Source organism: Pseudophryne corroboree, unplaced genomic scaffold (assembly GCF_028390025.1).
Source record: "Pseudophryne corroboree isolate aPseCor3 unplaced genomic scaffold, aPseCor3.hap2 scaffold_1514, whole genome shotgun sequence".
NCBI lineage: Eukaryota > Metazoa > Chordata > Amphibia > Anura > Myobatrachidae > Pseudophryne > Pseudophryne corroboree.
The window spans coordinates 53,103-123,178 of record NW_026968146.1 but is presented as its reverse complement, the minus strand read 5'-3'; the positions used below and the strand labels follow the sequence as shown (position 1 = coordinate 123,178).

The window sequence follows — 70,076 nt, the reverse complement described above, 5'->3', positions numbered from 1 at the left end:
CTACCCTCCCCCAGTAAGTATTGGTTGTTGGAGATTTCCTGAGTGAACATCTAAACTCCCTTAAAATAACAAAAACCTACACAAATCACGTTAGAATGTACAAATAGCGTTTATGATCCCACAGTAAAATTTTAATGGGTATCAAGGTAACAAACTAATGCACACAATTACGTGCGGTACAGTCGCACTGCGCAAAAGTAACTTAATATTTATACGCTGTACGACCAACAGAATCTGTTGTTTAGGCTGAAAAACCTTCAGCCGGAGCTCAACTTGTGTCTATATGGGTACTACGCAAAACCCCCCGGGCTGCGCTTAAACCTTCGCAGTCCTTTTCTCTGCGGATACTACTTGCTCCTTTTACCTTATATAATGTTAACGCGGGCAAGCCAGTCCCACGCCACCAAGTGTCCACTCACCTGATGTGGTCTCCGACGGGATCCCGATTTCTGGGTTCACAAAATAATACCTTTATTTCCACACTCACTCCTGTTCATTCATATACACTCTAATCTTTCTGTACAGAAATTTCTTTCATACAGGCAGTAGTCCAATCCCTGGGTTTTGCAATAGAAAAAGGTTCTCTTTTAACTAAACTTTTTGGAAACTGAACAAACCTGTGCTATTATTAGGTGGCTATACTATACCGCCCACACTAAAACAATGTTATTGTGTGATTTGAGTCTCAATGGGCGTATCTGTACGCTCCGTTGCGCACTTTGCCCGAGACACGTATGCACAAAGTTCAGATATGCCCACAGCGACACAACTAACACGCTTCTATAAATGTAAACGATGTTCAACTGTAATCGCTTACCGTACACCACACAGTATCTGCTATGCTGTGTGCGTGTCCTTTACAATTATTCCCTTAAAAATTATCCTTTATAATCTCAACTAAATAGCACCAGATTTCCTGAGCACGTGTCTAATAATCGATTCTAATGGCAACAAGAGAATGAGATGCAACAATATACAAATTAAAAGAAATGCAGGTGCGTGCGTGCGTGTGTACGCAAAACAGAAATAAACAGTTTTAAAAGACAATAGCGTATTGTTCTTACCTTCCGGTTCTGGATTCCACCAGCACCCCTACAGCGTAGCGTAACAGACGCTTATCTAGTCAGCACCACTGTATCCCTCACCACCAATACGGATACGAAAGGATACTGCTTTCCCGCCCTTTGCTGACAGATAAAGTCTGTGTTCGCTAGTGTGGATGTGTGGAGGACGTACGAGGCCCCAATTGATAAAGCTGATTCTATACCTTATAACACAAGCTATTTACTGTATATCGTGAAGCCGTAATGGCCGCTGAACCTCGTGCACGTGCTACGCACTCCGTACGCTATTTGCGTATGAAGACCTCGCACATGGTACGCAAGTTACGTACACACGCTGCGCTGGGTGTACGGAATACACACAGCGAGCGTATACACAGATGATAACCTTTTTAACCTTACACAGAGTATGATTATACTATAATTCTTAGTGTTGAGATACTGTAAAGATATAACGCTGCTTAACCTTGTTATTTCAAAAGCTGCTTGAGCGATTGAGACGCTCCGAATACCCTCAGCAATGTAATAAACACACAATACCTTGCTAAGGCTCCAAAACCTTTACTAACGAGATTAGTTATATCAAAAGGGGAAACACAGTTAACATTTCATACACTACAGGCTAACATTAATATCTAACAGAATAACTACACATGAATATACTATAGCGGCACAATCGCAAACACAAATACATAGACTAAGAATGAATGGCTAACATTGAATGGGTAACAAAGTGGCCACAGAGAAACATACCATACGGGGAACACTCGCCAGCGCAACCGGATCCAGTCCTCCAATTATCAGAGATAAATGTTGATGAGAGAGAGTACTGGTCGGTCTGGGGATAGTGGCCTTTATATACACAACATACAGTACACTACAAAGGGCCCTACAATCTTTTTGTTCATTGGACACAGGAATGTCTCTCTGCACTGTAACAAAAGGTCATAGGTGGATTTGAACAGGTGGGCTGTGACTATTACAAACTGCTCACGTGTAAGGGAATCTCAGGATTCCCGCCGCATGGATAATGAAACGCAAATATAGTAAATGTCCAGAAACTACTAATAGACATAACTATACGCAGGAGCGATTAATCTTTACCTAACCAACACCGGTTTGTTACTAATAAAATACTCTTCGGTTAGGTACCAGACACCACTGTTCAACCTTTGTCAGACCCTTTGTATCATGAAAAGAGGGATTCCCAAGTCCATGAACCAGTCATATTAAACAAACTTACAGTTATTATTAAGGGGAACATTACCTATAAAACATACTATTTGGATTTGTTATGTAACGATTGAGTCGCCCGCTAGACGCACACAAACTCTACCGTAAATGCACATACCACGCGCCCGAGCGCACGGCCGTGGAGGCGCCGGCACGCAACTGCAAATATGCGCACGCACGGGAGAGAATGTGCAGCGGGCAAGCGCATGGGGTGAATATATGGCAACGTGTAGCATGATATTTTTCCGACTTTGACACTTGTCTTCACATAAACGTTCTGGAGTTAAGAGCCATTTACAACGACCTTCTACAAGCGGAACATCTTCAAGATCTACCCATACAGATCCAGTTGGACAATGTAACAGCAGTAGCGTACGTAAACAGTCAGGCAACTGGGAAGCAGACTTCCTCAGCAGACCAGATCTCCATCCAGGAGAGTGGGGCCTCCACCAAGAAGTCTTCGCAGAGGTGACAAGTCGTTGGGGAGTTTCCTCAAGTAGACGTGATGGCATCTCGTCTCAACAAGAAGCTTCAGAGATATTGTTCCAGGTCGAGGGACCCTCAAGCAATAGCAGTGGATGCACTGGTGACACCGTGGGTGTTTCAGTCGGTGTATGTATTCCCTCCACTTTCTCTCATTCCAACAGTTCTAAAGATCATAAGAAGAACAAAGATTCAAGCAATCCTCATTATCCCAGACTGGCCAAGGAGGGCTTGGTATCCAGATCTTCAGGAATTACTCATAGGAGATCCCTGGCCTCTTCCTTTGCGCAGGGGCCGTGCGTGTATGAAGACTTGCCGCTGCTACGTTTGATGGCATGGCTGTTGAACGCCGGATCCTAGCCCGAAAGGGTATTCCCAGAGAAGCCCTTCCCACACTTATTCAGGCCAGGAAAGGAGTAACGTCAAAACATTACCACCGTATTTGGAGAAAATATGTTTTTTGGTGTGAATCCAAGACGGCTCCAATGGAAGAGTTTCAGCTAGGACATTTTCTACAGGCAGGTGTGGATGCGGGCCTAAAATTTGGCTCAATTAAGGTACAGATTTCAGCCTTATCAGTTTTCTTTCAGAAACAATTGGCTTCCTTTCCAGAAGTTCAGTCCTTCGTGAAAGGAGTTTTGCACATCCAACCTCCATTTGTGCCTCCAGTGGCACCAAGGGACCTTAACGTGGTGTTGTGGTTCCTTCAATCACATTGGTTTGAACCTTCACAGAAGGTGGAGTTGAAATTCCTCACTTGTAAAGTGGCCATTCTGTTGGCCTTGGCATCCGCAGGGCAGGTGTCTGAGTTAGCGGCCTGGTCTCACAAGAGATTTTATTTGATCTTCCATGAAGATAGAGCAGAGTTGAAGACTCGTCAGCAATTTCTGCCGAAGGTGGTTTCCTCCTTCCACATGAACCAATCTATTGTGGTGCCAGTGGCTACTGACACCTTAGCTGAGTCAATGTCTCTGGATGTGGTCAGAGCTTTGAAGGTTTATGTCACCAGATCGGCTCGGATTAGGAAAACAGAGGCTCTGTTTGTCCTATATGCGCCCAATAAGTTTGGGTGTCCTGCTTCTAAGCATACCATTGCACTCTGGATCTGTGATACGATTCAGCATGCTCATTCCACGGCTGGACTACCGATAGCGGAATCGGTAAATGCCCATTCTACTAGAAAGGTGGGCTCGTTCTGGGCGGCTGCCCGGGGGGTCTCGGCGTTACAACTTTGCCTAGCAGCTACTTGGTCAGGGTCAAACACTTTTGCTAAGTTTACAAGTTTGATACCTTGGCCGATAAAAACCTCAAGTTTGGTCAATCGTGCTGCAGAGTCATCCGCACTCTCCCGCCCGTACTGGAGCTTTGGTATAACCCCATGGTACAGAAGTGGACCCCAGCTGTTAGGCGCCGGGGTCCGCTCGTCGGTGCGGACCGGCGCCTAGCAACCAGGGACGCCGTACGCGGACAGCCGCCGGCTCCCTGGCAACGCTGGACGCCGGGCGCGCTGAGCCGCACGGACCCTAGCAACAGGGACGCCACTGGCGGACCGTGTTCCCCGTTGCTAGGCTTTAAGAGTTAATGTATTCTCCTGCTCTCTGGCCTTGCAGCAAGGCAGCTGCACGGCATTTATTCTAATCAGCCTTTTGGCAGCTGATTGGAGGACTCCTTGTTAAATACACTCCCAGGGCTTCTCACAGACGCCGGTAATAGCTTCCTGCATGCTGTTTCTGTTTGCTGAGAGTCTGTTCCAGTCTTGCTGTATCCGGTCATTCCAGTATTCGGAAGTCCTGAACTCGGAAGTTTGTCATCTTATTCCTGGAGTCCTGACTAATCACCATATAACATCCAGTGGTGTTCGTGAGTCGCGGCCTTGCCGTGTGTTGCGGCTTGTCCGCTTTATCATTTATTATTTGTGTTTTGGAGCATTTTGCTGACGGTTCCGCTTCCACAGGTCCACTCTGGTATCCGGCGGTGCTGGGTACGAGTATTGGACAAGTGGATTTTGGTTGTCCTTTTCCCTGGCGGGTTTCCGCACATACTTCTGTTTTTGTTAGTTAGCTTGTTGCCCCTGGCCTGTTGTCAGTCAGAGGTCCTCTTGTTATCATCCTGCCTCGGATTTCCCTTTGTCTCTCACTAAGACCGGGGGGCACCGGAGTTGGGCAGACATAATCCGCCCTTCAAACGTGGCTGCCAGGGGCTCAAGAAACCATAGTCTCGCAGGGGATTTCCGATAGCACGGGTGAGACAATAAAGTTAGGGCGCCAGGGGCAACTAGTCTTCCCTGCTCCCGTTACCTGCATTCCATTCCAGCGCTCTGGTCCTTGTCATAAAATCTCCTCCGGTCAGGAGTGCTGGAATCATAACATTATTACCGGCCATACCAAAACTTAAAATTAAACGGAGTTTAATTTTTTCTTATTCAGTTTTTGTAAGAAATTGTCGGCCTCATGAATCCAACAGGGTTAGGACCAAATCCTGGTCAGCTCTTAATCAGTCAGATTCAAGAACTTACTCAGATGGTTCAGGATCTTTCCCTTCGGGTGAAGTCGCAGGAAGATCTTTTACGAACTTCCCCGAGGGTAGTTCCTGAACCAAAAATGCATTTGCCTGACCGTTTTTCTGGGGATAGAAAAGAGTTTTTTAATTTTAAAGAATCCTGTAAACTTTATTTTCGTTTAAGACCGATCTCCTCGGGTACTGAATCTCAGCGGGTCGGGATTATTATTTCTTTGCTCCAGGGGGATCCCCAGACTTGGGCATTTGGTTTAAAAGCAGATGATCCGGTGTTGTTGTCAGTAGACGCTTTTTTGGGGTCTTTAGGACTGTTATATGACGACCCTGATAGAGAGGCATCCGCTGAAGGTCAGTTGCGCGCTCTCAGACAGGGTAGGAATCCCGCAGAGGTTTATTGTACGGAGTTTCGCCGGTGGTCGAACGACTGTGGCTGGAATGACCCAGCCCTGCGCAGTCAGTTTCGCCTCGGCTTATCAGAATCTATTAAAGACAGTCTCCTCCAGTATCCCGCTCCTGAGACTCTCGATAAACTCATGGAGCTTTCTATTAAGATTGATCGTCGTCTCAGAGAGCGGAAGGCTGAAAAAGGAGCATCGGTCAGGTCATCTCCGTGTGTATATTCCATCCCTGAGGACATAGAGGAGCCCATGCAGATGGGTCTCTCCCGGTTGTTTCCTGAAGAGAGAGCCAGAAGGCAAAACTCTGGTCTTTGTTTGTACTGTGGGGGTAAGGGACATTTTGCTCGTAATTGTCCGAATAAGTCGGGAAACGCCTTGACCAGGTGAATTGTGAGGGGGTTCACCTAGGTCTGCAGCTTATCTCCTCGCAAAACTCCCTTTTAGTCCCAGCTAAGGTTTCCTTTGGCAGCCTCAGTTCCTCGGTGTCGGCTTTTGTCGACAGTGGAGCCGCAGGAAACTTTATGGATTTAACTTGGGCCAAGGCCTTAGGCATTCCTCAGTTATCTTTGGGTAGGAGTGTCACCATGCATGGTTTAGATGGGAGTCCACTGTCCAATGGGGTTATTTCCCTCTGTACACCCCCTGTATTACTTACGGTAGGAGCTCTTCATTCTGAAAAGATTGAGTTCTTCCTTACCCATTGCCCAGCAGTTCCAGTGGTTCTGGGTCACCCTTGGCTGGCCTTTCACAATCCCACCATTGATTGGCGGTCAGGGGAGATTTCTCAATGGGGTGCCTTCTGTGATAAGGAATGTATTTTGTTTCCAGTCAGAATAGCTGCTGCAATTCCTGAACTCATTCCCGTGGAGTACCAGGAGTTTGCTGATGTGTTCTCCAAGGGCAATGCAGACATTCTGCCTCCCCATCGGCCTTATGATTGCGCCATTGAGCTAATTCCTGGTGCCGCATTGCCAAAGGGAAGGTTATATGCTTTATCCGGGCCAGAAACTGCGGCCATGAATGACTATGTTAAAGAGAGCCTAGGGAAAGGATTTATTAGGTCATCTAAATCTCCTTTAAGTGCAGGCTTCTTCTTTGTGGAGAAAAAGGATGGCTCGCTCAGACCTTGCATTGACTATAGAGCCTTAAATAAAATCTCAGTTAAAAATACTTATCCTCTGCCGCTGATTTCTGTCCTCTTTGATCAGCTGCGTTCGGCTGTGATTTTCTCCAAAATCGATCTAAGAGGAGCGTATAACCTCATCCGAATCAGGTCCGGAGATGAGTGGAAGACGGCCTTCAGTACTCAGTCGGGTCACTACGAGTACCTAGTGATGCCGTTCGGCTTGTCTAACGCTCCAGCAGTTTTCCAGGACCTCATTAACGATGTGCTCCGTTACTTCCTAGGGAAATTCGTGGTCGTTTACTTAGACGACATCCTGATTTATTCTGACTCTATTGAACAACATGTTACCCAGGTGCGTCAGGTTCTTCAAAAGTTACGTGAGAATCATCTATATGCCAAACTGGAGAAATGCGAGTTTCATGTCACGGAGGTATCTTTTTTAGGATACATTATTTCCCCTCGGGGATTTTTCATGGAACCAAAGAAGCTTCAGGCCATCCTTAGTTGGGCGCAACCCACCAATTTAAAAGCAATTCAGCGCTTTTTAGGGTTTGCGAATTATTACAGGAGGTTCATTCATTCCTTCTCAGACCTGGTTGCTCCCATTGTGGCCCTGACAAAGAAAGGAGCGGATCCTACCAACTGGTCGCGTGAAGCGGAGTTGTCCTTTCGGGCCTTGAAACAAGCTTTTGTCTCGGCTCCAGTCCTTAGACATCCCAATCCAGGATTGCCTTTCGTTGTGGAGGTTGATGCCTCGGAGGTTGGAGTAGGGGCTATACTATCTCAAAAGGATCCAGAGTCTCGGGAACTACATCCTTGTGCCTTTATGTCTAGGAAATTCTCCTCCGCTGAATCCAACTATGACGTTGGTAACCGGGAACTACTGGCAATTAAATGGGCTTTCGAGGAGTGGAGGCATTGGCTGGAGGGAGCAACACATACCATTTCAGTATTGACTGACCATAAGAATCTGCAATACATCGAATCAGCTAAGCGGCTGAATGCCCGGCAGGCTCGCTGGGCTTTGTTCTTTACTCGTTTCAAGTTTATTATAACTTTCAGGCCAGGTTCCAAGAATACCAAGGCAGATGCTCTGTCACGCAGTTTTCTTCCGGTTCATGATAACAGTCCTGTTACTCCCATACTTCCATCTTCAGTCATTTGGGCAGGCCTCACACAAGATTTATTTACCCAGTTAAAACAGCTTCAACACCAAGCTCCTGGAAATTCTCCTGCTGGTCGTCTTTACGTCCCTGAGTTCCTGAGAGCTAATGTTTTGACTGAGTTCCATGATAACAAAGTTTCCGGGCATCCAGGGATCTCTAAGACATTGGAGTTAGTCTCCCGCTCAGTATGGTGGCCTGGTCTTTCTAAAGACGTTAAGGAGTTTGTTTCTTCATGTCAGGTTTGTGCACAGCATAAGGTTCCCCGTTCCTTGCCTATCGGGCAATTTATGCCCTTGAATGTCCCTCTCAGGCCATGGTCTCATATTTCCATGGATTTTGTGGTGGACCTTCCCCTTTCAGCTGGATGCAGAGTCATTTGGGTGGTAGTAGACCGTTTTAGCAAGATGACTCTTTTCATTGCCCTTCCCCGACTGCCATCTGCCCAAGGATTGGCAGTGTTTGTTTCTCCGCCATATTTTCAGACTTCATGGGTTGCCCACTGATATTGTTTCTGATCGGGGTCCACAATTCGTTGCACAATTCTGGAAGTGTTTTTGTGCTTCATTAAAGATGAGATTGTCATTAACATCTGGTTACCACCCACAGTCCAACGGGCAAACCGAGCGAGTTAACCAATCATTGAAACAGTATTTGCGTTTGTACTCAGCCAAACTCCAGAATGATTGGTCCGAGTTTCTTCCATTGGCAGAGTTTGCTTACAATAATTCTTGTCATTCCTCCACCAACGTGTCTCCATTCTTTTCAGTTTTTGGTTTTCACCCCAGAGCTAATTCTTTTTTTCAACATTCCTCAGTTTCCTCGCTAACCTTAACCTCCCATCTCAGAGCCATTTGGAAAAAAGTGCACCTTGCTCTCAGAAAAGTGGCCTTTCGTGAGAAAAAATTTTCTGACCGGCTCCGACGTCCTTGCAATTTTAAGGTGGGAGATAGGGTATGGTTGTCGACTCGTAACATTAGACTTCGACAATCTTCAGCTAGGTTGGGACCCAAATTTATTGGACCATTTCATATCATTAAAAAAGTTAACCCAGTTGCTTTCCGGTTACGTTTACCAAAATCTCTTCGGATTGGTAATACGTTTCATTGCTCCCTGTTGAAGCCATACATTTCTTCCAATAAATTTCCTCGGAAGATCTCTCAGGGAAGACCTCCAGTGGATGTACAGGGACAACAGGAGTTCCTGGTGGAGAAGGTTCTCGATTCCAAGTTGTCCAGGGGCCGGCTTTATTTTCTGGTTCACTGGAGAGGTTATGGTCCAGAGGAAAGGTCCTGGGTCCTGGATAAGGATCTTCATGCCCCAAGGCTCAAGAGGGCATTTTTTCGGGAGTTTCCTTAGAAGCCTGGCTTTAGGGGTTCCTTGACCCCTCCTCAAGGGGGGGGTACTGTTAGGCGCCGGGGTCCGCTCGTCGGTGCGGCCCGGCGCCTAGCAACCAGGGACGCCGTACGCGGACAGCCGCCGGTTCCCTGGCAACGCTGGACGCCGGGCGCGCTGAGCCGCACGGACCCTAGCAACGGGGACGCCACTGGCGGACCGTGTTCCCCGTTGTTAGGCTTTAAGAGTTAATGTATTCTCCTGCTCTCTGGCCTTGCAGCAAGGCAGCTGCACGGCATTTATTCTAATCAGCCTTTTGGCAGCTGATTGGAGGACTCCTTGTTAAATACACTCCCAGGGCTTCTCACAGACGCCGGTAATGGCTTCCTGCATGCTGTTTCTGTTTGCTGAGAGTCTGTTCCAGTCTTGCTGTATCCGGTCATTCCAGTATTCGGAAGTCCTGAACTCGGAAGTTTGTCATCTTATTCCTGGAGTCCTGACTAATCACCATATAACATCCAGTGGTGTTCGTGAGTCGCGGCCTTGCCGTGTGTTGCGGCTTGTCCGCTTTATCATTTATTATTTGTGTTTTGGAGCATTTTGCGGACGGTTCCGCTTCCACAGGTCCACTCTGGTATCTGGCGGTGCTGGGTACGAGTATTGGACAAGTGGATTTTGGTTGTCCTTTTCCCTGGCGGGTTTCCGCACATACTTCTGTTTTTGTTAGTTAGCTTGTTGCCCCTGGCCTGTTGTCAGTCAGAGGTCCTCTTGTTATCATCCTGCCTCGGATTTCCCTTTGTCTCTCACTAAGACCGGGGGGCACCGGAGTTGGGCAGACATAATCCGCCCTTCAAACGTGGCTGCCAGGGGCTCAAGAAACCATAGTCTCGCAGGGGATTTCCGATAGCACGGGTGAGACAATAGAGTTAGGGCGCCAGGGGCAACTAGTCTTCCCTGCTCCCGTTACCTGCATTCCATTCCAGCGCTCTGGTCCTTGTCATAAAATCTCCTCTGGTCAGGAGTGCTGGAATCCTAACACCAGCATCCTCTAGGACGTATGAGAAAATATGATTTTAATACCTACCGGTAAATCCTTTTCTCTTAGTCTGTAGAGGATGCTGGGCGCCCGACCCAGTGCGTACTGTATCTGCAGTTATTAGTTTGTGGTTACACACATGTTGTGTTACGTTTCTTTTCAGCTTGTTGCTGCAATTGTTCATGCCTGTTGGCATGTGTTATGTTGAATGCCATGTTGTGCGGCATGGTTGAGGTGTGAGCTGGTATGTATCTCACCTTAAATTAAATGTAAATCCTTTCCTCGAAATGTCTGTCTCCCTGGGCACAGTTCCTATACTGAGGTCTGGAGGAGGGGCATAGAGGAAGGAGCCAGTTCACACCCGTGAAAAGCCTTAAAGTGCCCATGGCTCCTGCGGCACCGTCTATACCCCATGGTACTAAAGTGAACCCCAGCATCCTCTACGGACTAAGAGAAAAGGATTTACCGGTAGGTATTAAAATCCTATTATTATTATTATACAGGGTGAGCAGCCTGTGGTGTCCTGTTAGTAGTATTATACAAGGGGCACGGCCTGTGGTGTCTGGTTACTATAGCAGCAGAGTAATAATAACAGTAATGAGTGGTCACCCTCCGCTGTACACCCAGATTTCCTACTTTAGTTCCTCTCTCCCCACATCTACACTCCGTACTCTCCTGTGTACTCTCCCCTGGTTATCCTGGTCGCCCTGGATAAGGTCACCAGCCAATAGGCTGATGATTATTGGTTGTTGTGGACGTGGTCAACATGGTAAGAAAGTCGACAGTGAAAAGTCCAACGCATGACAGGTCGACAGATGAATAATTTGACATTACATTTTTTTATGTTTTTGGTGACGTTTTTGCCGTAACATGACCAGGAACCCCAATTAGTGGATTGCGTCCCATTGCGTGGCTCGCTTTGCTTGCCAGGTAACTATTCCCAATCATGTGTCGACATGTCCAGTGTCAACTTTTTTTTTTACTGTATTACTTGTGGGAATAGTTCCTTTTTAGTCGGCATGCCGACTGTTGGGATTTTCAGGATGCAGGAGGAGGTATTGTGACCGGCGGTCACATGACTACATCCCATAATCACAAGTCTACTATGACTTTCTGGAATAAATTTAATAGAATAGTCCAACATCCCTAATTCTCGTGTTTTGTAAATGATTCATGTGGAGCAACTTGCACCAGAAGTGTATCTGGGAGGAATAAGACCCCGGCTAGGAGAGTAGCATTGGTGTAACATTATACAGTACAGCCATATGGAGCTGGGTCACAGGAACCTCTGAGAGACGCCGGCCAGGGCTCTGAGATTCACTCAGGATGGACACGGACAAGAGTCACAAGACTGAGAAGATAATTAATATCACCCTGGAGATCATCTACCTACTGACTGGGTAGGTGAGGGGATCTGGGAGTGTCACAGTGACGTCACTTATATCTATAGTAATAATACAGCGACATCACTGGGGGAGGAGAGGGGATCTGGTTGCATCACAGTGACATCATATATCTATAGTAATAATACAGGGACATGACTGGGGGATGTGAGGGGATCTGGGAGCAACACTGACATCACACATATAAAAAATATATGTATATAGTAATAATACAGAGACATGACTGGGGAGGTGTGGGGATCTGGGAGCGTTACAGCGACATCACATATCTATAGTAATAATACAGGGACATGGGTGAGGGGGTCTGGGTGCGTCACAGTGACATCACTTATATCTATAGTAATAATACAGGGAAATGACTGGGGAGGTGAGGGGATCTGGGAGTGTTACTGTGACATCACTTATCTACAGTAATAATACAGGAACATGACTGGGGAGGTGAAGATTTCTGGGAGTGTCACAGTGACATCATATATCTATAGTAATAATACAGGGACATGACTGGGGGGAGGTGATGGGATCTGGGAGCGTCACAGTGACATATACATATATATAGTAGAGATGAGTGGGTTCGGTTTTACTCGGTTCTCAAAACGGCATCTTATTGGCTCACGGACGTCACTTATTTTGGATAGCCAATAAGAAATCTCCGGATAAAACCGAACTGGCGTTAATTCTGGCTTTACACCCGAAACCGCTCATCTCTATTATATAGTAATAATACAGGGACATGACTGGGGAGGTGAGGGGATCTGGGAGTATCACAGTGACATTGCTTATATCTATAGTAATAATAATACAGTGACATGGCTGGGGGGATCAGGGAGCGTCACAGTGATATCTCTAATATCTATAGTAATAATACAGGGACATGACTGGGGAGGTGAGGGGATCTGGGAGTGTCACAGTGATGTCGCTTACAGCTATAGTAATAATACAGGGACATAACTGGGTAGGTGAGGGTATCTGGGAGTGTCATATCAATTGTAATAATAGAGGGACATGACATATCTGTAGTTACAGCTGTAACCAGGGAGCCGATAGCCTCTGTGACTGGATGCTTCCGACGCCCTCACCGACTCGCGTCCGCAGTCACAGAACAGGTATGGGTCACACGGGACCTGGCAAATTAGGGGATTCCAGCTTGCTGTCAGTAACCATCTTTTACTGACTCCACCAACTGTGCAGTGGGCAGGTTCTACAGTACCAGTCAAAAGTTTGGACACACCTTCTCATTCAATGGCTTTTTTGTATTTAAATTATTTTCTACATTGTAGAATAATTCTGAAGACATCAAAACTATGAGAGAACACATATGAAATTATGTTGTAAACAAAAAAGTGTTAAACAAATCCAATTATGTTTTATATTTTCGATTCCTCAAAGAAGCCCCCTTTTTGCTTTGATGACAGCTTTGCACACTCTTGGCATTCTCTCAATCAGCTTCATGAGGTAGTCTCCTGGAATGGTCCATTGATTTACTACTGCTGAAAAATGTACTGATGAAACTAAGCAAAGTATTTTGGAATAGAACCATGTTTGATAGCTATCAGAGTAATAAACTGATTCCTAGAGGGCTAAGACCTAATGTTTTTTCAACCTTTGACCGTGAAGAAAGGATGGGAAACTGTTTTACTGGAATGTTCTGAGATCCTTATTAAGATACTGATTAAACATCATGATAGTAAAATAAAACAGTATACGGAGGAAATCTCCACTAATGGAGAGAAATTGAAACAACATGATGGTTTGGAGCAATTCCAAAATACATATCTGAAATATAAACATGAGGTTGAGGTAGCAGAGAAAAATATAATTGAACGAAAACAACAGAAATTCTTAAGAGACAAGAATGACTATCTCAACGGTACCATCTTCAGATGGAGCATAAATAAGACATACAGGAATACAATGAGGGAAAAGGTTTCTCTACATCAAAGGTAGAGACATCTGAAAGTGAAATGTCAGATCAGTCAACAGTAAGGAATCAGAGATGTTCACAACATTTTTTAGGGGCAGGTCCGAGTGGATAACCAGATACAGGACCCCAAAGAGAACAAGAAGGGGACTCAATAAGAAAAAATCAGAGAGAGAGGAGACTGGGGAAGAAACCCACAGCGGAAGTACAACGCCTTCAGGAGATAACTCCAGAGGACACTATGAAAATCATCAATATCAGTGACAGAATTTTAAATGAGCATCATAAAAGTGTGCTTTCCAAAGGACTGTCATTTCCCCCCACTAAAAATATGGATAGATTTATAGTGGAAAAGGACCTGAACCTCTTTGCAAGGAAGATTATGTTGAGGAAATTTTACCACAATAGGGAAAATGATGCCACAACTACTGATATAGGAGAGATGGAAGTAGATGCCATTAGAGCATTGGGAGATCTGCTACAGAAAAATAATGAATATCAAGGAACATGTTCCAGGAACTATCGTGATATGAGTCTAAGAAAGAAATCAACTTTCTTCCTGAACATTAATATTTGTCCACAAGTTAAAATTTACATGGATTTAGTATCCAAGGATTTGGACAATCTTTATAGTGAAGGGAAGAAAATACTGTATCCCAACCTAACAAAATATGAACGGAAAGCTCTGCAGGATATTGAAAAATGGGACGATGTAGAAATCAAATCATCTGATAAGGGTGGTGATGTTGTAATTTGGAGGAAAGATTACTACCTTGAGTACATAATGAGGCAATTGAATGGTACATCATGCTATCAAAAATTAATTTTCAATCCCACAGCAAACTTCTTGAAGTGCTATTTACAGCTGATCGAAAAGAGTTATGCCGAAGGAATTATTACTAAGAGGGAAAAATAATTTTTATGGGTGGAGAACGCCAAGGTACCAACCTTCTATGTCCTGCTCAAAATACATAAAAATCCTGACAAACAACCCGGAAGACCTATGGTGTCGGGTATGGGAGGCCTTGCTGAAAAGGTAAGTGTGTTTGTGGCTAAACAAGTCAGAAAGTTTGTTACTGAATTGCCATCTTAGACAAGGGACACCTTGGACATATTGGCCAAAATAGAAAATCTGACAGTAACATCAGACACATGGCTCTGTACATGCGACGTTGAGTCGCTATATACAAGTATTAATCATGAGAGAGGACTTTGAGCTGTTGAACATTTTCTCAGTATGAGGAATATAAGCAAACTTGACGAATTTACAATTAAACTTTTGGAATTCATTCTAACAAAAAATTATTTTGTTTTCAATGAGAGATTTTATCTCCAGATCCAGGGTACAGCGATGGGCAGTACATGTGCGCCTACGTACGCCAATCTGTACCTCGGGTGGTGGGAGCGTGAATTCGTAATTTTGGATAATAATGACATCTATACGAACCACATAACGGGGTGGTTTCGATATATAGATGACATCCTGATACTGTGGGAAGGAGAGAAGGAGCTCCTAATAGAATTCATCAACATCTTGAATCAAAATGAGTTAAATTTAAAGTTAACTTCAGAAATGAGTCAAACATCTATTACTTTCTTTTCTTGGATTTAGCTATTAAATTGAAGAAGATGGTGCAATTACTACTGATTTGTACAGAAAAGCAACTGCCACAAACAGTTCCCGTCTTCCAGCAACAATACGAGGAGTCCCTAAGGGAGAATTTATAAGGATACGTCGTAACTGCTCAAGTAAAGAAAAATGTGAAAAGAGGGCAAAAGAACTGAAGGAAAGGCTTAAACTGAGGGGGATACAGTAATAAAAGCATCAAAACCAGCTCCAAAATAGCTGCAAATACAGATAGAAAATCTCTAATTCTCCCCAAAAAAGCAAGAGCTACAGGAGAACAACAACCGGAAATTAGATTCATGGGAACATTCTGTAATGAACACAGAGATACGAGACATCTTACAGAAACATTGCCATGTGGTAATCATGGATGCAGATATAAAAGTAACCTTGGGAGAAAAGGTGCACACAAGTTGGAGAAAGTCACCAAACATAAAAGATACTTTAGTACCCGGCCATTTCCTGCGAGATGGAAAACATCATAAAGACAAAAACATCACGAGGTGTTTTCCTTGTGGAGTATACAACACCTGCCAGTATATTCAACGGACAAAGAAGATTAAAGACCGCTATGGAAAACAAAGAAAGATACATGCCTATATCAACTGTAAATCAGTTGGAGTAGTGTATTGTGGGAAAAAATACATAGGAATGACAAGCAGGCAATTAAGGATACGCATCATGGAGCATATTAGAAACATCAGGAATGTATCCATAGATCTCTGAGGAGAATTACAGGATCCCACAGGAGGATCAGGTAGGTGGAATTTAGGGTCTCGCCAATATACCAAAGTGACTGTCACTGGGCTGATACTGAGGTGGGAGTGAAGCAAATAAGAGCAAGTAGGTGACACCATGCTGCAGTGCAGGGGGCAGATCTGGGAGGAGCGTGTCCAATGTCAAATCTGAATTACTCTGTAAGAATAGAACTGCCCAGTACTTGTTGGGCTTCGTGTCAAAGCAGCCAGTATTTACCCTGCATGCAATCACAAGGTTTGTCCAGATGCAAAGTTATATAATATGCAGAGCAGCTGTGTGTGTCTCATACACTGATATTATACTGTTTCCTCTCAAGTAATTACATCAGGCATTACACTTTATATTCTCTGATCTATTTAGGGGGAACAGCTGACTGATATGAAAATAAATTATATAGACAGAGAAGAAGAAATGTATGTGACTGATAAGAAGCCAGAAGATATAGAGGGAGAAGAAGAGACGTATGTGACTGATATGAAGGCAGAAGATACAGAGGGAGAAGAAGAGACGTATGTGACTGCTATGAAGGCAGAAGATACAGAGGGAGAAGAGGAGATGTATGTGACTGATATGAAGGCAGAAGATATAGAGGGAGAAGAAGAGACGTATGTGACTGATATGAAGGCAGAAGATATAGAGGGAGAAGAAGAGACGTATGTGACTGATATGAAGGCAGAAGATACAGAGGGAGAAGAAGAGACGTATGTGACTGCTATGAAGGCAGAAGATACAGAGGGAGAAGAGGAGATGTATGTGACTGATATGAAGGCAGAAGATACAGAGGGAGAAGAAGAGACGTATGTGACTGATATGAAGGCAGAAGATATAGAGGGAGAAGAAGAGACGTATGTGACTGATATGAAGGCAGAAGATATAGAGGGAGAAGAAGAGACGTATGTGACTGATATAAAGGCAGAAGATAAAGAGGGAGAAGAAGAGACGTATGTGACTAATATGAAGGCAGAAGATACAGAGGGAGAAGAAGAGACGTATGTAAGGGGTGATCAGCAGTGTAAGGAGGAGGAAATCCCTACAGATATCGGCACAGGTGAGTAATAAACACTAATTACAGAAGTCACATATTATCCTTACTCAGTCACTACAGCAATCTCTTATCCTACACCGTCCTCTATCAGTACAGACTAATGAGGGAAATGTATCTGCCCAGTGAGGTAGCCAGGAGTCATCAGCCCCTATTATACTCCTGCACTCCCCCTCACATCATGTCACTGTGTGTTACCAGCATAGAGATCTGACCAGTCTCCTCCCCACACTCTCTGGTGTATCTCATACATCAGGAGCCATCAGCCCCTATTATACTCCTGCTCTCCCCCTCACATCATGTCACTGTGTGTTACCAGCCCAGAGATCTGACCAGTCTCCTCTCCACACTCTCTGGTGTATCTCATACATCAGGATCCATCAGCCCCTATTATACTCCTGCTCTCCCCCTCACATCATGTCACTGTGTTACCAGCCCAGAGATCTGACCAGTCTCCTCCCCACACTCTCTGGTGTATCTCATACATCAGTGGCCATCAGCCCCTATTATACTCCTGCTCTCCCCCTCACATCATGTCACTGTGTGTTACCAGCCTAGAGATCTGACCAGTCTCCTCCCCACACTCTCTGGTGTATCTCATACATCAGGAGCCATCAGCCCCTATTATACTCCTGCTCTCCCCCTCACATCATGTCACTGTGTGTTACCAGCCTAGAGATCTGACCAGTATCCTCCCCACACTCTCTGGTGTATCTCGTACATCAGGAGCCATCAGCCCCTATTATGCTCCTGCTCTCCCCCTTACATCATGTCACTGTGTGTTACCAGCCCAGAGTACTGACCAGTCTCCTCTCCACACTCTCTGGTGTATCTCATACATCAGGAGCCATCAGCCCCTATTATACTCCTGCTCCCTCCTCGCATCATGTCACTGTGTGTTACCAGCCCAGAGATCTGACCAGTCTCCTCCCCACACTCTCTGGTGTATCTCATACATCAGTACTGGAGGCGTCAGTATAATGATCAAATAACTGGTCAGTGTGATGAGACCCCATGTGACATGGGTGATCATTCCGAGTTGTTCGCTCGGTATTTTTGCGCCAAGTAAATTTCTCTGCAGTTAGGTATTTTACTCACGGTTTTTTCTTCGTTCTGGTGATCGGAGTGTGATTGACAGGAAGTGGGGGTTTCTGGGCGAAAACTGACCGTTTTATGGGTGTGTGCGAAAAAACGCTACCGTTTCTGGGAAAAACGCGGGAGTGGCTGGAGAAATGGGGGAGTGTCTGGGCGAACGCTGGGTGTGTTTGTGACGTCAAACCAGGAACGACAAGTAACTGATCGCAGATGCCGAGTAAGTCTGGAGCTACTCAGAAACTGCTAAGAGAGGTCTAATCGCAATATTGCGAATTCGTCGGTCGCAATTTTGATAAGCGAAGATTCACTCCCAGTAGGCGGCGGCTTAGCGTGTGCAAAGCTGCTAAAAGCAGCTTGCGAGCGAACAACTCGGAATAAGGGCCATTACCCATTATCTTCCTCGAGTAGTGTTAGTGAAGTGACTGATTTTCAGCATGATGTATCCTACACATCACAATACACACTTCACATAAACTGTATTTCTCTTATGTCCTAGAGGATACTGGGAACCATTTAGTACCGTGGGGTATAGACGGGTCCACTTGGAACCATGGGCACTTTATTTGATAGTGTGCGCTGGCTCCTCCCTCTATGCCCCGCCTAACGGACTCTGTTTAGAAAATGTGCACGGAGGAGCCGGTCACGCTTATGGAAGCTCCTGAAGAGTTTTCTGCATTTATTTTATGTTATTTTCAGGCAGGACTAGGTGGCACCAGGCTGCCTGCTTCATGGGACTTAGGGGGGATAATGGCCCAACCTCTTGAAGGGTTAATGGTCCCGTTCCCCGCTGATAGGACTCTGGCTTCTGAGGGAAATATTTGCAAGTCCCACCACAGCGAGTGTATATTCTCGCAGCACGCTGCCACCCCTAACAGAGCCAGAAGAGTGAACAGTGGGGAGTACTAATCCAGCGTCCTGGTTAGCGGGTCGCCGGCCATTATGGCGGCATGAGGGTATGAAGACCCATGGTTTCTTATGAGGGAGCAAACTGAGTCTCAGTAAACTGCACACAGTACCTACACTGGCAAACACAGACTTAAAACGGCTCTGACTCCATTTTAAGCACTAAATTACCTCAGCCAGTATATAAAAAAAGCGGGAAGACAGCTCGCCATTTCGGGGGCGGGGCTTCACTATGAGTGGATCCAGCAACTCACCAGCGCCATTTTCTTTCTGCATTGGACACAGACGCTGACTAGACAGGGACACGCAGCTACTCCGGAGAGACTCCAGATTACCTCAGCGATACCAGGGGGTCGTAACAGGGGGGAGCGATTATTAGTGTACTAACGACCCGCACGGCAGTGAAAATCTGCTAGCGATTGACCAACTCGGAATGACCCCCTCAGTCCCCAAACCAGCATCTCAGACCACTACAATTTGTCTGCAAAAACGTACACTGGCCCATAACTTGCAGTCTGACTCTGATGATGATGGGTCAGACATGGAGGAGGGTGAGGCGGACTCAGAGGCGGGGATGCTGCACTGTCACAGGGAATAGAGGCTCTTATAGAAGCTATCAGAGACGTTCTGCAAATTCCTGATAATGTGACAGAGAAGTGTGAGGAATCTTATTTTAATGTTAAAAAGAAATCCTCCATCACTTTTCCTGCGTCAATGGAGCTGAATACCCTGTTTGAAGAAACGTGGGTTAACCATGACAGTAAATTTCAAATCCCTAAGAGGTTACTCTCATCCTTTGCTTTTCCTCCTGAGGATAGGAAAAAATGGGAAAATCCACCGATAGTGGAGGCATCAGTATCTAGGCTGTTACGTAAAATAATTTTTCCTGTTCCTGGTGCAGCCTCCCTAAAAGACACGGCTGATCATAGAATTGAGACAACACTCAAATCCTTGTACACAGCTGCTTGGGTGGCCCAGAGACCCACTATAGCAGCGGTGGCCAACCAGTGGCTCTTCAGCCACATGCGGCTCTTTCTTTATTCAGATGTGGCTCCCAACACTCAAAATCACATGATCACAACGGATCCGGAAACTGCTGCACTCCAGCCAGACACGCAGCAGCACTACGGGCACTGAGAACTGAGGGAGCCAGATACATGAGGTAAGACACCCACCGGCAAACAGAGGACACATTTGGGGCTGCAGCAATGGCATGAGTTGTGGGAGCTGTAGTGACACATGAGGGTGGGCTGGAGTGACTCATGGGAGAGCTGGCTGGCGTAACACAGGAGGGTGCTTGTAGGAGTGACTCATGGGGAGCTGGCTGGAATGACACAAGAGGGTGCTTGTAGGAGTAACATGGGGGAGCTGGTTAGAGTGACATAGGAGGATGGTAGCAGGAGTAACATGGGGGAGCTGGCTGGAGTGATACATGGGGGAGCTGAAGTGTATTTTGTGAATCTGACCTTTTCAATTATTTTATGTGGAAGTGGTTTTTTTAATGTATTTTATATTGGATCTGGCCTTTTCAATGTATTTTATACCAGGGGCGTGGTCTAGCAGGCACAAGGCCACACCCCATTTTTGCACGTACGCCTTCGGCGTACCTTTGATGTACCTAACTAGATTTTTTGGCTTTTTGTCTCTTACTGGTTGGCCACCCCTGCACTATAGCATGTGCTTGGATCACAAAAGCCATTGCTAAATGGTCAGGTAACCTAATTGAGGGGTTAGATTCCTTATCTAGGGGGGAGGTTGTTTTACTCTTGCAACATATACAGGACTCTGCGAACTTTATGGTGGAAGCCATAAAAGAAATAGGTTTGCTTAATGCATGCACCACTGCTATGGCAGTGTCAGCTACGCCAGTGGACTGCTGATGCGGATTCCAGGAAAGGCATGGAAGGCCTACCGTTTACAGGTGAGGCTTTATTTGAAGATGAACTGGATAAATGGTTCTCCAAAGCTGCTGCGGATAAGCCCACATATCTTCCTTCCACAGCTCCCCAGTCAGGAAGGCCTACTCCGCTTCCAATTTGCAGTCCTTTCGAACAGCCAAGTTTAAGGGAAAACCAGAGGTTCTTCTATAGCCACCAGAGGCGCTAGAGGTAAACCACGAAAACCAGCAACTGCAGGTTCACAGGAACAGAACTCAAGTTCTGCTTCCTCAAAGCCGTCAGCATGACGGTGGACCGCGATGCCTGGAAGACCAGCAGGTGGGAGCCAGACATAAATTTTTCAGTCACATCTGGACGACATCATGCCAGGATCCCTGGGTCATAGGATTTATCTCCCAGGGCTACAGACTGGAGTTTCAGGAGCTCCCACCTTACAGATTCTTTAAATCGGGCTTACCAGTTTCTCAGGAAGCAAGTATAACCTTACAGGACGCCATTCAGAAATTGGTACAGACTCAGGTCATTGTTCCAGTTCCACCTCATCTGCAAAACAAGGGATATTATTCCAACCTGTTTGTAGTACCGAAACCGGACGGTTCAGTAAGGCCATTTTTGAACCTCAAGTCATTGAACCAGTACTTACGGGTGATCAATTCAAGATGGAGTCTCTGAGAGCGGTGATCTCAGGTCTGGAGGAGGGGGAATTCCTAGTGTCTCTGGATATCAAGGATACGTACCTTCATATTCCAATCTGTCCGCCCCTCAGGCTTATCTATGGTTTGCACTGCAGGACTGTCACTTCCAGTTCCAGGCCCTGCCATTTGGTCTCTCCACGGCACCGAGGGTGTTCACCAAGGTGATGGCAGAGATGTTTCTATTACGTCCTTGAGGATGTTGGGGACACCAAAAGAACCAAGGGATATAGACGGATCCGTAGGAAAAATGGGCACTTTAAGACTTAAGACAAAGGGGCGTGGCCTGGCTGCTCCCTCTATATCCCTCCCCAGACTCAGTTTTAGAAATGTGCCCGGAGAGTACACAGGCACTCGGGGGAGCTCTTAGAGTTTCTCTGAAAAGACTTAATGTTAGGTTTTTTATTTTGGGGTGATCTGCTGGCTACAGACTCCCTGCTTCGTGGGCAAGAGGTGAGAGCAGTCTAGACCCACTTCTATTGAGTTTCAGGGCTCTCCTGCTGCTGACAGGATGCCTTCAGGGGAGAAGATTGCCGGGCGCTCCTGGAAGCTCCCTCCCACAGCCTGCCGTCCCCCGTCTTCTAGCCAGAAGTCAGGTGAATATGTGAGGAAAAGACATCGATTTGCTCAGTGCGCGCCAGGCTCCCGGACAGTGCAGGGCGCTGGGGGGGAGGCGCCCTGGGGAGCAATTTGGACCTAAAATAAGGCTGGCATGTATAGACACAGTGCCCAGGCACTGTATATAACCCCCGCCAGGATAAATAATTAATGAAATAGCGGGACCGAAGCGCGCCATTACAGGGGGCAGAGCTTCGTCCCCACAACTCACTTGGCGCCATTTCCTCCTCAAAGCAGCACCGCTGGTCCTTCCTCAAAGCAGCAAGTACCAGGGGATTTATTGCAAAATGGGGGGGTACAGTTATTATTATTATAATATAATATAGCGCTGCAGCTCTGTGACACTTCAGGGTGTTGTCAGACCTGCACAATTTGGCGCTGGGGTGTGAGCTGGCTATCTCCCTTTGTGTTCCTGACAGGCTTTGTGTTTGTGGGATGTCTTTCTAGAGGACGACATGTCTGAGGCAGAGTTCTCCTCACCAGGGGATAACTTATTGGGGACACCTCCCGTGTTGGGGGTCCCTTTGTCGGCACAGCCGACTGCTGACTGGTTTTCTACGTTGAATGCTTTGAAGGCAAATGTCACACTTTTAAGTCAGCAATTTTCTCAGTCTGAATCCAAGATCCAGGTATGGCAGAGATCTATGGAGTAAGCCATATTGCACCAGGACCCTATGGGTTCTCTCAAATGTAATATTGACCAGTTAGCTGACACCGACACGGACTCTGAAACCGATGTCGACTATGCAGATTCTAGGTTAGATCCTAAATTGACAAAGAGTGTTCAGTATATGATTGTGGCAGTTAAAGAAGTTTTGCACATTAATGAGGACCCTTTTATACCTGAAACCACGGTCCTCATTTATGGGGAGAAGAAACGCTCGGTAACGTTTCCCCTCTGTTTTGAACTGAATTCTCTATGTGAGGGCATATGGAAAACCTCTGATAGGAAATTCTTGATCCCTAAAAGAATTCCTGTGGCGTACCCTTTTCCCGCTGCTGATAGGGAAAAATGGGCGACACCCCCCACGGTTGACAATGCCCTGGCGCTCTTGTCTAAACAGGTGGCCCTCCCTGCGGCTCAGTCAACGACCCTTAAGGAGCCGCTGACCGTAAGCAGGAGGCTACTTTGAAAGCTATTTTTGCTACCACGGGGACGCAACTCAGATGTCTGCGTGGGTGAGTAGCGCTATTGAAAAGTGGGCAGACGGGTTGTCTTCGGGTTTGGATACTCTTGATAAGGATACTATCCATATGACGCTGGGTTATATCAGAGATGCAGCTGCGTACTTGAAAGAGGCTGCTAGAGACGCTACCCTGCTGGGTGCTAAGGCAAATGCTATGTCAAATGCAGCTAGGCGAGCGCTCTGGACTCACCAGTGGAATGCTGACGCAGATTCCAAGAAAAATATGGAGTCTCTCCCCTTTAAAGGGGGCGAACTCTTTGGTGACGGTCTTACTGATTCAGTGTTGGCAGCTACCGCGGGTAAGTCGACATATTTACCTTTTGTTCCTGCGCAACAAAAGAAACCGCACCATTATAACATGCAGTCCTTTCGGCCCAACAAATATAAAAAAGGCAGAGGAAATTCTTTTCTTGCCCACAGAGGAAGAGGGAAGAGGGCACCCGCCTCCTCGGGTTCCCAGGAGCAGAAGTCCTCCCCGGCTTCTGCAAAATCCACAGCATGACACCGGGTCTACTGTACAGGAGACCACTCCGGTGGGGGCACGTCTGAAGCTGTTCAGTCAGGTTTGGGTTCACTCAGACCTAGACCCTTGGGTGTTAAAAAATTGTGCCCCAGGGGTACAAACTGGAGCTTCAAGACGCCCCCCCTCGACGTTTTTTCAAATCAACCTTAGCAGCCTCGCACCCAGACAGGGATCTGGTCTGTGGGGCGACACAAAAGTTATGTCAAAATCAGGTTGTAGTACCGGTTCCCCTGGAACAGCAAGGGGAGGGCTTTTATTCCAGCCTGTTTGTAGTACCAAAACCGGACGGTTCGGCGAGACCGATCCTCAACCTGAAATCTCTCAATTTCTTCCTAAGGAAATTCATATTCAAATGGAGTCCCTCAGAGCAGTGATCTCCAGTCTAGAGGAGGGGGAGTTCATGGTCTCATTATACATAAAGGATGCATACCTTCCTGTCCCCATCTATCCCCCTCATCAAAGTTACCTGAGATTTGCTGTTCAGAATACTCACTACCAATTTCAAACGTTGCCGTTTGGCCTGTCCACGGCTCCGAGGGTTTTCACCAAGGTAATGGTGGAAATGATGGTTCTCCTCCGCAAGCAAGGAGTTACAGTTATCCCGTACTTGGACGATCTCCTGATAAAGGCGAGGTCCAAGGACAAATTGATACAGGACATTGCACTGTCCCTGTCCATTCTGCAATGACACGGCTGGCTTTTAAACTTGCCGAAGTCGCAGTTAATCCCGACAACATGGTTGGCGTTTTTGGGCATGATTCTGGACACGGTCCAGCAGAGAGTGTTTCTCCCTTTGGAGAAGGCTCTGGAACTTCAGAGTTTGGTAAAACTCATACTGAAACCAAAAACAGTCTCCATTCATCAATGCATTCGGTTGCTGGGGAAAGTGGTTGCAGCATACGAGGCCCTCCAGTTCGGAAGGTTCCATGCCAGGGTGTTTCAGTGGGACCTGTTGGACAAGTGGTCGGGGTCCCACCTTCATATGCACAGCAGAATAGTTCTATCTCCCAACACCAGAATCTCACTCCTGTGGTGGCTCCACAGCTCTCACCTCTTAGCGGGACGCAGGTTCGGGATCCAGGACTGGATCCTAGTGACCACGTATGCAAGTCTCCGAGGTTGGGGGGCAGTCACTCAGGGGGTGACCTTCCAAGGAAGATGGTCAGGTCCAGAAACTCATCTTCACATAAACGTTCTGGAACTGAGAGCCATTTACAACGGCCTTCTACAAGCAGATCATCTTCTTCTAAACCTCCCAATCCTGATCCAGTCGGACAATGTCATGGCAGTAGCATACACAAACCGCCAAGGCGGCACAAAAAGTAGAGCAGCAATGGCGGAATCCATAAAGATTCTTCGCTGGGCGGAGAAGCATGTAAGCGCTCTGTCAGCAATGTTCATTCCAGGAGTGGACAACTGGGAAGCAGACTTCATCAGCAGACACGACCTACATCCAGGAGAGTGGAGTCTCCACCAGGATGTCTCCACACTGGTGACAAGTCTCTGGGGGGTTCCCCATATAGACATGATGGCTTCTCACATCAACAAGAAAATTATGAAGTATTGTTCCAGGTCCAGGGTCCCTCAGGTGGCGGCAGTGGACGCACTGACGACACATTGGGTGTTTCAGTCGGTATACATATGTCACAACTGAGGGTTTAGGCTGACGGGAGGAAGCCTCAGTTGTAGGGGGTGAAATGAAATTAAACTTAGATGGTTTAATCAGACCCCTGGACATGTAAGTGTGGAAGGAAACCCGAAGGTGTGACCATGACAACCAGGTTAAAAGTCAAATGAAAGTTTATTAAACAGACTCCGTATAATCACAACAGCGTTCACAGTCAGTATTAGCAGTGGCAGATAATACAGTCCCTGGATCACTAAATCATAAAAGGTATAACAGGGCACTGGTAGGTTGCAGAACGGATGGTATAGTCCTTTGGTAGAATAACCTTACCAGGCCAGGCTGTAGTAGTGGAGACAACCGAGGAACATGCCAGTAGGTGTATGAGATGATGCTGGTAACTGGAATGCACTGTAGGAGTCACTGGACGGAACCAGCCAGATGGTGGAAACACAGAGTTAAAACTAAAAGATGCTAGGGAGCGTGGAAACAGATGAAATGAAGAGTGGTTACCGGTGGTAGTGGATACTGCTGGTAAGTAGAAATCCGCTGGGAGAACACCGGCACTTTAAGGAAGCTGAATTCTGTTGGAAGCAGGTTGCTGGAAACAGATGGGTTAATAGCTGAAAGCTTGGAAGCTGGAAGCAAATGGAGTAATAGCTGGAAGCTTGGAAGCTGGATCAATCGCAGAGGATTGCAGAGTCAGGCTGCACCGCAGGATGGAAAGCAGGTGCGGGTCTCTTTGTGGATGCTGGAGACAGGAACTGGAACCTGGAGAAACAAGCCACAGGAGAGAGAGACTGGAACAAGGTATGACATTCAAAGCACTGACGTCTATCTGGCCCAGACACAGGATACTTATACCTGCTGCTATGCAGGCATTGGCTGGGCAATTATGCAGATTCCAGAGATGGTGGATTGGAGGAATTGGAGCATGTGATCAAATCCAACATGGCTGCGCCCATGCTGGAACCTGGAGGGAAAACCTGGTTTGGAATGACATGTGCAAACATAGTGATAATGGCGGCGCCGGCCACGGAGGGCAGGAGACGCCATATGACAATTACATGCTGAGACACATGAAGGACAGCGGAGACTGCGAGAGGCATGATAAATCCCTCTGAGAACCCGCAGCAATAATACAGGAATGGCGGCGGAGGCCGCCGAGGACGGGAGACGCCATGTTGGATTCAAACATGACGCCGCTGTGGTAGTGTCTCAGAATGACAGGAGGGATGTGCAGAGTGTTGACACAGATGAGATCCGGACTTGGAACGCTGGGCCAGTCTCAGAAGACACCTAAACGGCAGGTAATGGCGTCCAGATACCCAGATCGTGACAACATATTCCCTCCGCTTCCTCTCATTCCAAGGGTTCTGAGAATTTTGAGAAGAACAAAGGTTCCAGCGCTCCTTGTAGTTCCAGACTGGCCAGGGAGAATTTGGTACCCAGATCTTCAGACATTACTGATAGAAGATCCCTGGCCTCTTCCTCTTCGCGAGGACCTGCTATGACAGGGGCCGTTCGTCTATCAAGACTTACAGCGGCTACGTTTGATGGCATGGCGGGTGAACGCCAGATTTTACCCCGAAAGGGTATTCCCAATGAAGTCATCCCTACCCTTATCCTTGCTAGGAAGGGTGTGACGTCGAAACACTATCACCGTATCTGGAGGAAATATATTTCCTGGTGCGAGTCCAAGAAAGCTCCAGTGGAGAAATTTGACCTTGGACGTTTTCTCCATTTTCTACAGAATGGAGTGGATGTGGGCCTTAAATTAGGCTCCATAAAGGTGCAGATTTCTGCGTTGTCAATTTTCTTTCAGGAACAATTGGCCTCACTTCCTGAGGTGCACATCCAACCTCCCTTTGTGCCCCCTGTGGCACCTTGGGACCTTAAAGTGGTTTTAGCATTCCTTAAATCACATTGGTTTGAACCTTTACGTAAAGTGGAGTTGAAATTCCTCACGTGGAAGGTTGCCATATTGTTAGCTTTAGCATCCGCAAGGCGGATGTCTAAGTTGGCGGCCTTGTCTCACAAGAGCCCTTATTTGATTTTTCATGAAGATAGAGCAGAATTGAGGACTAGACAACAATTTCTGCCAAAGGTGGTTTCTTCCTTTCATAGAAATCAGCCTATTGTGGTACCAGTGGCTACTGGTGCTTTGGCTGAGGAAAAGGCTCTGGATGTGGTCAGAGCTTTGAAAATGTATGTCGCCAGAACGGCTCCACTTAGGAAAACAGAGTCTCTGTTTGTCCTCTATGCTCCCACTAAGATTGGGTGTCCTGCTTCCAAGCAGACCATCGCCCGCTGGATATGTCAAACGATTCAGCAGGCTCATTCCATGGCAGGCCTGCCGTTACCGAAATTGGTTAAGGCCCATTCCACTAGGAAGGTGGGCTCGTCCTGAGTGGCTGCCCGGGGTGTCTCGGCATTGCAACTTTGCCGAACTGCTACTTGGTCGGGGTCAAACACGTTTGCTAAGTTTTACAAGTTTGATACCTTGGCCGATGAAGACCTGAAATTTGGTCAATCGGTGCTGCAGAGTCATCCGCACTCTCCCGCCCGTTATAGAGCTTTGGTATGATCCCTTGGTTCTTTTGGTGTCCCCAACATTCTCGGACGTAATAGAAAACAGGATTTTAATACCTATCGGTAAATCATTTTCTGTAAGTCCGTAGAGGATGTTGGGCTCCCGTCCCAGTGTGTACTGTATCTGCAGTTTAGTTCTGGTTACACACAGGTTGTGTTATGGTTTCTTCAGCTTGTTGCTGAATTTTGTTCATGTCCGTTGACGTGTTCAGTTGAATACCATGTTATTCGGCATGTTTATGGCGTGAGCTGGTAATAGGCTCACCTTGTTATTAATTCATTTCCTCGAAATGTCCGTCTCTCCGGGCACAGTTCCAAACTGTGTCTGGGGAGGGATATAGAGGGAGGAGCCAGGTCACGCCCCTTTGAAAGTCTTAAAGTGCCCATGTCTCCTGCGGCTCCGTCTATATCCCTTTGTTCTTTTGGTGTCCCCAACATCCTCTACGGACTTATAGAAAAGGATTTACCGGTAGGTATTAAAATCCTGTTTTCTCCTCCGCAAACAGGGAGTGAGTATTATTCCGTACCTGGATGATCTTCTGATAAAGGTGTCGTCCAGAGAGAGGTTGTTGGACAGCATTGCCCTCTCAACCAGATTACTCCGGGATCATGGGTGGATTCTGAACCTTTTGAAATCTAACCTAGAGCCAACACGGAGGCTTCCATTCCTGGGGATGATACTGGACACAGTCGCAGAAGGTGTTCCTTCTGTTGGAAAAGGCATTGGTAATCCAGTCGATGGTTGGGGATGTCCTGAAGCCAACCTGGATATCGGTGCATCTATGCATTCGTCTTCTGGGAAAACTGGGAAAAATACTTCAGTACAGAAGATTTCACGCAAGACCTTTCCAGCTTGATCTGTTGGACAAGTGGTCTGGATCGCATCTTCACATGCACCAGAGGATTAGTCTGTCGCAAAGAGCCAGGATTTCTCTTCTACTGTATAGTGGCTTCAGACTTCTCACCTAATCGAGGGTCGTCGGTTCGGGATTCAGAATTTGATTCTGCTAGTCACAGACGCAAGCCTCAGAGGTTGAGGAGCAGTCACCTAGGGGGTGCAATTTCAGCGAAGATGGTCAAGTCAGAAAGTTGTCCTTCCAATCAACATTCTGTAACTCAGGGCTATATACAACGCTTTTCTGCAAGGCTCATATCTTTTTCAAGATCAGGCCATTCGGGTCAGGTCAGACAATGTGACGGTGGTAACGTACATATACCGACAAGGCGGAAGAAAAAGCAGAGCAGCAATGTCAGTGGTGACCAGCATTCTCCTCTGGGCAGAAAAACACGCTGTGGCGTTGTCAGTGGTCTTCATTCCGGGAGTAGACAACTGGGAAGCAGACTTCCTCAGCAGACACAACCTGCACCCGGGGGAGCGGGGCCCACACCCGGAGGTGTTCACGTACTTCATACGTCGGTGGGAATATCCACAGATCGACATGATGGCCTCTCGTCTCAAGAAGCACAAGCAGTGTTGTTCCAGGTCGAGAGACCCACAGGCAGTGGTGGTGGATGCTCTGGTGACTCCATGGATCTATCAGATGGTGTATGTGTTTCCTCCACTTCCTCTGATCCCAAGAATTCTCAAAATAATAAAAAGGGAAAAGGTTCAGACAATCCTCATTGCTCTGGACTGGCCAAGAAGGGCCTGGTACGCGGACCTTCTGGAGATGGTATTAAAAGGTCCGTGGCCTCTACCGCTTTGCGAGGATCCCCTGCAACAGGGCCCGTTTGTCTTTCAAGACTTACCGCAGCTACGTTTGACGTTGGAAGTTGAATGGCTAATTCTAGCCCGGAAGGGGATGCCGTACAAGGTCATCCCGACTATGATCCAAGTCAGAAAGGGGGTAACGTCTAAACATTACCACCATATTTGGAAGAAATACATCTCTTGGTGTGAGAACAGGAAATTTTCTGCGGTGGAATTTCATCTGGGACATTTACTGCTTTTTCTACAGTCAGGTGTGGATGTGGGCCTATGTCTAGGCTCCATAAAAGTCCAGATTTCAGTCGTATCCATTTTCTTTTAGAAACAATTGGCTTCTCTCCCTGAGGTCTAGACATTCTTGAAAGGTGTTCTGCACATCCAACGTCCCTTTGTGCCTCCCACGGCACCTTGGAATCTCAATTTAGTGCTGTAGTTCCTCCATTCGGACTGGTTTGAACCGTTACTGAAGGTTAACGTAAAATATCTTACGTCACACTGTTGGCCTTGGCTTCAGCAAGACGTGTGTCAGAGCTGGGGGCGTTGTCTCACAAGAGCCCCTATTTAATTTTCCAAGAAGACAGAGCTGAAATCAAAACTCACCAGCAATTTCTTCCAAAAGTGGTGTCTCCTTTTCACATCAACCAACCTATTGTGGTTGCGGTTGTTACCGAAACCTCTGCTACTTCAAAGTCTTTGGATGTTGTGAGGGCTTTGAAGGTGTATGTAATGCGAACGGCTCATCACAGAATTTTGGACTTGCTGTTTGTTCTTTATGATCCCATTAAAATTGGGTGTCCTGCTTCAAAGCAGTCCATTGCATGCTGGATCAGGTTCACTATCTAGCATGCTTATTCCACGGCAGGATTACCGGTTCCAAGATCTGTACAGGCCCACTCTACTAGGTCAGTGGGTTCTTCTTGGGCAGCTGCCTGGGGTGTCTCGGCTTTACAGCTCTGCCAAGCAGCTACTTGGTGAGGTTCGAACACGTTTGCAAAGTTCTACAAGTGCGATACTTTGGACTCTAAGGACCTTAAGTTTGGTCATTCAGTTCTGCAGGAACCTCAGCACTCTCCCACCCGATTTGGGAGCTTTGGTCCTTCCCCATGGTAAAATGGTTCCCAGTATCCTTTAGGACATAAGAGAAAATAGGATTTTAATTACCTACCGGTAAATCCTTTTCTCGTGGTCCGTAGAGGTTGCTGGGCACCCGCCCAGTGCTTCGTACTTCCTGCACTGTTATTTCGTTAAGTATTGTTGATTTATTCAGCCATTGCTGTTCCTCTTTTACAGTTTGGTTAGCATGGCTTTCCTCTTGTTCGTGTGTGCTGGTTCGGAATCTCACCACTGTCCTTTTGTATCCTTCTCTCAAAGTATGTCTGTCTCCTCGGGCACAGTTTCCTAGACTGAGTCTGGTAGAAGGGGCATAGAGTGAGGAGCCAGCCCACACTATCAAATTCTTAAAGTGCCCATGGCTCCTAGTGGACCCATCTATACGGGTGGTCTTCTGTATACCGGCGGTCGGGCTCCCGGCGCTCAGTATACCGGCGTCGGGAGCCCGACCGTCGGTATACCGACACTTATTTTCCCTCGTGGGGGTCCACGACCCCCATAGAGGGAGAATAAAATAGTGTGGCGCGCGTAGCGCGCCACCGTGCCCGTAGCGTGGCGAGCGCAGCGAGCCCGCAAGGGGCTCATTTGCGCTCGCCACACTGTCGGTCAGCCGGCGGTCGGGCTCCCGGCGCCGGTATGCTGGGCGCCGGGAGCCCGACCGCCGGCCAGCCGTAGTGAACCCATCTATACTCATGGTACTAAATGGTTCCCAGTATCCTCTACAGATTACGAGAAAAGGATTTACCAGTAGGTAATTAAAATCCTATTTTTCTCACTCACACAGAGCTATAACCACATTCCCGTCATTATACAATGGCTGCCTCCAGGCTCTGTTCTTGGAGGCTCCGTACTAATGCTCTTTATCTGCTGATCTGTCTCTGTATCCTGCTCTAACCTTCTGATGTCTTCCTATTTCTGATGTTGCCTGTCTGTGTCCTGCGCCATTCCCCTACCCTGTCCTGCTGCCTCCCCGCTCTGTGCTCTGCGCCATTCCCCTACCCTGTCCTGCTGCCTCCCCCGCTCTGTGCCCTGCACCATTCCCCTACCCTGTCCTGCTGCCTCCCTGCTCTGTGTCCTGCACCATTCCCCTACCCTGTCCTGCTGCCTCACCGCTCTGTGTCCTGCACCATTCCCCTACCCTGTCCTGCTGCCTCACCGCTCTGTGCCCTGCACCATTCCCCTCCCCTGTCCTGCTGCCTCCCCGCTTTGTGCCCTGCACCATTCCCCCCCCCCTGCTGCCTCCCCGCTCTGTGCCCTACACCATTCAGCTACCCTGTCCTGCTTCCTCCCTGCTCTGTGCCCTGCACCATTCCCCTACCCTGTCCTGCTGCCTCCCCCACTCTGTGCCCTGCACCATTCCACTACCCTGTCCTGCTGCCTCCCCCACTCTGTGCCCTGCACCATTCCACTACCCTGTCCTGCTGCCTCCCCCGCCCTGTGCCCTGCACCATTCCCCTACCCAGTCCTGCTGCCTCCCCCGCTCTGTGCCCTGCCCTATTTCCCTACACTGTCCTGCTGCCTCCCCCAATCTGTGCCCTGCACTATTTCCCTACTCTGTCCTGCTGCCTCCCCTGCTCTCTGCCCTGCACCATTCCCCTATCCTGTCCTGCTGCCTCCCCCGCTCTGTGCCCTGCACACATATACTGTATTTCTACAGCATGGTACACTGGGATTCTACAGGGAATAGATTGGGGTGTAGAGTTTGATCTTGATCCGAGGCACCACAGCCTAAAGCTTTGACTGTTCCCAGGATGCACTGCACTATCTCCTCTATAACCCCGCCTCCAGGCACTGGAGCTGTTTTTAAGTTGGTGCCTGCAGTGCATCCCAGCTACTACACATCCCAGCAGGCCCTGACAAAGTTTTAGCTTTCCCAAATAGAAAAGCAGTAGCAGAGCATCATGAGACTTGAAGTTTCACAACAGCTGGAGAGCCGCAGGTTGGCCAGGCCTGCTATATGGTATCCCAGGACATACAGAATGCTTATCTCCACATACCTATTGCCATTTCGCATCTGCAATATCTGCGGTTTGCTATTGGCAACTTACATTACCAATTCCAGGCTCTGCCATTTGGACTGACCACGGCTCCTCGAATCTTCACCAAGGTAATGGCCGTGATGACGGCCTATGTCCGTCGTCAGGGAATCAGAATCCTGTCGTATCTGGACGAATTGCTGATCCGGGCAAACCCCCAAGATGTTCTCCTCAGTCATCTGGAACTGATGGTACAATTCCTACAAGCCCACGGGTGGCTCATCAACTGGAAAAAGTTCTCACTGGTCCCTGCTCGGAGCATGGTGCACCTGGGGTCACTGCTGGACACACACAGTCAAAGATTGGTTCTGTCTCCAGAGAAAGTCCTGAAACTTAAGGACAGGATCAGATACTTCCTCTCTCGCCCAGGATTGTCGATACACTCAGCGATGCAAGTACTAGGCCTCATGGTGTTGGCTTTCTACATGGTGGAATACACTCAATTTCATTCCCGCCCTCTGCAAACGTTAATCCTCTCCAAGTGGGTTGGCCGGCCTCAGTAGATCAGGTCTCAAATGATTTCCTTGACTCCGGATGTCTGTCTGTCACTGAACTGGTGGCTACAGGACCAACAGTTGATCATGGGTCATCCCTTCTGGATCTCCAACTGAGTCCTTCTGACAAAGGATGCCAGTCTGAGAGGTTGGGGCGCAGTGTTGGAGCAACACTCTCTCCAGGGTCGATGGACCAGGGAGGAATCTCTCCTCCCAATAAACATTCTGGAATTGCAGGCAGTGCTCAATGCTTTGACACTTACCCTGCCTCTAGTACGGAACAGGCCTGTTCAAGTACAATCAGACAACGGCACCACGGTGGCGTATATAAATCATCAAGGCGGCACTCGAAGCCGCATGGCAATGCTGGAAGTATCAAAAATTCTCAATTCGGCGGAACGCCATCTGCCAGCAATGTCGGCAGTGTTCATTCCCGGAGTCCTCAACTGGGAAGAGTATTTCCTCAGTGGTCAAGACGTTCACTCTGTAGAGTGGAGTCTTCATGCGGAAGCCTTTCAACTCCTGGTGGACAAGTGGGGCTTACCAGATGTAGACCTGATGGCGTCTCGACACAATCATAAAGTTCCGGTCTTCAGATCAAGTACAAGGGATCCTCAAGCAAAGTTCATGGACGTACTGGCAATTCCATGGAACTTTCGGCTGCCCTATGTGTACCCTTCGGTGTCACTCCTGCCCAGGGTACTACGGAAGTTCAAGCAAGAAAGTGGAATACTACCTCTAGTTGCTCCGGCGTGGCCGAGTCGGCATTGGTTCTCAGACCTGCAGGGCCCTCTTCTACTTCCTCAATTCCCAGACCTACTGGTTCAGGGCCCTTGTGTCTACCCAGACCTGGCCAGACTGGCTTTGACAGCGTGGCTCTTGAAGCTTCACTCCTGAGGGTCAAAAGATTCTCTGAGGCGGTTATCCAAACTATGCTATGGGCCCACAAACCTGCTTCTGCACGGATTTATTATAGAGTCTGGAATTCTTACTTCACCTGCTAAGAATTACGATGCTTACAAGTTTAGTACTCCCAGAATTCTGGCGTTTTGCAACAAGGCCTGGAATTAGGACTTCGTCTGGCGTCCCTTAAGGTTCACATATCTGCCTTGTCAGTGTGGTATCAGAGAAAAATTGTGTCTATACCTGATGTTCATACATTCACTCAGAGTGTATTACAGATTCAGCCTCCCTATGTCCCTCCTGTGGCTCCATAGGATCTGTCTGTTGTCCTGAATGCCCTTCATGAGTCTCCATTTGAACCTCTTGAGACAGTGACCTTAAATGGCTCACCGCCAAGGTCCTGTTTTTACTGGCTATTGCCTCTGCTAGAAGGGTATTGGACTTAGGAGCGTTGTCATGTCGTCCACCCTTTCTGATATTTAATCGTGACCAGGCAGTTTTTAGAACTCGCCCAGGTTATTTGCCTAAGGTGGTGTCTTCTTTTCACCTTAACCAAGAGATTGTGGTTCTGGCTTCAACTCTTCTGGATTGTCCTCCGAAGAAAGGTCTTTGGATGTGGTACGGGCTCTCCGTATCTACATGGATAGGACTACCTCTATCAGGAGGTCAGATACCTTGTTTGTACTTTTTGGTTTTCACAAACGTGGCTGGCCTGCAAATAAGCAAACCTTGGCCAGATGGATTAGAATGGTGATTGCACAAGCCTATGCACAGACTGGACTCCCAGCTCCTGTTGCTATCAAAGCCCTTTCTACTCGGCATTGGACCTTCTTGGGCGGCCCACCCTGGTGCGTCCGCTGAACAATTGTGCAAGGTGGCTCCGTGGTCCTCAGTGAACACGTTCATTTGGTTTTATGCCTTTGATACTTCCGCCTCCCAGGATGCTTCCTTTGGACGCCGGGTTCTTGTGCCTGCTACAGTGCGTCCACTCCCATGAGGAACTGCTTTGACATACCCAATGCATTCCCTGTGGAATCCCAGTGTACCCTGCTGCAGAAAAGGAGATTTATGGTAGACTTACCATGGTTAAATCTCTTTCTGCGATGTACACTGGATTCCACAGGGTGCCCACCCTGACGCACTTAGCTTCTTTGGGTTTGTAGGGCATTAACCGTTAGAACCACATTCTCACGACAGGAGAAGGGACTATGTGAATAACATCTACCGTCTCTTTTACCTGCTACTGCATTGGACTGGTTAACGAAACTGAGCTCCAGGGCTTAGAGGCGGGATTATGGAGAAGGTGGGGCAGTGCATCCTGGGAATAGTCAAAGCTTTAGCCTGTTGGTGCCTCGGATCAAGATCCAACTCTACAGCCCAATGTATTCCCTGTGGAACCCAGTGTACCTCGCAGAAAGAGATTTAACCATGGTAAGTCTACCATAAATCTCCTTATATAACCACTTGGAGCACTTTGTGTAGTGTGGATGCAGTTGTTGGTAATTAGCACACAAGTGTCCCGTGTTTATGAGTGAGGCGGTCTGGATGGATATTGTGGTTCAGCAACGTCACTGGCTGATGAGGCTTCCTGCTCTGTGATGCTGGCTAGGGAATGTTACCCAGCAAAGTCTGCATTATGGGGGATATCCATTGGTGATGTGCTATCTGCATGTCCCTGTGGCCGGGGCTATGACGTGCTGATAATGAGGTTGTGATATTATAAGCCAGTGTTGTATCTGATCCGTGAGTGTATTTATTTGTTGTTTGTGCATTTGTAATGTGGTCAAAGGTTTTTTTTTTAATGGATGCGCTACTTTTGTATAAAAAAAAAAACCCGGGATGATAGCGCGAATAATAACTAATTAATAACTGATGGTCTTCAATTAGAGCCCTTTTTTTTCCAGGAGAAAATGTTGCGTTATCGGGCGATCACCCATGGGTTCAGGGTTAAGTCCCCGATCCTATGTGTTGTCAAGGCTCTGTGGGCTATATCTTTGATTATGTGTAGCATAATCCCCGATAAGCGCTGTGTATTTGACTATGCGATTCCCCCTGGGGATTATTTAAGCGGTAAAGTACCACGGGTAATTGAATAGCCCCTAAAGTTTGCAGGTTTAAATGAATCCGCTAAACCTCTTTGTTAGTAATAGTAAGATAGCGGCGTAGTGGTTCGCATTGCTGTCTCACAGCACTGAAGTCATGAGTTCAATTCCTGAACTGTGTGGAGTTTGTGTTTGCACAATTACTCCAAAAATCATACTGGTAGGTTAATTGGCTTCTGATAACAAATTGACCCTAGTGTGTGCGTGTGGTAGGGAATATAGAGTGTAAGCTCCCCTGGTGGGCCTGATGTGAATGTCTAAATATTCTCTGTACAGTGTAATATGTGGGCGCTATATAAAGATCTGTGAATAATAATAATAATACAGCTATTTTATCTCCAGTAGATGGAGGCACAAGCCGGAATGCCTTGGAGGGAGATCTCATCTTGTCTGCAGATACTAAAACAGAAGATAACATCACACAGGATTCTCCAGGAGACAGCGCTGTTATGCTAAATATACATCCAGTACCTCACAGCGCAGATATATCATCCAATCCCTCTAATCACGATGACTATTCTCCTGATACCTCCGCTTTTGTAACACATAGTGCAGCTCATACACCTGATAATATATTTCCCTGTTCCGAGTGTGGGAAATGTTTTACACTTAAATCACATCTTGTTACACATCAGAGAAGTCACACAGGTGAGAAGCCATTTCCATGCTCTGAGTGTGGGAAATGTTTTACACTTAAATCATATCTTGTTACACATCAGAGAAGTCACACAGGTGAGAAGCCATTTCCATGCTCTGAGTGTGGGAAATGTTTTACACTTAAATCATATCTTGTTACACATCAGAGAAGTCACACAGGTGAGAAGCCATTTCCATGCTCTGACTGTGGGAAATGTTTTACACTTAAATCACATCTTGTTAGCCATCAGAGAAGTCACACAGGTGAGAAGCCATTTCCATGCTCTGAGTGTGGGAAATGTTTTACACTTAAATCATATCTTGTTACACATCAGAGAAGTCACACAGGTGAGAAGCCATTTCCATGCTCTGAGTGTGGGAAATGTTTTACACTTAAATCATATCTTGTTACACATCAGAGAAGTCACACAGGTGAGAAGCCATTTCCATGCTCTGAGTGTGGGAAATGTTTTACACAGAAATCACATCTTGTTACACATCAGAGCAGTCACACAGGTGAAAAGCCATTTACATGCTCTGAGTGTGGGAAATGTTTTACACAGAAATTAAACCTGGTTAGCCATCAGAGCAGTCACACAGGTGAGAAGCCATTTCCATGCTCTGAGTGTGGGAAATGTTTTACACTTAAATCAAATCTTGTTAGCCATCAGAGAAGTCACACAGGTGAGAAGCCATTTCCATGCTCTGACTGTGGGAAATGTTTTAGATGGAAATCACAAATTGTTACACATCAGAGCAGTCACACAGGTGAGAAGCCATTTCCATGCTCTGAGTGTGGGAAATGTTTTACACTTAAATCATATCTTGTTAGACATCAGAGAAGTCACACAGGTGAGAAGCCATTTCCATGCTCTGACTGTGGGAAATGTTTTACACAGAAATCACATCTTGTTACACATCAGAGAAGTCACACAGGTGAGAAGCCATTTCCATGCTCTGAGTGTGGGAAATGTTTTACACGTAAATCACATCTTGTTACGCATCAGATTTCACACAGGAGAAGCATTACTATGAGTTGATACAAAACAGGGTAGAAGCAACACTCCTGTCACACACTATTTTAACACGTTATGTTATCCTTCCACAGATAATTGGAATGTGTGTCATTAATATAAGATGACTAGATCACTCCAGCAAAACTTTTAGTAATTTCTCCTAAATATTTTTCTGTATAATATTTCCTATATATGTAATTTAGTCTAGATGTTGCCAGCACTCTCCACAGTAATACCAGACCACATAGCTGTTATGTATGGGTTACATTGTATGGATTTCAGTCACAGATAAATGATAAAACACATTATCATCTTGTAAAAACATTGTATTCTGGAAACGTATGGGTAGAATCCAGCAATTGCTGTTCTGGAATGGTGGAGAAATGGTGAAGCACGAACCACAAAGTATTTCCTGGAGGTTAGAAAAAAAACCTATTTACTTTCTTTTTACTTTGCAATTTATTGAAACCTAATTATTTTGTCAAAAAGCTAGCTAATTATATTTTCTGGGGGTAAAAATATTGTGTGGGTCTCTACATCAGCACCTAATGAGCTGGTTAATTAGCTTCTATAAAACTATTCCCCTCTGATCCCTCCGAACTCAGTGCTGAAGGGGCAGGTATCTCCCCTCTTCTCCATAGATGCCCAGGTATGTGTGTCAGTGCGGTGTCTCTCCTTACTGGTTACAGGCTCTCTAAAGAGCAGATACTGGTGGCTGAGAAGACGCTGTTTTCACACAGTTCTGGACAGATTCAGGGGTTTCAGAAGCAGGGGGAAGGCGGGAGGCACTGCGGTAACATCCCCAGGAGTGAGGGACAAGCCAGGTGCCCGCACTCTGCCAGCAGCACATGAAGATGTTAGCAGGAAGTGCATCTTAGTCCTCTTTATCACCCTAACAAAAGCGTAATTGGTATGGGCAGACATGGTCAATGTCTACCCTAGTAGAGAGGGTAACACACTAAGATAGGTCATCTGACCAGCTGGAACAACACTGCCAAAACCGCATTAACCTACAGCCAACCACACTGGATATGCCCAATCTCATCTGATCTTGGAAACTATGCAGTGTTGGGCCTGGTTAGTATTTGGATGGGAGAACACCTGGGAAAACCATGTGCAAATACTTTTGACTAATGGGATCATTGTAGGCTGCTTGATCAGAGGTATGTGCGAGAAGCATTGTGGATGTTAGGAAGGTTCCTAAATCCACTCTGTCATTAATGCATGAAAGAAGAACGTTCACTGCAGGAATGCACCCCCCCCCCTGGAACCCCCCGCCCCCAGCCCCCCAAACTGCACCCCAGGGACCGGAGAGTGGTAACCAGGGAGCTGCAAACAGGGGTCTTCCCATGCATACCATTGCACATGAGTTCCACATGGCCACTAATGTGCCGGTTTCCACAAGAACACTTCGTAGGGAGGCCCATGCAACTCTAATCACAAAGAAGAATGCAGCCCAGCGCTTATGATGGTGGAAAGACTGCAAAAACTGGACAATGGAACAATGGCGGCGAGTGTTATGGGGCGATGATCACAGTTTCCACTTTTCAGATCAGATGGACGTGTTTGAGTTTGGCGACTGCCAGGAGAAGGTCTGATACCAGAGTGTACAGTACCTACAGTAAAGCATGGAGGTGGTGGTGTTACGCTGTGGGGCTGTGTCAGCTGGTTTGGCATGGGTCCACTAGTTTCCAAGAAGTAAATAAAGAGATACGCCCGGGCGCTATTATTTTCACTAATTAGCTAATAATATAATGATAAATCAAGCAGCAAAATATTACCCTCCTATATGCTTGTGAATATATACTCTATATACTGGCTACATGACCTGTATATAACAAACTGGAAAAAAAAACATTTTTTGAGAGTTTTGCGCTAGTTGTAAAAACACTCTGGAGTCTGATATGTGAATAAAGCATCCACACTAGATGTTATACCTCATACTGTACCTTCTTTTATTTATCAATGGCATGAATATTCATTATAAAAATATCACATGAACAACCGCTTATTCACAATACCAATAAAAGCAGACCTATAAGAAACATCACACATATATAACATACTGACCCTTGGTCCTAAATTAACTTTCCTACTAAAGGTGGATTTTGTATATTGGCTCTTATAAGTCACTTCCACGGGATTACGCACAGTCCTTGTGTTGATAAACTTCCAGAAAATAACTGGTTAAATCATGATAATGTCAATTATTATCTTTAAACATAAAGCTATACCTTCTAATACACTTCTACTATGGAGCCGCTGCGGCCGCTAGCTCACGCTATGTACTTCGTACGCTATTTGCGCACAGAGTCCCGTACCATGTACGCACTCAGCGTACTAACGCCGCACTGTGGGTACAAAGCACACACAGCGTGCGCATACACAATTGATAACCTTAAACCTTGTTAATGATATAATGCAATGATATGATTACACTTTAAACCCTTAGCAGCAAAGTACTGCAACAATGTTATACCTTAAACCTTAAGTAGCACTGACGGTATAAAGTATTCACAGTGCGTACACTTTACCAAACACACGTTAAACCCTTAAGCAGTTTGTGAATATAATAACCTTTTAACCCCTAGCAGAGAAATGAGGACACAACAGCGATATGGGGTAAAACCACAGGGTTCTAAGGCCACTGCCGATTGATTAGAAAAGGTAAAACAGTACAGATTATACACTACAGACTAACAAGATATCTAAACAGAATAATGGCTACAGAGAATGTACATACGTGAGAATTGTTCGCAAGCGCAACCCGGATCCGGTCCTCCGCTGGTCATACAGATAGCGCTCAGAGTCTTTGATAGTGACCTGACCTGCAACACGCTCTTTATTCAGTAGATCAAGGCATAATACAATAGACACTGTGTGCTCTTCTTCCATTGGTTAGGGGGTGGGACATGTCCTGCACCGGGGACCATTGGTTAGTTTAAAAAGTGGCTGATGGCTAGGACTTGGGAGTTCCCGCCCCATGATCAGTTAAACCCATCACATTAAACATAAATCTGGTATTATTAATATCTTAATGAGGTAAATTTTAACAATGTTCTTATTTCCCCAAGATTAATGTTCACGTGACTCTGAACAATATGATCCCATACATGATATTACTATCTATTTCAATCTTCAAGATATTCATATAGCCACATATTTATATATATATATATATATATATATATATATATATACACACACATACATATACATTTATATATATACATACACACATACTCCTGCTATTACAATTTGTTAGGAATTATATATATATTTATTCATTTATACATATATACATATATATATAATATATATATAAATGAATACCTCTATCTCCATGGATTTTGGACTAGGAATGTTTTTATCCTAAATTCCTATCTGTCTGGTTTTGTTGTGGTTAGCTATTGTTTCTGATCTTCCAAACATTCTCGGCTCCTGGGCATTGTTCACCCTTGTTTGTCCCTTTCAGGTGAGACAATGACAACTCAGCACTCATTATTCTGAAGAGAAACCTGGCCATCTTAGTAAACAAAGGTGTAGGCCCTCTTTATAGAATCTCAAAGCTTAGTGTAAATAAGGCCATTGTATCTCAGTCTGTGGGAGATTTAATTTATGTGTGACAGGGTTCCATTCTCGTTCCCTCCACATTCATAATATATTTTAAATACAATTTATATCTATATTCTACTTCTGCACATAACTATATGCAGGAACATGCGATTTTTCTCTAACCAACACCGGAATATTACTCTTGAAATACCCTACAGCTGGATACTAGACATCACCTTCTAACCTTAGTTTGTCCCTTCCTATCATGTAAAGATGAATACCCTCGCCATGGAATCATTTAAACTGTTCTAACTTGCTGATGTAATGCAAGAGAGCTATATCTATAAAGTACAGTATTTGGGTTAGATATGCAATGTTCTAATAACCCTCTATTCGCTCACAAACCCCGCCGTAAATACGCACACCACGCGCAGGAACGCAGGAGCGATCATACCCAAATTGCGAGTATGTGCACGCACGGCAGAATGGGCGCGCGCACAGTGGGCATGCGCCTAGTGTTAGTACATAGTATATGCATTTCGATATTTTTCGACTTTGACAATCACAATGTCCTGATGCATTTGCTTTCTTTCCTTTGTATATTAAATGGAGTTATCAAGGCATGATGCACCTGGGGGCTGTATTGGATTCCAGGCTTCAGAGAGTTTTTCTACCTCTAAACAAAATATCCACAATACAGACAAGGATTCAGGAGCTACTGCAGAATTGAAGGGAATCCATTCACACAGAAATGTGAGTGATAGGATCAATGGTGTCGACATTCAATATGGTGGAGTATGCTCCATTTCACTCCAGGCCTCTACAACATCTGATCCTTTCCAAATGGAATGGTTTTCTTCAGACAATAAAAACACAGACTATGGTCCTTCCTCTGGAAGTAAGGAGGTCATTTTCCTGGTGGCTACAAACATCCCATCTGGACAAAGGGAGACCCTTTTGTATATAATGAACAACAATTTCACCAATCTTGTATCCCTCGGCGCTAGAGAACTCTGTTGAGCAAGAATTCTTGTCCCATGAAAGTGTTCCCTTTATCCTGTGCGTTTCCTTAGAGGAAGAAAAAACACTTCATAGGGCAGAACCGTTTATTCTCAAAAGACCAGAATATCAATAGTAAGATGGACTCCTACCATATGTACTAGTCTACAATAAAAGTAGACAGATAAGCAGATATATTGAGAGGGTATCCCCACCATGGATTGGTAGCCGCGTATCCTCAAAAACAATAGAAACATCATAGGGCAAACAAACATCTTCCAATGTATGGGCATCAACACTGTTAAAATGGACTCCTACCCTGTATATTGGTCTACCATACAAGTAGACAATAGCGCAGATGTATTTAGATGGTTTTCCCCACCATAGGTGCTCGGCTGGATTTCCTCAAAAACAATAGAAAAAGGCCGCCATAGCATAATAAAATTTAATCACAATAAAACATACAAAATGTGCAGAAAAGGCAGTCGTACTAGACTCTCACCCTGTGGATTGGTCCACTCCGAAAAGTAGACAAACAGATATAAGATGATACAAAACAGGCGTCCCTGCAAGCTCTTATCCAACCTGGTGATAGTCCAGACTCCTGCTTTCAACCTCAGTGCCTTTTGTATATATTGGGAAGTTCTGACAATGGATGCCAGTCTTCAGGGTGGGGGAGCAGTGACAGGAAGAAGTTGTTTCCAGGGGCAGTGGACCAAGGAAGAAAGTGGCCTGCCGTACACAGTAACATAAGGGGTAATTTAGAGTTGATCGCAGCAGGTAATTTGTTAGCAGTTAGGCAAAACCATGGGGGTCATTCCGAGTTGTTAGCTCGTTGCAGATTTTCGCAACGGAGCGATTAGGTGGAAAATGCGCATGGTACACAGCGCGCCTGCGCCAAGTTATTTAACACAAAACTTTGCTATTTTACTCACGGCATAACAAAGTTTTTCCATCGCTCTGCTGATCGTAGTGTGATTGACAGGAAGTGGGTGTTTCTGGCCGGAAGCTGACCCTTTTATGGGAGTGTGCGGAAAAACGCAGGTGTGCCAGCAGAAAACGCAGGAGTGTCTGGAGAAACGGGGGAGTGGCTGGACGAACGCTGGGCGTGTTTGTGACGTCAAACCAGGAACGAAAAGGACTGAGCTTATCGCAATGGAGGAGTAAGTCTGAAGCTACTCAGAAACTGCGGGGAAATCGGTACGAGAAAATTTGCTAAGGTTTCGTTAGCAAATCTGCTAAGCTAATATACACTCCCAGTAGGCGGCGGCTTAGTGTGTGCAATGCTGCTAAAAACGGCAGCTAGCGAAAATCTCGGAATGAGGGCCCATATGCACTGCAGGGGGGGCAGATATAACGTGCAGAGACAGTTAGATTTGGGTGGGGTGAGTTCAAACTGAAATCTAAATTGCAGTGTGAAAAAATAAAGCAGCCAATATTTACCCTGCACAGAAACAATATAACCCACCCAAATCTAAGGGGCCCTACACACTCGGCGATGCGCCGCCGAGGTGCCCGACGGCCGATACGGCCGACGAGCGACCCGGCGGCGGGGGGGCAGTGACGGGGGGAGTGAAGTTTCTTCACTCCCCCCGTCACCCGGCTGTATTGAAGTGCAGGCAAATATGGACGAGATCGTCCATATTGGCCTGCATGCACAGCCGACGGAAGACCAGCGATGAATGAGCGCGGGGACGCGCATCGTTCATCGCTTAAGTCTCCACACTGAAAGATATGAACGAGTTCTCGTTCATTTATTAACGAGATCGTTCATATCTTTCAGAATATCGCCAAGTGTGTAGGGCCTATAACTCTCTCTGCAAATGTTATATCTGCCACACGTGCAGTGCACATGGGGGGTAATTCCAAGTTGATCACAGCAGGAAATTTTTTAGCAGTTGGGCAAAACCATGTGCACTGCAGGGGAGGCAGATATGTGCAGAGGGAGTTAGATTTGGGTGGGGTGTGTTCAATCTGCAATCTAAATTGCAGTGTAAAAATAAAGCAGCCAGTATTTATCCTGCACAGAAACAAAATAACCCATCCAAATCTATCTCTCTCTGCACATGTTATATCTGCCTCCCCTGCACTGCACATGGTTTTGCCCAACTGCATGAACATAGGCTAAGGCCTTAGCCTTTCCTTGCCACTTAGTGTGCTTTAATTTTAGCAACTGCACCACAGAATTTATATAGCATACAGTGCCAGTGTACTTTTCTTTTACGTCCTATGGGATACTGGGAATCCATTTAGTACCATGGGGTATAGATGGGTTCATTTGATAATGTGTGCTGGCTCCTCCCTCTATGCCCCTCCTACCAGACTCAGTTTAGAAAATGTGCCCGACGAAGCCAGTCACATCTCTGGAAACTTCTGAAGAGTTTTCTGTATTTATCTTAAAAGTTTGCTATTTTCAGGCAGGACTGGATGGCACCAGCCTGCATGCTTCATGGGACTTAGGGGGGAGGGGACGGCCCAACCCCACTAAGCAGTGGCGGAACTACCATCAGTGCAAGCAGTGCATTGCACTGGGGCCCGCCACTGTCCAGGGGCCCAAAGCCAGCGCGGCAAGTAATGAGTCACACTGACTCATTACATGCTGCTGTCCACCGCCTGCCGAGGAGCGGAGCGCTGCACCACAGGGGGGGTAGGATGTGTAAAAAGGGGGACTGGCTGCCTAAATGTGTAAATAGTGGAACGCTGTCTGCTGTAATGTGTAAAAAGGGGATGCTGTCTGCTGTAATGTGTAAAAGAGGACGCTGTCTGCCATTATGTGTAAAATAGGAGGCACTGTCTGCCATAATGTTTAAAAAGGGGACGCTGTCTGCCGTAATGTGTGAAAAGGGGACGCTGTCTGCCGTAATGTGTAAAAAGGGGACGCTGTCTGCCGTAATGTGTAAAAAGGGGACGCTGTCTGCCGTAATGAGTAAAAAAGGGGAATCTGTCCACTGTAATGTATAAAAGGGGCTCTACCTGGTGTAGTGGTGCTACTGTGAGGCGTAATTTGAATAATGGAGACTACTGTTCATCATTATATGAATTGATATTATTTTGTGGCCACGCCCCTATATTTTGTGCGCACGCCTATGGCATGCACTGCCCCTGTTTACTATAGAGGGGGGTGGCTCTGATGCCGTTTCTTGCACACAGCGCTAAAAGGTCTAGTTATGGCACTGTTGCTAGGTATCCATTTCCCTGGCCCTGAGCAGCTCCACCTCACCAGATCCTCTCCAGGGGTGAGGGGGTGGACTTGGATGGGATGGGGGGGGCCAAAGCATTTTGTCGCACCTGGGCCCACCGCTCGCGAGTTACACCAATGCCACTAAGGTTTAATGGTCCCATTCCCCGCTGACAGGACACTAGCTCCTGAGGAAACTATTCACAAACCCCACCACAGTGAGCGTACATTCCCGCAGCACGCCGCCACCCCTAACAGTGCCAGAAGACAGAAGAGTGGTGAGTACTAAGCCGGCGTCCTGGTTAGCAGGTCGCCGTCCATTATGGCAGAATTAGGGTACGGAGATACACGGCTTCTAACGGGGTGGACTTAGTCTCCAGACTTAGTGCACAGTAAGTGTTCACAGTACCCAGACTGGCATTGCAGCTTAAAAGACACATAATGGCAGTATAAAGAAGAGCGGGAAGACTGCGCGCCATTGCAGGAGCAGGGCTTCAATATGGGGGTCATTCAGACCCGATCGCATGCTAGCTTTTGCAGCAGAGCGATCGGGTCTGAACTGCGCATGCATATGCTTCGAAATGCGCAGGCGTGTCAGCCACCGGCGGTGGAGATTGCCGGACAGCGATGGATTTAACGAAGAAAGTGATCGCACCGGCGGTTGCAAGAAGATTGAAAGGAAGAGGCCATTTGTGGGTGTCAACTGACCGTTTCTGGGGAGTGTCTGGTAAAACGCAGGCGTGCCCAGCCGTTTGGAGGGAGGATTCCTGATGTCAGCTCCTTGCCGGATCATCGCAGCGGCTGAGTAAGTTCTGAGCTGTGCAGAGACACTTTTGTTTGTGCAGCTCTCTGCATAAGCGTTCACATCCCTGCACATCAACTACCCCCTCCCCCTGCAGGAGGCAACTACCTGATTGCAGCACTGCAAAAGACGCTTGTGTGTGATCAGGTCTGAATTAGGCCCTATGAGTGGATCCAGCAGCTCACAGAGACCATTTTACCCTACTGCAGCTAACACAGATGCTGACTGCAGGGACGCGTAGCTCCTCCGGAGAGCCTCCAGATTACCTCAGCGGTACCAGGGGGTCATAGCAGGGAGGAGCTTTATACTTGTCTAGTAAGTCCCTAATCTAGGTACTTAGACTGTGTCCTGACTAAGCATGGCTTTAGCGATAAGTGCGTCATGTGCTGGTTCTATCCTCTCTCTGTATCTCTCAGGAAGGGCTCTTTGTGGGTTAATTGTGCTTTTAACCTTTTCCTGTATATGTTTCCTGTTACCACTGCAGTGTGTCAGGCAAAGAGTTTGTATCATGCAAGACACAGTGTTTCTCTTCTCCAGGGGGTTCACTAGTGTGTACTCAGTGTAGTGTCCCTTCTCAGGCTAGGGGGATGGAGCCAGCATGGCTGGAGTCCATTCAGGGAATAATTTCCACCATCTCTACTAAATTATCTCATAATGAGAAGAAGGCACAATACTTAAGACAGTCTATGACTGAGTTTATACAAAAGGAATCAGTACCCAGACCAGCGTCTCAGTCCTCTGCTATTTGTCTGTAAAAACATTATTTGGCCCATATCCTGCATTCTGACTCTGATAATGAAGGGTCAGAAATGGAGGAAGGTGAGGTGGACATAGAGGTAGGGGAAGGTACTCTGTTGCAAGGTGTTGAGGCTGTCATAGACTCTATGAGGGAAGTCCTAAATATTCCTGATGGTGACAGAGGTGCGTGAGGAATCTTTAATGTGAAGAAATAATCCTCAGCCACTTTTCCTGTGTCAAAGGAACTAAATACCCTGTTTGAAGAACCGTGGGTTAATCCAGATAAGAAATTTCAAATTCCTAGGTGGTTATTGTCATCTTTTCCTCCTGAGGATAGGAAAAATGGGAAAATCCACCGATAGTGGATGCGTCAGTTTCCAGGCTCTCACATAAAATAGTATTACCTGTTCCTGGTGCAGCCTCCTTAAAGGAAGCAATTTATCGTAAGATTAAGACAACACTCAAATCTTTCTATACAGCTGCTGGGGTGGCCCAGAGACCCAGTATAGCATGTGGGTGGATTATGCGAGCCATTGCTAAATGGTTTAATTGAGGGGTTAGACACCTTACCTCAAGAGGAAATAGTTTTACTCCTGCAACACATACAAGGCTCTGTGAACTTTATGTCGGAAGCCATTAAGGAGATATGTTTGCTTAATGCATGCAACACAGCTATGGCAGTGTCGGCACGTAGGGGATTATAGCTGTGTCAGTGGACTGCTGACGTGGACTCCAAAAAAGGTGTGGAAGGCCTACATTTCACAGGTGAGCTCTTATTTGGTCATGAACTCGACAAGTGAATTTCACAAGCTACTGTGGATAAATCCACCTATCTGTCTTCTGCAGCTCCCCCATCTAGAAAGGCCTACTCAGTGTTGGCATTTGATTGCTTTACCCATGCAGTCAGGATCACCTCATGAGCTAAGTTTCTATCAGTAGGCACACACCGGAAAGCTCTTTGTGGTATAACTTGTTTATACACTGCTCAAAAAAATAAAGGGAACACTAAAATAACACATCCTAGATCTGAATGAATGAAATATTCTTATTAAATACTTTGTTCTTTACATAGTTGAATGTGCTGACAACAAAATCACACAAAAATTATCAATGGAAATCAAATTTATTAACCCATGGAGGTCTGGATTGGGAGTCACACTCAAAATTAAAGTGGAAAAATACACTACAGGCTGATCCAACTTTGATGTAATGTCCTTAAAACAAGTCAAAATGAGGCTCAGTAGTGTGTGTGGCCTCCACGTGCATGTATGACCTCCCTACAATGCCTGGCATGCTCCTGATGAGGTGGCGGATGGTCTCCTGAGGGATCTCCTCCCACACCTGGACTAAAGCATCCGCCAACTCCTGGACAGTCTGTGGTGCAACGTGGCGTTGGTGGATGGAGCGAGACATGATGTCCCAGATGTGCTCAATTGGATTCAGGTCTGGGGAACGGGCGGGCCAGTCCATAGCATCAATGCTTTCGTCTTGCAGGAACTGCTGACACACTCCAGCCACATGAGGTCTAGCATTGTCTTGCATTAGGAGGAACCCAGGGCCAACCGCACCAGCATATGGTCTCACAAGGTGTCTGAGGATCTCATCTCAGTACCTAATGGCAGTCAGGCTACCTCTGGCGAGCACATGGAGGGCTACGCGGCCCCCCAAAGAAATGCCACCCCACACCATTACTGACCCACTGCCAAACCGGTCATGCTGAAGGATGTTGCAGGCAGCAGAATGTTCTCCTTGGTGTCTCTAGACTCTGTCACGTCTGTCACATGTGCTCAGTGAGAACCTGCTTTCATCTGTGAAGAGCACAGGGCACCAGTGGCGAATTTGCCAATCTTGGTGTTCTCTGGCAAATGCCAAACGTCCTGCACGGTGTTGGGCTGTTACCACAACCCCCACCTGTGGAAGTCGGGCCCTCATTCCACCCTCAAGGAATCTGTTTCTGATCTTTTGAGTAGACACATGCACATTTGTGGCTTGCTGGAGTACATTTTGCAGGACTCTGGCAGTGCTCCTCCTGTTCCTCCTTGCACAAAGGCGGAGGTAGCGGTCCTGCTGCTGGGTTGTTGCTCTCCTACGGCCTCCTCCACATCTCCTGATGTACTGGCCTGTCTCCTGGTAGCGCCTCCATGCTCTGGACACTACGCTGACAGACACAGCAAACCTTCTTGCCACAGCTCGCATTGATGTGCCATCCTGGATGAGCTGCACTACCTGAGCCACTTGTGTGGGTTGTAGACTCCATCTCATGTTACCACTAGAGTGAAAGCACCGCCAGCTTTCAAAAGTGACTAAAACATCAGCCAGAAAACATAAGCGCTGAGAAGTGGTCCGTGGTCACCACCTGCAGAACAACTCCTTTATTGGGGGTGTCTTGCTAATTGCCTATAATTTCCACCTGTTGTCTATTCCATTTGCACAACAGCATGTGAAATTGATTGTCGATCAGTGTTGCTTCCTAAGTGGACAGTTTGATTTCACAGAAGTGTGATTGACTTGGAGTTACATTATGTTGTTTAAGTGTTCCCTTTAATTTTTTGAGCAGTGTATAATGAAGCTGGAACCGATCATAATACAAACTGATAATCAGAACAGGATAACTGTGTATGAGCAGCAATCACTGCAGGCTCCATCTCTCTCCTTCATGTCACCTTCAGAACACAGGAACAAACAAGTGTAAGACATACATCACAGACTGTAAAACACATAACACATATACGACATCTCCACCTGCTGTCCCTCCTGTGCAATTACACATCAAAGTTTCACTCTATTGCAGTTTAACACCCCTTCTCAATAGGTGAGGTTTGATCCATGAGACCCATCTTTCTAGATAGTCTGTGATGTGTTTCTCCAGCCAATGGCTTGGTGAGAATGTCCACAGTCATTTCTTCTGTTGGGCAATATTCCAAGTTGAGAAGACCTTGTTCCTGTAGATCCTTCAAGAAGTGGTACTTCACATCAATGTGCTTGGTCCTTGGATTTACACGTTCTATTAGTGCTAATGCGAGACATCCTTGATTATCTTCAAAGATTTCTGTAGGTTCTACATTTGCTGTCCCAAATCAGATAACAATTGTCTCAACCATATTAGCTCTTAACTTGCTTGAGCTGCCGCAACATACTCTGCTTCTGTGGAAGAAAGTGTTACGCATGATTGCTTCCTACTTGTCCAACTGATTAGTCCTTCACCAAGTGGAAATAGGTAACCACTTGTGGACTTTCTATCGGTAGAGTGTCCATCCCAATCTGCATCCACATATCTGATCAGATTACACTTTCTGCTTGCTGGAAGTTTAAGTCCTAAACCGATGGTTCCCTTTAAGTAATGTATTACCCTTTTCACAGCATTCCAGTCCATCTGACTTGGCTTGGAGACCTTTCTGCTTAGAATTGCTACTGCTGTAGTGATGTCAGGTCTGGTAATAGTGGTAACATACAGCAATTTCCTATTGCCTTTCTGTACCGGTGATTGTCTGTCTCTTCCTATTTGAATACCTAAATAGTGGGGTATATTTCATAGGTCTTTTGTTTTGAATTCCTTGTTCAGAATCCGCAGTAATTCCTCTTTATCCCCTTCTTGCTGGAAACATACTACAAGATTGTTCACATAGATTACCAGGTAGATCCACCTGTCAGCTATTTCCCTGACATATAAGCAGGGATCTGCTTTGCTTCTCACAAAGGCTTCCTGTACGAGTACTTCATTTAATTTTGTGTTCCAGGCTCTTGCTGCCTGCTTCAGACCATATATGCTCTTCTGGAGCTTGCACACTAGATCTGGTCTTTCAGGGTCTTGTTCCAGGCTCTTGCTGCCTGCTTCAGACCATATATGCTCTTCTGGAGCTTGCACACTAGATCTGGTCTTTCAGGGTCTTGTTCCAGGCTCTTGCTGCCTGCTTCAGACCATATATGCTCTTCTGGAGCCTGCACACTAGATCTGGTCTTTCAGGGTCTTGTTCCAGGCTCTTGCTGCCTGCTTCAGACCATATATGCTCTTCTGGAGCTTGCACACTAGATCTGGTCTTTCAGGGTCTTGTTCCAGGCTCTTGCTGCCTGCTTCAGACCATATATGCTCTTCTGGAGCTTGCACAGTAGATCTGGTCTTTCAGGGTCTTGTTCCAGGCTCTTGCTGCCTGCTTCAGACCATATATGCTCTTCTGGAGCCTGCACACTAGATCTGGTCTTTCAGGGTCTTGTTCCAGGCTCTTGCTGCCTGCTTCAGACCATATATGCTCTTCTGGAGCTTGCACACTAGATCTGGTCTTTCAGGGTCTTGTTCCAGGCTATTGCTGCCTGCTTCAGACCATATATGCTCTTCTGGAGCTTGCACACTAGATCTGGTCTTTCAGGGTCTTGTTCCAGGCTCTTGCTGCCTGCTTCAGACCATATATGCTCTTCTGGAGCTTGCACACAAGATCTGGTCTTTCAGGGTCTTTGAAATCTGGTGGCTGTTCCATGTAAATATCCTCCTTTAGCTCGCCATGTAAGAACGCTGTCTTTACATCGAAGTGTCTCACCTGTATATCTTTTGCAGCTGCTACTGTAAGTAATGTCCTTATGTCCTTATGGTTGTGTGCTCTACTACTGGAGCAAATGTCTCATCATAGTCCTCTCCATATTTTTGTGAATATCCTTTGGCTACTAATCTGGCCTTGTATCACTCCACTTTCCCATCGTGTTGTATTTGACTTTGAATGTCCATTTGCTGCCGGTGGTTTTCCTTCCTGCTGGCAGTTCTGTTAGTGTCCATGTCTGATTGTCGTGCATGGATTTCATTTCTTCTTTTGCTGCTTCTATCCATTGTGCAGCTTCCCTTTCTGGTAGGTCAGATACTTCTTCCCATGATGTGGGTTCACGTACAGTATATTAATGGTGCTAGCTTTATATGAGAGACGCACTGGTGGAGCTCCTTTCTTCATCTGTGGTGCGCTCCTACATACCTTTGGTATCTGGTTCAAGACTGATTTCAACCTCTTGGTCGGCATCTGTTGTGATGGTGTCACAAGAGTCAGTGTTGTCTTCTTTATTCAGATCTGCTGGAATCATCACTTCATTTCTTAGTTTCTCCACGAAGGTCACACTATTGCTTATGGTTATCGTATCTGTCTTTGGGTTCAGAATTCTGTATCCTTTGGTACATTCACTGTATCTAACGATGATTCCTTCCACTGTGTGGTTCTGCAGTTTACTGCGTCTTTCTGCTGGAATATACACAAATGTTTTACATCCAAAGACTCTTATGTGGTTCACATTAGGTTTCCTGCCGTGCCATAATTCATATGGGGTTTTCTCCACTGTTCTTGAGAATAATCTGTTCTGTAAGTATGTGGCTGTTGTTACGGCTTCACCCCAGTATTTGTCAGGTAATCCTGTATCTGGTAACATGCATCTGATCCTTTCTGTCAGAGTCCTAGTCTATCTTTCAGGTAGCCCATTCTGTTCTGGTGTGTAGGGTACTGTCTTGTGGTGCTCTATATCGAGTCGCCTCAGGAAGTGTTCTATTTTGTGACCTGTGAAGTCACCTCCATTGTCACTATGAATTACTAGTGGATTTCTGTGAAATGTATTTCTAGCCATTGTTACGTAATCATGTAACGTGTCCAGTACTTCATCCTTGCTTTAGATCAGATAAGTAACTGTATATCTGGAGTAGTCATCAGTGACAGTCAGTATATACCTGTTACCGCTTGGTGTACGTTCTTGCATTGGGCCACACACGTCACTGTGTATGAGATCTATAGGTCTTTGGGCTCTGTTCTCACTTTGTCTTGGAACTGTCCTTCTGTTATACAGCAGTCACACCTCATGGTTACTGAGCAGTCTGATACTGTAAGGTCCTCTGTTGGGCCTCTCTCTTGTAGTTCCTTAATGCTGCCTGGGTGCCTGTGTCCTAGTCGTCTGTGCCACATGTGAATACAGTCTGTGTGTCCGTGTGTGCTTAATCTCACCTGTTGTGCCGCAGTGTCTAGACGATACAGGTGTTGTTCTGCTTTGGCTGTGGCTACTGTTTCTCTTCCATTTTGGATGATGCACACTTTATCTTTGAATGTAATGATGAGTCCTTTATATGTCAAACACTTTGCAGATATTAATCCCCCTCCCAATCTGGGAACATATAATACGTCTTTAAATGGTATTGTTCTGTCACTTCCATTAGCACCGGAGCATATGAGCATGCCATGCCCTCTACCTTCCGCAGTGATATTGGTACCATCTGCCAGATAGTTTGCTTCTCTATGACTTGTGCCAATTTCAGTGAAGAAATCTCTGTCACTTGTCATGTGACTTGTCGCTCCTGAATCTATGTACCAACTAAAGTTCCTATGCGTTACTGTCGCTTGTCATGTGACTTGTCACTCCTGAATCTATGTACCAACTAAAGTTCCTATGCGTTACTGTCGCTTGTCATGTGACTTGTCGCTCCTGTATCTATGTACCAACTAAAGTTCCTATGTGTTACTGTCACTTGTCATGTGACTTGTCGCTCCTGAATCTATGTACCAACTAAAGTTCCTATGTGTTACTGTCACTTGTCATGTGACTTGTCGCTCCTGAATCTATGTACCAACTAAAGTTCCTATGTGTTACTGTCACTTGTCATGTGACTTGTCGCTCCTGAATCTATGTACCAACTAAAGTTCCTATGTGTTACTGTCGCTTGTCATGTGACTTGTCGCTCCTGTATCTATGTACCAACTAAAGTTCCTATGTGTTACTGTCGCTTGTCATGTGACTTGTCGCTCCTGAATCTATGTACCAACTAAAGTCCTATGTGTTACTGTCGCTTGTCATGTGACTTGTCGCTCCTGAATCTATGTACCAACTAAAGTTCCTATGTGTTACTGTCGCTTGTCATGTGACTTGTCGCTCCTGAATCTATGTACCAACTAAAGTTCCTATGTGTTACTGTCGCTTGTCATGTGACTTGTCGCTCCTGTATCTATGTACCAACTAAAGTTCCTATGTGTTACTGTCGCTTGTCATGTGACTTGTCGCTCCTGAATCTATGTACCAACTAAAGTTCCTATGTGTTACTGTCGCTTGTCATGTGACTTGTCGCTCCTGTATCTATGTACCAACTAAAGTTCCTATGTGTTACTGTCGCTTGTCATGTGACTTGTCGCTCCTGTATCTATGTACCAACTAAAGTTCCTATGTGTTACTGTCGCTTGTCATGTGACTTGTCGCTCCTGTATCTATGTACCAACTAAAGTTCCTATGTGTTACTGTCGCTTGTCATGTGACTTGTCGCTCCTGAATCTATGTACCAACTAAAGTTCCTATGTGTTACTGTCACTTGTAATGTGACTTGTCGCTCCTGAATCTATGTACCAACTAAAGTTCCTATGTGTTACTGTCGCTTGTCATGTGACTTGTCGCTCCTGTATCTATGTACCAACTAAAGTTCCTATGTGTTACTGTCGCTTGTCATGTGACTTGTCGCTCCTGAATCTATATACCAACTAAAGTTCCTATGTGTTACTGTCGCTTTTACAGTTCCACTCCTCTTATCTGAACATATGTCTGTAAGTGCAGTCCTGACTCTCTGCTTGGACCCTTATGAAAGTAGTTTCTGCTGTTCTCCTTTCCATATAGAGCAGTCCTTTTTTAAATGTCCTATCTCCTCGCATCTACAGCATGCTTTTGTTTCTTTGTTATGCACCCCAGTATCTGTAACTTTGAGAGATTATTCTGTGTCACTGTCCATGTAATCCTGGGGATTTCTTTCCTGCGCGGATATTCATCTAGAAGCCTGTTTTTCACAAAGTCTAGTGTGAGTTCTGTTTCAGGTCTTGTTTCCAAAGCATTGATCAGTGCACTGTATGTGTCTGGTAGACTGCACAGGAGAATGGCTACTGTGTGGCTGCACTTTGGTGGTCACTCTGAGCTGATCGCTAGCTGCATTCGTTCGCTGTGCGGCAATGGGGCTAAAAAATGGCACTTCTGCACATGCTTATGCGGCGCAATGCGCACGCGCGATGTACTATTACAACGACCGATGTAGTTTCTGTCAAAGTCGAAAATATTATAGGCACATTCATCACGTACAAACACCACACAGATGGCCTCCATGAGGGTGCTTGTTCTGCCGTGCGTGCGCATACTCGCAAGCTACGTATAATCGCTCACGCGGTCTTGCGTGTTAGCGCGTGGTATGAGTAATTACGGTAGTTTCATTTGTTTAAAAGGTACCACAGAGGGATTCGACTTTACAGGATATGAGGGGACAGAATTAGGTTAGGAGGTGCTGTTTGGTATCCAGCTGTACAGTATTTTAAGAGCAATATTCCGGTAGCAGAGGGTAGCACGCTCCTGCACATATCTATGCGCAGGAACAGAATATTAATATTACACTGTATGTACTGTACTCTTGATATTCGGAGGGAACCCAGTGGAAGACATCTGCAAGTGCACCTGGACCAGACATCGCCCACCTATTCAAACCGACCTATGACCCCTCCTGTACTATAAATAACCAGCCCTTTGACCTATGGGTGAAGAGATTACAGATTCCATTGTTTTATGATTTGGACTACTGTATAAAAGCCAAGCTGCCTGGCAGGTCAAACACATTCTCTGAAGCTCATCTTTCCAGATTGACTGAGGACCAGACCCGGTGGCGCTGGCGAACAAACGTATGTATCCATTGGTTGTAGCCTCTTCTCTTATTGTGATTGTATTATTGTTGTAATCCCTTTTGAGTAAATAACTGTTGGTTGGTTGGATCCCAACATTTTAAATACAATTGGTGACGTGTCCCTTTCCTGCTAGGGGTTATAGAGTGTATTCCGCCTCACGTGTAGCTACTCTGTGCTTACAGCGTGACGGCTTGCTTACGTAACGTGTATGCACCTGTTAGGGTTTTTCACACACATGCTTAGCGGTCGCAGCGGCCTGAACAGATATATATTTAAGGTATTGCTTGTCTTCCTGAAAGTTATTCTGCTTTAACACTTGCAGGGTATAAAGCCTAGAGACTTACACATAGCAGTGAGTTCTGGTTGAAGATACAGTAGGTCTGGCTGCAGTGGACCTAGACTTCTACAAATCCCCTACAGCCTTTAACTTGCAACAAATCTATTAGGCGGTACCCTGGATTATTTAAACCAGTGGTTCTCAAACTCGGTCCTCAGGACCCCACACAGTGCATGTTTTGCAGGTAACCCAGCAAGTGCACAGGTGTATTCATTACTCACTGACGCATTTTAAAAGGTCCACAGGTAGAGCTAATTATGTCACTTGTGATTCTGTGAGGAGACCTGCAAAACATGCACTGTGTGGGGTCCTGAGGACCGAGTTTGAGAACCTGTGATTTAAACTACTTCATCGATGTCCATCATCTGGGACAGATCTTATAACATCTGGGATAAGAGCCGAGTATAATAATTTGTTTTATAACTTGTTATTTGCAGGTTTTCATTATTGTAACTTAGAGAAATAAATGCTTATCCTTTATAATATGTCCTGTGTCAGTCTCCATATTTATCACATTGTATCCCAGAACCTGGTCACTTGAGTTTTTCAACCGACAACAGGTGGCAGCTTGGGAAAATAATGGTTGTCTAGTGGAGGGATCGGTGAATTGATGAACACGTTAGGTCTGAACGTGACCATAAAGTGACGGGGTGTCTTGCTTCTTCATGCTGAAAACCAGTGATTAGTTAAGGGCAGAAAAAGAGATACAGCTGGGTACAAAAGATTTTTATGTTAGAGAATATGCCACAGTCTTCTGGTTGATATTAATAAAGGATTGTTTTGGGCAGAGAGGGGTATTTCACAGTCATGTAGATGTAAAAATGTGGTCACACTAATCCCTTCCAAAAAGGCTGATTGTAAAGCTATGCTGGTGTATATATCTGTATTGTGTAGCCAATCTCTTATAGAGTAAATGAGCCGAATGACTGTAAGTAGTGATCAGTGGCGTGCGGTGAGGTCAGTGGCTGGTGAGGAACTGCAGCCAAAATGTTCACTGAGTCCCGCCGATGCCCGCTACCGCCTCCGAGCTGAAGCCCGCTACCACACCACTGACCCTGCATGCCTTGAAGGCAAACGCGTTCTCAGAAAACTGGTTGTGGTCTTGCAGTGAGAGTGTGGCCTCACAACAAGAGGCATGGCCGTGTGAAAAGGCAGAGGGTGACAGGAGAGAGATAGTGATGGGGAGAAAGTGATGCAGGGGAGATACAGTGAGTGACAGGGTGAGGGTGAAAGCAGTGGGTGACAGAGAGAGGGTGACAGGAGAGAGATAGTGATGGGGAGACAGTGATGCAGGGGAGATACAGTGAGTGACAGGGAGAGGGTGACAGGAGAGAGATAGTGATGGGGAGACAGTGATGCCGGGAAGATACAGTGAGTGACAGGGAGAGGGTGACAGCAGTGGGTGACAGGGAGAGGGTGACAGGAGAGAGATAGTGATGGGGAGACAGTGAGGCAGGGGAGATACAGTGAGTGACAGGGAGAGGGTGACAGCAGTGGGTGACAGGGAGAGGGTGACAGGAGAGAGATAGTGATGGGGAGACAGTGATGCCGGGAAGATACAGTGAGTGACCGGGAGAGGGTGACAGCAGTGGGTGACAGGAGAGAGATAGTGATGGGGAGACAGTGATGCCGGGGAGATACAGTGAGTGACAGGGAGAGGGTGACAGCAGTGGGTGACAGGGAGAGGGTGACAGCAGTGGGTGACAGGGAGAGGGTGACAGGAGAGAGATAGTGATGGGGAGACAGTGATGCCGGGAAGATACAGTGAGTGACAGGGAGAGGGTGACAGCAGTGGGTGACAGAGACAGGGTGACAGGAGAGAGATAGTGATGGGGAGACAGTGATGCCGGGGAGATACAGTGAGTGACAGGGAGAGGGTGACAGCAGTGGGTGACAGGGAGAGGGTGACAGCAGTGGGTGACAGAGAGAGGGTGACAGGAGAGAGATAGTGATGGGGAGACAGTGATGCCGGGGAGATACAGTGAGTGACAGGGAGAGGGTGACAGCAGTGGGTGACAGAGAGAGGGTGACAGGAGAGAGATAGTGATGGGGAGACAGTGATGCAGGGGAGATACAGTGAGTGACAGAGAGAGGGTGACAGCAGTGGGTGACAGGGAGAGGGTGACAGTAGTGGGTGACAGAGAGAGGGTGACAGGAGAGAGATAGTGATGGGGAGACAGTGATGCCGGAGAGATACAGTGAGTGACAGGGAGAGGGTGACAGCAGTGGGTGACAGGGAGAGGGTGACAGGAGAGAGATAGTGATGGGGAGACAGTGATGCAGGGGAGATACAGTGAGTGACAGGGAGAGGGTGATGCCAGGGTGGTTACAGGGAGAGGGTGACAGGAGAGAGATAGTGATGGGGAGACAGTGATGCCGGGGAGATACAGTGAGTGACAGGGAGAGGGTAACAGCAGTGGGTGACAGGGAGAGGGTGACAGCAGTGGGTGACAGAGAGAGGGTGACAGGAGAGAGATAGTGATGGGGAGACAGTGATGCCGGGGAGATACAGTGAGTGACAGGGAGAGGGTGACAGCAATGGGTGACAGGGAGAGGGTGACAGGAGAGAGATAGTGATGGGGAGACAGTGATGCAGGGGAGATACAGTGAGTGACAGGGAGAGGGTGATGCCAGGGTGGTTACAGGGAGAGGGTGACAGGAGAGAGATAGTGATGGGGAGACAGTGATGCCGGGGAGATACAGTGAGTGACAGGGAGAGGGTAACAGCAGTGGGTGACAGGGAGAGGGTGACAGCAGTGGGTGACAGAGAGAGGGTGACAGGAGAGAGATAGTGATGGGGAGACAGTGATGCCGGGGAGATACAGTGAGTGACAGGGAGAGGGTGACAGCAGTGGGTGACAGGGAGAGGGTGACAGGGAGAGGGTGACAGGAGAGAGATAGTGATGGGGAGACAGTGATGCCGGGAAGATACAGTGAGTGACAGGGAGAGGGTGACAGCAGTGGGTGACAGGGAGAGGGTGACAGGAGAGAGATAGTGATGGGGAGACAGTGATGCCGGGGAGATACAGTGAGTGATAGGGAGAGGGTGACAGCAGTGGGTGACAGGGAGAGTGTGACAGCAGTGGGTGACAGAGAGAGGGTGACAGGAGAGAGATAGTGATGGGGAGACAGTGATGCCGGGGAGATACAGTGAGTGACAGGGAGAGGGTGACAGCAGTGGGTGACAGAGAGAGGGTGACAGGAGAGAGATAGTGATGGGGAGACAGTGATGCAGGGGAGATACAGTGAGTGACAGGGAGAGGGTGACAGCAGTGGGTGACAGAGAGAGGGTGACAGGAGAGAGATAGTGATGGGGAGACAGTGATGCAGGGGAGATACAGTGAGTGACAGAGAGAGGGTGACAGCAGTGGGTGACAGGGAGAGGGTGACAGTAGTGGGTGACAGAGAGAGGGTGACAGGAGAGAGATAGTGATGGGGAGACAGTGATGCCGGAGAGATACAGTGAGTGACAGGGAGAGGGTGACAGCAGTGGGTGACAGGGAGAGGGTGACAGGAGAGAGATAGTGATGGGGAGACAGTGATGCAGGGGAGATACAGTGAGTGACAGGGAGAGGGTGATGCCAGGGTGGTTACAGGGAGAGGGTGACAGGAGAGAGATAGTGATGGGGAGACAGTGATGCCGGGGAGATACAGTGAGTGACAGGGAGAGGGTAACAGCAGTGGGTGACAGGGAGAGGGTGACAGCAGTGGGTGACAGAGAGAGGGTGACAGGAGAGAGATAGTGATGGGGAGACAGTGATGCCGGGGAGATACAGTGAGTGACAGGGAGAGGGTGACAGCAATGGGTGACAGGGAGAGGGTGACAGGAGAGAGATAGTGATGGGGAGACAGTGATGCAGGGGAGATACAGTGAGTGACAGGGAGAGGGTGATGCCAGGGTGGTTACAGGGAGAGGGTGACAGGAGAGAGATAGTGATGGGGAGACAGTGATGCCGGGGAGATACAGTGAGTGACAGGGAGAGGGTAACAGCAGTGGGTGACAGGGAGAGGGTGACAGCAGTGGGTGACAGAGAGAGGGTGACAGGAGAGAGATAGTGATGGGGAGACAGTGATGCCGGGGAGATACAGTGAGTGACAGGGAGAGGGTGACAGCAGTGGGTGACAGGGAGAGGGTGACAGGGAGAGGGTGACAGGAGAGAGATAGTGATGGGGAGACAGTGATGCCGGGAAGATACAGTGAGTGACAGGGAGAGGGTGACAGCAGTGGGTGACAGGGAGAGGGTGACAGGAGAGAGATAGTGATGGGGAGACAGTGATGCCGGGGAGATACAGTGAGTGATAGGGAGAGGGTGACAGCAGTGGGTGACAGGGAGAGTGTGACAGCAGTGGGTGACAGAGAGAGGGTGACAGGAGAGAGATAGTGATGGGGAGACAGTGATGCCGGGGAGATACAGTGAGTGACAGGGAGAGGGTGACAGCAGTGGGTGACAGAGAGAGGGTGACAGGAGAGAGATAGTGATGGGGAGACAGTGATGCAGGGGAGATACAGTGAGTGACAGGGAGAGGGTGACAGCAGTGGGTGACAGGGAGAGGGTGACAGCAGTGGGTGACAGAGAGAGGGTGACAGGAGAGAGATAGTGATGGGGAGACAGTGATGCCGGAGAGATACAGTGAGTGACAGGGAGAGGGTGACAGCAGTGGGTGACAGGGAGAGGGTGACAGGAGAGAGATAGTGATGGGGAGACAGTGATGCAGGGGAGATACAGTGAGTGACAGGGAGAGGGTGATGCCAGGGTGGTTACAGGGAGAGGGTGACAGGAGAGAGATAGTGATGGGGAGACAGTGATGCCGGGGAGATACAGTGAGTGACAGGGAGAGGGTAACAGCAGTGGGTGACAGGGAGAGGGTGACAGCAGTGGGTGACAGAGAGAGGGTGACAGGAGAGAGATAGTGATGGGGAGACAGTGATGCCGGGGAGATACAGTGAGTGACAGGGAGAGGGTGACAGCAGTGGGTGACAGGGAGAGGGTGACAGGAGAGAGATAGTGATGGGGAGACAGTGATGCAGGGGAGATACAGTGAGTGACAGGGAGAGGGTGATGCCAGGGTGGTTACAGGGAGAGGGTGACAGGAGAGAGATAGTGATGGGGAGACAGTGATGCCGGGGAGATACAGTGAGTGACAGGGAGAGGGTAACAGCAGTGGGTGACAGGGAGAGGGTGACAGCAGTGGGTGACAGAGAGAGGGTGACAGGAGAGAGATAGTGATGGGGAGACAGTGATGCCGGGGAGATACAGTGAGTGACAGGGAGAGGGTGACAGCAGTGGGTGACAGGGAGAGGGTGACAGGGAGAGGGTGACAGGAGAGAGATAGTGATGGGGAGACAGTGATGCCGGGAAGATACAGTGAGTGACAGGGAGAGGGTGACAGCAGTGGGTGACAGGGAGAGGGTGACAGGAGAGAGATAGTGATGGGGAGACAGTGATGCCGGGGAGATACAGTGAGTGATAGGGAGAGGGTGACAGCAGTGGGTGACAGGGAGAGTGTGACAGCAGTGGGTGACAGAGAGAGGGTGACAGGAGAGAGATAGTGATGGGGAGACAGTGATGCCGGGGAGATACAGTGAGTGACAGGGAGAGGGTGACAGCAGTGGGTGACAGAGAGAGGGTGACAGGAGAGAGATAGTGATGGGGAGACAGTGATGCAGGGGAGATACAGTGAGTGACAGGGAGAGGGTGACAGCAGTGGGTGACAGGGAGAGGGTGACAGCAGTGGGTGACAGAGAGAGGGTGACAGGAGAGAGATAGTGATGGGGAGACAGTGATGCCGGGGAGATACAGTGAGTGACAGGGAGAGGGTGACAGCAGTGGGTTACAGAGAGAGGGTGACAGGAGAGAGATAGTGATGGGGAGACAGTGATGCAGGGGAGATACAGTGAGTGACAGGGAGAGGGTGACAGCAGTGGGTGACAGGGAGAGGGTGACAGGAGAGAGATAGTGATGGGGAGACAGTGATGCAGGGGAGATACAGTGAGTGACAGGGAGAGGGTGATGCCAGGGTGGTAACAGGGAGAGGGTGACAGGAGAGAGATAGTGATGGGGAGACAGTGATGCCGGGAAGATACAGTGAGTGACAGGGAGAGGGTGACCGCAGTGGGTGACAGGGAGAGGGTGACAGCAGTGGGTGACAGAGAGAGGGTGACAGGAGAGAGATAGTGATGGGGAGACAGTGATGCCAGGGAGATATAGTGAGTGACAGGGAGAGGGTGACAGCAGTGGGTGACAGGGAGAGGGTGACAGCAGTGGGTGACAGGGAGAGGGTGACAGGAGAGAGATAGTGATGGGGAGACAGTGATGCAGGGGAGATACAGTGAGTGACAGGGAGAGGGTGACAGCAGTGGGTGACAGGGAGAGGGTGACAGCAGTGGGTGACAGAGAGAGATAGTGATGGGGAGACAGTGATGCCGGGGAGATACAGTGAGTGACAGGGAGAGGGTGACAGCAGTGGGTGACAGAGAGAGGGTGACAGGAGAGAGATAGTGATGGGGAGACAGTGATGCAGGGGAGATACAGTGAGTGACAGGGAGAGGGTGACAGCAGTGGGTGACAGGGAGAGGGTGACAGGAGAGAGATAGTGATGGGGAGACAGTGATGCAGGGGAGATACAGTGAGTGACAGGGAGAGGGTGATGCCAGGGTGGTTACAGGGAGAGGGTGACAGGAGAGAGATAGTGATGGGAAGACAGTGATGCCGGGGAGATACAGTGAGTGACAGGGAGAGGGTGACAGCAGTGGGTAACAGGGAGAGGGTGACAGCAGTGGGTGACAGAGAGAGGGTGACAGGAGAGAGATAGTGATGGGGAGACAGTGATGCAGGGGAGATACAGTGAGTGACAGGGAGAGGGTGACAGCAGTGGGTGACAGGGAGAGGGTGACAGGAGAGAGATAGTGATGGGGAGACAGTGATGCAGGGGAGATACAGTGAGTGACAGGGAGAGGGTGATGCCAGGGTGGTTAAAGGGAGTGGGTGACAGGGAGAGGGTGATGTCAGGGAGCTGGTGACAAGAAGAGGGTAACAGTGAGAGGGTGAGAACAGTCGATGCTAACTGTGGGTGACAGGGAGAGGGTGATGCCAGGAAGCAGGTGACAGCAGTAGGTGACAGAGAGAGGGTGATGCCAGAAAGCAGGTGACAGCAGTGGGTGACTGGGACAGGATGCCAGCAGTCGGTACCAGCTGTGGGTGACAGGGAGATGGTGCCAGCTTTGGTTGACAGTAGAGGGTGACTGGGATAGTGTGATATTAGGGAGAGTACATTACTGTCCCACTCTGTCAGCAGTATTGCATACAGCACACAACATACGCAGTACAGCCTTGGGTCCCCAATACAGCATGGGTGAGCTTAGCCTATGTCAAAATAAATTACCCGCATATCTCCCCCATAAATCACAGCCAGACGTGGCTCATGCTGATAACAGAGATAGGAATGAACAAATCTGCTCTCTGTGGTGGGACTGCTCGTCCTCCAGCTGTTCCACTCCACTTCTAGAGGGCTGCTGGAGCCGGAGCAAGAGAGGAGAGGAGATAGCTGCCACAAGGCTGGATTAAGCCTTCAGGGGGCCTGTACCTCATGTCAGCACCGTGCCTCTGGATGTGTCCGCCGGGCCTCTGCCCCATGTGCAAGTCATATATATATTTAGTAAACCCTCACTCCCACCATTTACATATTTAATTAACCTTTCACTGCCACCTCATCAAATATATGTAATGATACCCCCAGTTTGACACCCCCCCCCTTTCTGCACCCCTCCCTCCCTCCCTTGACTCACCTCAGTGCACTTTTCAAAGTCCAGCTCCAGAGTCCCGACTCCCGCAGGTGTGTTTTGATCTTCGTTGCCTTCTCAGGGGACGAGACGTCATGAAGTCTCATCCCCACAGTGTCGGCTACACAGTGCTGTCGCGGCGCCATCAGAGGAGAGGAACTTGAAAAGCCGCAGCCGCCGCTGGTTCAGCCTGCAGCAGCAGTAGCTCTCTCTCCTCTGTTCCGCCGCTGCTGGGAGTGCTGACCGTGGGTCCTGTAATCATCCCTGCACTGCAGCTCCAATCATGGGTCCCTTAGATAGGGGGGCCAGGAGATACCACCTGCACCCCCCTTGATACGACACTGCGCTGCCCTACTTCCCCGTCCGGTCAGAGGACTGCTGGGTGACGGGCTTGGGGGGTGGCTGCATATGCAAATAAAAAAAATATATATATATCTTTGATGACGGGGGTGGGGGCGCTGCCACTGGCCAATCAGATATACCTTTGTGACAGGGGCGTGTCAAAGCGGCACTTCTAGTAGGTGCCTATTATGGGGATTTTTTTAATGGGCTTTTACTGCCCGATGCTCGGCCCCGCCCCCCGCTTCCGACTCCTTCACATTGTTAGCTGGAGGCACGGAGAGCGGTGCCTCTGAAAAACACACAACGCCAATTTTTATAAGGTGGAAATTATTAAACTAATGTAAATGCTACAGCAGATACTTATGCCTCCTACCTCCCCTGCCTCCCCTGACTGCACGTCACTGGTGGTGATGTTAGGTAGGTAAATGCCTCCATTATCCTTGGTCTGCTGAACTGTCACAAGGCTTATTCTCGCCTTCTTACCATGCCAAATAAATGTTCTAATCATGCCCCCAATCTCTAGAGTGTCTCTTGTTATAATAATAGGTAAGGAGTGAAGAGAGTACAACAGTCTCGGAAATAGGATCATTGTAACCAGGTTGGCTCACCCCAGGTAAGGTAAAGGGAGTTTTGCGCCATCTCATGGTATCCTCCTGAATACTATGTGAGATTGTTTTCAGGTTGTAATTATACAAGTGTGTAATATTTTGGGGATTTATAGCCCTATATAAGTAATAGATTTGGTTGCCCATGTGATTGGGATAGTACTAGACCATGCAGGTTGTTTGAAACCTGGTCAAAGATACAGAGCTGTGGATTTTTAAAAGTTGACCTGAAAGCCTGAAATTAAACCAAATTCTGTTATTCTCTCCATCAAAGGCACAAAGGTCTCTTTTGGGTTCCACACATATAAGAGGACATAATCTGGAAAGACTGATATTTTAACTGTATTGACCGATCTTGATCCCCTGAAAAAAGGGTCAATTTTGTAGTACCCCAAGCATTGGATCTAGAGTCAAATTGAACAGTATGGGTGATAAAGGACACCCCTGTCTTGTGCCCCTGTGCATGACTAATGGATCCCCCAGCAGACCATTTAGTAATAAAGAGGTAGTAGGTTGGTTATAGAAAAATGTTATCATGTTGGTGAAAGTCAGTCCGAATCCTCTCCTGACCAATATGTCAACAAGGTATGTCCATGAAACCATGTCAAACACTTTGGTCGTGTCAAGGTATAAAAGGAGACTAGGGTAATCTGATTTGAGTGTAGTAGCCATAACTGCCGCACTGGCAGTTCGTATACCTTTTACCGAGTGTCTTCCCCGACAAACCAAAGTTGATGGTCAGTTATTAAAGAGGATGAAAGGGACTGTAAGATCAGCCATTATTTTGTCTATTAATGTATAATCACATTGCGTAGGGTTACAGGGCGTTAGGTCTTTATTTGGTTTGGGAATAAGGGTGGTAAATGCCTGATTAAAATTAGGAAATAAAGATGTTACTGTTTGAAAACAATCAAAAAGTTTAAAGAGGACCGGAATGATATCATGTTTCAACATTTTATAATATTCGTCCGAGTCCCCATGCGGACCAGTAGATTTGTTAGAATGGAAAGATGAAAGAGCAGATGCTATCTCTTCCTTTGTAATGATGGCCTCCAGGGTCTCCCTCTGCTCTGGGGTGTGACAAGGAAGGTCTGCCTCATCAAGCAATCAGGTCAGGGTCCGAGGAAGAGGCCTGGTAAAGGGATTAATTATAAGTCTGGAATACCCTAGCAATATCAATAGTCTTAGTGGAGATTGTTGGATATGGGATCTTGAATGGTCGCAATATGATTGCAACGTTTGTAGGTTTTAGTCATATTGGCCAAGAAAGTACCAGCCTTATTTCCCCATCAAAAGTATTTCTTTTTCATCCACTTGGCGTCACTGGAGTACTCTTGGGATATGGACGGGGCGTTAGCAGGGATAGGCACATTTAAATAATTAAATTAGTAACCCTCCACCCCTCCATACTCCCAAGAGAAAGTTAGATTTGGGTGGGGTGTGCAGGATGGGCAGGTGTAACATGTGCAGAGAGAGTTAGATTTGGGTGGGGTGTGCAGGGTGGACAGGTGTAACATGTGCAGAGAGTTAGGTTTGGGTGGGGTGTGTTCAAACAGAAATCTAAATTGCAGTGTAAAAATAAACCAGTCAGTATTTACCCTGCACAGAAACAATATAACCGACCCAAATCTCTCTGCACATGTTACATCTGCCCCACCTGCTGTGCACATGGTTTTGCCAAAATACTATTTTTTTTGCTTTGCTAACTACTCTAAATAACCCCCATAGGCAGATATTCTATACAACCTTTCTTTCCCTCTTCGTGTAGAAGGAATATAGCTGTATACATATGTTGCGATGACTATATAGTCACAATGGTAAGAAAAGTTATCACATATCGCACTCTGTGTACACAGCTTGTGATACTGATGCGTGGTCCAGTGGGGTCGGCATTTAAAAAACAACAACAATAGACTGTGCAGGCATGGCAATGTTCACTATAATGTGTACTATCTAGTGCATGGGTCTTCAACCTGTGGCCCTCCAGCTGCCATGGAACTACACATCCCAGCATGCCTTTACTCAGTTTTAGCATAGCTTAATAGCAAAACTGTTGCAGGGCACGCTGGGATGTGTAGTTTCACAGCAGCTGGAGGGCCACAGGCTGAAGACCCATGATCTAGTGCATATCGCACGTGTTTCCAGTAGTGACCGATATTAGCATGTGATACCGATCTACGTCATCACAGCCGCTCCCCACCACCCATATTGTGTATTTTCTCTGCGGAGACGGACAACCAAGCATCGGCAGTGTGCAGGAGGAAGCAATACAAAATGCAGTTAGTATACTGCCACTGTACACCACCAATAGGGGGCACATGGGTCCAGGTGGGGGCATGAATAGTGCTGCATACACAAGTGCCACTGTACACCACCAATGATTATGGGAGGCACATGGGAACAAACACTGGGCATTGTGATAATGTGTAATGGGCATAACGCTGTGTAATAATGTGTAATGGGCATTACGGTGTGTAATAATGTGTAATGGGCATAACGCTGTGTAATAATGTGTAATGGGCATAACTGCAGCATAATGTGTAATGGGCACTACAGTGTGTAATAATGTGTAATGGGCATTACGGTGTGTAATGTGTAATGGGCATTACGGCGTTTAATAATGTGTAATGGGCATTATGGTGTGTAATAATGTGTAATGGGCATAACGGTGTGCAGCATAATGTGTAATGGGCATTACGGTGTGTAATAATGTGTAATGGGCATAACGCTGTGTAATAATGTGTAATGGGTATGACGGTGTGTAATAATGTGTAATGGGCATTATAGTGTGTAATAATGTGTAATGGGTATTACGGTGTGTAATAATGTTTAATGGGCATACCGCTGTGTAATAATGTGTAACGGGCATAACGGTGTGTAATAATGTGTAATGGGCATTACAGTGTGTAATAATGTGTAATGGGCATTACGGTGTGTAATAATGTGTAATGGGCATAACGGTGTGTAATAATGTGTAATGGGCATTACGGATGTGTAATAATGTGTAATGGGCATAACGCTGTGTAATAATGTGTAATGGGTAAAACGGTGTGTAATAATGTGTAATGGGCATTATAGTGTGTAATAATGTGTAATGGGTATTACGGTGTGTAATAATGTGTAATGGGCATAACGCTGGGTAATAATGTGTAACGGGCATAACGGTGTGTAATAATGTGTAATGGGCATTATGGTGTGTAATGGGCATTACAGTGTGTAATAATGTGTATTACGGTGTGTATTAATGTGTAATGGGTATAACGGTGTGTAATAATGTGTAATGGTGATTACAGTGTGTAATAATGTGTAATGGACATAACGGTGTGTAATAATGTGTAATGGGCATTACTGTGTGTAATAATGTGTAATGGGCATTACTGTGTGTAATAATGTGTAATGGGTATTACGGTGTGTAATAATGTGTAATGGGCATTACAGTGTGTAATAATTAGTGATGTGCACCGGACATTTTTCGGGTTTTGTGTTTTGGTTTTGGATTCGGTTCCGCGGCTGTGTTTTGGATTCGGACGCGCTTTGGCAAAACCTCACCGAAATTTTTTTGTCGGATTCGGGTGTGTTTTGAATTCGGGTGTTTTTTTCAAAAACCCCTCAAAAACAGCTTAAATCATAAGATTGGGGGGTCATTTTGATCCCATAGTATTATTAACCTCAATTACCATAATTTCCACTCATTTCCAGTCTATTCTGAACACGTCACACCTCACAATATTATTTTTAGTCCTACAATTTGCACCAAGGTCGCTGGATGACTAAGCTAAGCGACCCAAGTGGCGGACACAAACACCTGGCCCATCTAGGAGTGGCACTGCAGTGTCAGACAGGATGGCCGATTTAAAAAATAGTCCCCAAACAGCACATGATGCAAAGAAAAAAAGAGGCGCACCAAGGTCGCTGTGTGACTAAGCTAAGCGACACAAGTGGCCGACACAAACACCTGGCCCATCTAGGAGTGGCACTGCAGTGTCAATCAAAACAGGATGGCACTTCCAAAAAATTGTCCCCAAACAGCACATGATGCAAAGAAAAAAAGAGGCGCACCAAGGTGGCTGTTTGACTAAGCTAAGCGACACAAGTGGCCGACACAAACACCTGGCCCATCTAGGAGTGGCACTGCAGTGTCAGGCAGGATGGCACTTCCAAAAAATTGTCCCCAAACAGCACATGATGCAAAGAAAAATGAAAGAAAAAAGAGGTGCAAGATGGAATTGTCCTTGGGCCCACCCACCCACCCTTATGTTGTATAAACAGGACATACACACTTTAACGAACCCATCATTTCAGCGACAGGGTCTGCCACACGACTGTGACTGAAATGACTGGTTGGTTTGTGCCCCCACCAAAAAAGAAGCAATCAATCTCTCCTTGCACAAACTGGCTCTACAGAGGCAAGATGTCCACCTCATCATCATCCTCCGATTCCTCACCCCTTTCACTGTGTACATCCCCCTCCTCACAGATTATTAATTCGTCCCCACTGGAATCCACCATCTCAGGTCCCCGTGTACTTTCTGGAGGCAATTGCTGCTGGTGAATGTCTCCACGGAGGAATTGATTATAATTCATTTTGATTAACATCATTTTCTCCACATTTTCTGGAAGTAACCTCGTACGCCGATTGCTGACAAGGTGAGCGGCTGCACTAAACACTCTTTCGGAGTACACACTGGAGGGAGGGCAACTTAGGTAGAATAAAGCCAGTTTGTGCAAGGGCCTCCAAATTGCCTCTTTTTCCTGCCAGTATACGTACGGACTGTCTGACGTGCCTAATTGGATGCGGTCACTCATATAATCGTCCGCCAATATTTCCATGGTGAGAGAATCATATGC

At 47.0% G+C, this 70,076-nt stretch overlaps 1 protein-coding gene across 1 annotated transcript; it reads left to right on the top strand.

Moving 5' to 3' along the window:
- Positions 1-13,134: 13,134 nt before the first annotated feature.
- On the top strand, positions 13,135-38,546 carry LOC135000167 (gastrula zinc finger protein XlCGF26.1-like). The gene is made up of 3 exons (XM_063951479.1): positions 13,135-13,207; positions 16,420-17,107; positions 36,932-38,546. The coding sequence occupies exons 2-3, from the start codon at positions 16,438-16,440 to the stop codon at positions 38,260-38,262; spliced, it is 2,001 nt and encodes a 666-aa protein (XP_063807549.1). The 5' UTR covers positions 13,135-13,207; positions 16,420-16,437; the 3' UTR covers positions 38,263-38,546.
- Positions 38,547-70,076: the final 31,530 nt, after the last annotated feature.

What these genes read in the sequence shown, in the direction of transcription:
- LOC135000167 (XM_063951479.1), top strand. Translation starts at nt 16,438, where the DNA reads ATGAAAATAAATTATATAGACAGAGAAGAAGAAATGTATGTGACTGAT. An exon ending in CCCTACAGATATCGGCACAG is followed by an intron (nt 17,108 to 36,931) that starts GTGAGTAATAAA and finishes TATCTCCAGTAG; the next exon opens with ATGGAGGCACAAGCCGGAAT.